The following is a 62,309-nucleotide window of genomic DNA, read 5'->3' as shown; positions in this document are numbered from 1 at the left end:
TCTAATGTTTCTTAAGCTAAATCAGCATTGTGGTTCATTAACAGAAATACTGGGAAGGGGTCAATTCTTTTTGAAGTTATATTAAAGACTAGATTTTATATGCATTGACTTCCTGAAAACAAAGCAACTTAAACTGTATGTATGAAACAAAGAGAACACCGTACATGCAAACTAATATATTGGTTTGTGATCACTGACAGTTAAAGCAAGAAACTTTAGTCTAGTTGGTACAGTTCTCTCCTCTACTCTGAGTGTACATTGTTTTTCAACAGCATAAATCTCTTTTCTTTGACTGAGGAATGATTTACTCTTCTGTACCAAGAGGAATTCTTGTTGTACTTTTGAAATTTTGTATTCGGTAAATGTCAAGTAGAAATTTACACACCAGAACTGGCCAATGGTCTAATCCAGTTGAACATCCTGTTTCCTACTGTGTCTAGTGATGGATGTTTCAGGAGAAAGCCATAAACTCACCATGATGATTTTAATTCAAGAATCTACCGTTACCAATAAAATTTCTTCTTAATTCCACTGCTAGTTAATTTCACAGTGCCTGTAACATGATAACTATTTATATCTTACAACAGTTACAGAGAAAACCATTTATTTTTCCTGAAGATACACGATTAAATTTCTTAGAAACAGTTAATCCTTAATTGAATCTCATTAACCTCTTCTGATTAACAGCTCACTATAAAATCAACATACAATCACATCCTACTTTTTAACTTTGCTTAAAAACTTCCAACCAAACGTGCTTATTATATATATAAAACACCCTACAATATGGATTTCCAAATGTAAACATAAAAACACGTGTATTTAACTGGAAGACAATGCAAAACATAATCCATAATATTTAATAAACAACCTAAATTACCAAAAGCTGGAAAGAATATTAATGGCTAACTTGTGACTGTTTCAGTGCACACTGTGTTATTTGCTTAAACCTTTCAGGATCTCTATTTCTTTGCTAGAAGAAAATTGTCACTGAACTAGAGTACATTAATGTGAAATATGTTTAACAGTGTCCTTGTTAGGGAACTACTAACAATGTGTTAACAGTTTCCCAGGACACTGGACCGCGTATTTTATATTTTGACAACAGGGTTGCAAAACACTTTATACAACTCTGTGTAATGTTGTTAAGCCGTCAGTAGAAGGACTGTAAGTAAACAATCTGTGTCATCAAAGGACTCACGCATTGTCATCACCTATTAGAATCTGAGCAATGTGGGCAAGGTCAAAACCTTGCATGAGGAATTTGTGTTACTGTGGGTTAACTGCTATTCAGGCTTAAAGAACAGGCACTTCTATTTGCCAGCAGACTAATTAAAGGGAATGATATGTCAAAGGAGTTATCTTCATTTTTTATACTGTCGGTTATTCATTGCTATGCTTGGATTAGTGGAGAGACACCTAGAAGAGACACTAATCCCTGATGATTTCCTGATTCTCTCTACAAAAGTAGCTGAACTTATAGCCAACTTTGAATGAGAAAGCATAAATCAATCTCAGAAAAAATAAAATATACCAGCTATTGCTACAGTAAGATATACAAAGTTTATTCCTCTAAATAGGAGAATGTCAGCTATCAGTTCTTTTGGTTATTAATTGTCCAATGTATTTAAAGTGGGAGTTGTTATTCATGAAAACTTCTTTCATCAAGAGTCCAAGGCTTCGAAATGGATAGCATGAATACAAGTATTTTGTGTCCATATCATTGAACGTGGAAAAATTCTCTATCTTCTATTAACCTACTTCTCAGGGGTACTGTTTAGAAACTTCTGCAGGACTTTTATTGATACTGTTATTGCTTCTATTTTCTCTTATGATCTAAGGACAAGAATATTATAAAAACAAAAAATATGGGAGGGAAATGAGTTTGGGCCTCCACACAATGATGCTCATTTAGTCTTGATTCTGTGCTCAGGCATCACTTCCTGGCAGTGTTTTTCTATCAAAATACATTTTTGAAGAATGTAGATGAATATTTAACAATGCTAATATTTTAGGACAAAACTAAGTTTCTTAAGCTTTTACAAGTTTTATTTTACACTATTAAAGCACTATGATTTACAAAATGATTCATACTTGGGTTTTAGACTGAGAACACCCAAGCACTAAGTCAACTTTCTCCATTAATGTCCAGAGACTCCTCTTCTACCCTTCCACTCCCAACCTGACAGGCACCTTTTTAAGTTTGATTTTTAAAATTTAGATCTCATGATTTCAGTTGTTGACTCTGTAGTTTAGATATTTAACTCTATCATTCTTTAACATCACTGATGTACCTGAATTCTCTTGATCTTGACCCCTGTTGCTTCTCATCTCTAGTCTAACCCCTACTCCTGACATTTAATTTATTTTTATCTCCTCCCTATACTCTGGGTGATCTAGTCATCCCATCTTTTAAATCATTGCATGTTCTTACCTAGTTACTCTAAGTACCACATATCAATTATATAATTCTGTGTTTATACTTTTTATGACTTTTTCATTTAACATAATATTTTTCAATGTCATTCATATTTCAGTGAATTCATGATCTCATTCTTTACAGTTGTGCAGTATCCCATGTGTATGTATATATGTATGTAGATATATATATGTAATATATATAACATATATTCATGATTTTCTTATTTCTCTTTAGACATAATTCCAAAGCTCTACTCTTGTACAATGATTGCAATGAGTATATTGATGCAATGAATAATAGTGAGTATATATCTTTTTTAATGAATGTTTTTCTCTCTTGAGAGTACATACCCAGAATTTTTTAGTTCTTCTCAAAATATATTGATGACTTATTTCAGATAATTATTTTTTATATTCTACTTTCTAGTCTTATATTTGCTAGCATTGTGGTTTAACAGCTTTCTTTCAGAACAAAAAATTTCAATAAAATAATAATTGCCTTAAAAGTTTATTTATAGTGTAGCTTTATACTTATAGAATACAATTTTGTAAAATACTTTCTGTAAAATATACAGTAGATTAAATTAATATAAAACCTGGCATGAAAAGTGATCAAAATTCATCATTATAGGGGCCGGAGAGGTGACACTAGAGGTAAGACGTCTGCCTTGCAAATGCTAGCCTACGAAGGTCTGGGGTTCGATCCTCCAGAGTTCCCCAAGACAGGAGCAATTTTTTTTTTTTTTGGTTTTCTGGGCCACACTCGGCGGTGCTCAGGGGTTACTCCTGGCTGTCTGCTCAGAAATAGCTCCTGGCATGCACGGGGGACCATATGGGACACCAGGATTCGAACCAACCACCTTTTGGTCCTGGATCGGCTGCTTGCAAGGCAAACGCCGCTGTGCTCTCTCCGGGCCCAGGAGCAATTTTTGAACGCATAGCCAGGAGTAACCCCTAAACATCAAATGGGTGTGGCCCAAAAAACAAACAAAAAATATTCATCATTTTACTTTTGAAGTTTTTATACATGACTTTTTAAAAATAAAATAATTATTATTATCAGCTAATAATGATAGAAGTTAAAATTGAATAAAATTATGTTTATCAAACATTATACATAATGCAAAATAAATATGTTTGCTGTTACTCAGAACTGGCAGAATTATTTATTATATCCTAGGTTATTGTAAATACTTTCCACTGACATTTGGTCTGAAAAGTGAGCAGTTTATATTAGAATTATTATGTATTCATCAGATCATTTTCATACTATCCGAAGTACATGTTAAAATCTAATGACATAATTTGTTAAATATGTAATTAGTCAAATAAAAGAAAGCTTCTAAGTAAAATCTAAGCTACCAATTTAATATCAGAATAGGAAACAAAGAATGACACCAGAAAAAACTAGGAAAGTAAAGGTCAGAAACATTTTAGAACTGTCTTTATTACATTTTAGTGACCATGTATTTTTAGTTTTCTATTATTTTTTTTTATTTTGAGCATATCTCTTGACCTGCACTATGTACTATTTAATCCTTCCCCACCTTTCATAAGGCAAACTCTAATCCCTGTCTTAAACTGCTGTGGAAGAAAAAGAACCTGAAATTCCTCTTTTATCTTAGTGACCATTGGAAGAAAACATTCAGTTATTTTTTTCATTCATGCTATACTAAAAGTTAAAATTTTTGAAAATTTAAATATTTACAAATAATCTATGGTGATTTTCTAGAAACAGCAAATTCTAGCTCAGTATTCATTGTACTTCAAGGCTCCCTATGTGAGTTGGAATTAGATTTAAGTGATATATTAAATATTGTAAGGAAATATTATATTAGCTAATTCCAGTATATTTGGCAATGGTTATTATTTAGACTATTTTTCAAATGTATTGTATAAACATTATGGTTTCAAAAGATACTCATATACAATTGTTTCTGGAATTCTCTGTTCTAACACCAATTCCCTCACCAGTGTGGACCAGTGTAACCTTTTTTCTACTACGTCCAGTTTCTCACTGATCCCCCAAGCCTTCCTCCTTAGCAGGCACTTAATAATGTATTTTATATTGCTGATTACAACTAAATTGTTAATGGTATTATAGAAAAAATGTCAGCAAAAGAAATTTTGTGAAAATTTTGATATCTCACAATGGGATCATTAAGTCATTGTCTGAGGGTTTACCCATCTGTTTGTTTCTAGTTGGGCCTTCTGTTTTATTGTTTTTGTTTATTGAGCTTAGTTGGCTTCTAGTCTACTTTCCCATCTAATTGTGTGTACTCCTACTGGGCTGCTAGTATTATGGAATTTGGAGGTGTAAGCAGCTGCTCTCTCCAGGACCTCCAGGATTTGAAGAATTGTTTGATGAGTTTACATGTCAGCAGCTGTGGGAAGTAGGTTTGTCTGTTGAGGATTCCAGCAGCACAAGGGGTGGAGGGAAGCTGCATTCTCATTCTTAAAATATACCAGTTTTAAGAGCCCAAAACAGCATACCTGGAATTTTTGTTTGTCATTTCTGTAGAGATTGGTTGTGAATCAGTGAAGTTGGGTCATTGGCTATGGGCTCTGGGTGCAAATTTATTCTTATCTTGCAATGGTTAGTCATTAATCTGTAAAGCTAGGCCTTGGAGTTTATAGAGCATCTGTGGAATGTGGATATGGCTACTGGGCCATAAGGGTGTGACTATTTAGACACTTCACAAACAAATCTTAGGTAATTGCTTTTAAAATTTAGTGGGCAAGGTACTTATCTTTCATGTGGCCAATGTAGATTTAATCCTTTTTCCTTGGTTCCCCATTTGGCATCCTAAAGTACTCCAGGAGTTATCTCTAAGCACCTAGGCAAAAGTAAGTCCTGAGTACTGTCAGGTGTGACCCAAAAAACACAAAAATAAATATTTTTATTTACTTAGTCTTAGTTCCAAGGTACACTATGCAAAGCGAATAACCTTTGTTTGCTGTAACTACAAAGCACAGAAATTTATAAATATGAACAACAACAAAAATAGGAATATAGCAATTGTTGGCACAATTTGGGTACCAATTAGGGTGAAAAAAATCATTCAGCATTGAGGTAAAGAACATTTTCAGGGTTGACATTATAATCTGCTGTCTAGCAAGTTGTTCATGATCAAACAATCATTAAAAATATAAAAAATTGGGGCCGGAGAGATGGCATGGAGTTAGGGCATTTGCCTTTCATGCAGAAGGATGGCGGTTCGAATCCCGACATCCCATATGGAGCTATTTCTGAGCGTGAAGCCATCAGTGACCCCTGAGCTCTGCTGGGTGTGCCCCCCCAAATAATATATACATATATACATATATATATATAACTAAAAATTAAAATATATAAAACAATACCTATTACTATTGTAAAGGAGAGATTTCTTGGCTTATAGTTATTTTGTATTTATTTGTTTTGGAGACACCACAAAGCAGTGCTCAGGAGACTTGTCCTGATGAATCCTGGCCTTTTGGACTGGAATTTCAATGCTGGGGCTGGAGGAAGTAGTGATGGGAATTGCCTGTACCATCCTGGAGGAATTTGGAAGCATAAGGCTTTTAGATTTGCACACATAAGTATTTGGGAGTGGAGAAGTAGACTATGTGGTGATGGGGCTCTAAGTGTCTTTGTACAAATAATGCATCTTAACCCCTGTGCTGCCTCTGATCCCTATAATCTTATCAATGTTCACTGTCATTGAAATAGTTGTGATCAACCACTGAAAATTTGAAAAAATGAACTGAAGAACAAAATACCTGGCAAGATTTAATCTTCAATATTACATTTACCTGGGGGTGTTTTTTTTTTTTTTAAAGGGCATTAACTTCTAGGTGAATTTTTCCAGATCAGGCCTGATCTATAGTATTCAACCTAGAATCCTCTAGTGCTTTACCCAGTGATACTCTGGAGACAATGTTATGCCAGGAAATAAACTATCAAAACCTCATGTAGGAAGGTAAGCACTCCAACCCCTTGAGCTAACTCCCATGGCTAATATTTTGTTTGCTATCTTAATGTATGATAATATATCTTTAACTTCCCTGTTCACTTTTTCAACTATTATTGCATGTTCACATATATAATGGCATTTCATGAAAACATATCACAATGTTAAAGTTAGTAATTTGGGACTTGAATTTTCTCTTGAATTTATAGTTGAAATGCACAACTTCTGGAAAAATAGCTTTTTTTATTGCATTTATTTTTATGAGTGTGAATTTCTTCATCACAGAAATGGAACTACCACTCAAAAAAGATAAGCATGAGTTAATTTATTGATCATAAACTTTCAAACTGTGGTCTAATGTTTGTGCCATTATTTCTTAAATTTGACAGGTCTGCAGGAGTTTTTTTTTTTTAACTTTAATGACTCAGCTAACTTTTTTTTAAGTAACAATTTTATTTTAAAAAAGTACTTTTTCTTTTTTTTGTTGTTGTTTTGTTTTTCAGGCCACACCCATTTGATGCTCAGGGGTTACTCCTGACTAAGCACTCAGAAATTGCCCCTGGCTTGGGGGACCATATGGGATGCGAACCGCAGTCCTTCCTTGGCTAGCACTTGCAAGACAGACACCTTATCTCTAGAGCCACCTCGCCGGCCCCTGAAAAAGTACTTTTTCTATGAAAGAACTTTTTCTTTCTATGGGAAGATAATTCCCATAGGAAGAAATAAAAGAGAGGAAAAAGGAAAAAAGAGAGAAAAGAAAGGTTTCTTTTTTCCTAAAGCAGCACATGGAGATCTTAGAATGAATTTTCAAAAAAAAGAGATTATTCAATATTAAATACATGTTTAGGGGCCGGAGCAATAGCACAGAGGTGTTTTACCTTGCATGTGGCCAACCCTAAATGTGAGTCAAAAACGCAAGTAATAAAATAAATAAATATTTTTTAAAAATTAATAGAAATATATTTATACAGGGCCAGAGCAATAGCACAGTGGCAGGGCATTTGCCTTGCTCACGGCTGACCCAGGACAGACCATGGTTCAATCCCACGTTCCTCAAGCCAGGAGCGATTTCTGACAGCATAGCCAGGAGTAACCCCTGAGCATCATTGGGTATTGTCCAAAACATTATATATATATATATAGCCATAGTTTAGAGCATAAATTATATTTATTTTTATATATATACTTTATGTACTGGTCAGTAGCATGCAAGGTAAGTGCTCTACTTTCTATACTGTTTCTTCACTCTTCTAAAGATTTAGATTGAGATAAATATCAATCTAACTTGAAATTAGATCTTATTTCTATTGCTTTTATGTAAATTATGCATCAGCATCTTACTACTTAAAGTAATTTTACTATATATATTATAGTTTTTTATATATATTCAACTACATATGCTATAAATAATATTTTCCTTTTGTTCCTATGCTTTGTATATTTGGGATGCAGTATTGACCTTTCTGAAATTAAATCTGATACTATGAAATAAATCCTATGAATAATGTTTTTTAAACTATATATGTTTTTAAACAAAATTTTCTAAAAGAAAATAAGTTTTAGAAGATATAGTTATATATAAAACTATGTTCTTATATCATAAATTGTATAGGATTTATATAATCACTGTTAGTTATAAATTTTAGAAAAGCTAAATACAACTCAGTTTTTTATTTTTTATTTTATGGTATTTTAACAATTATTAATTTTATAATGTATTTATATATCTGATTTTATTGTTACTACTATCAAAAATTTTATTAAAATTTTAATTTTAAGATAAAAGGGGCTAATTTTAAATAGAATATTTTTATGTATGTTTTATGTATTTTGTATGAATGTATGTTAAGGGTCCAAGAAAACCCACCACCTCAAATAAAGACCAGGAATCTTCAGAGAACGCAAAAGCGAACAGGTTTATTGATTCTAGCTAGCTGGGGCATAGGCTCTGCCATGCAGACTGAAATGTCCCCGGGCATTTTAGGGAAGTGTCTATTATAGATTTAAGAAACCTTAGAAGGAGGGTAGGTATGGAAATTAGGGTCTGAAGAATGCACCTATCCTTAGTCCAGGTTCAAACACAATGTCCAATCAGATGGTGACTATCCTTTTCCAAATAAGGCGAGAAACTTAGGAGGGGCAAGCAGAAGTCAATTCTTTTGCCCAAATATGCCAAGTTCCTCTTAGGAGGGGCATTGGCTAATGGTTACCAGGGCAGCAGGCCATTGGCATCTCAAGGTGAATCCATTCTTTTGCCCAAATAAGTCAAGTTCCTCTAAGGAGGGGCATTGGCTAATGGCTACCAGGGCAGCAGGTCATTGATGCCTGAAGGTGAAATTCCAGAGCAAGAGAAGAGACAAAACGGGGGTTGAAAAAAGCTTAACAGGCATCTATATCTGATCACCTATCTGAGCTATTATAATCATCTAATACCTATTTTCCCTTAACAATGTAGTTATTTGTTTATTGGTGATTGGTTGTGATGATAATGTGGTTCCCAAAGTGACTTATGTGAGCGAGGAAGAGAGAAGGGATATTTTCTTTGGTTGGGTAAAGTGGCATGTAGGGGAGTTGTATTGAGAAACCAGGTAGCCTTCAGCCTCAATACTTGACCCACTTTAATCATCCAGGGGAAAGGCTGGCATGAGTCAGGATTGGTAAAGTCATGCATGAGCACCTACATGGCACAGACATTCACTTTTGCCAGCTCCAGGAGGTAATAATCAAGCTGCATCTAATGTTAATTAGTTCTGCTCAGCTTGGAAGTTGATCCCTGTCATGAATGACTCAGGGGACAGTAGACTCACTGGAGTGAGGAATTGCTCTTTACAGTAAAGGATTGTGAGTCAGAACCTTGAATCAGGGTTTTTAGGTTCATTGCTGCTCTCATAAAAAAGAATTTCAGAAGGAAGTGAAGTAAAGAATCCCAAATGTTCTAGTGAAATAAAAATTGAGATAAGTGGTGAGAGAGAAAGGGAGAGAGAAAGAATGAGGAGGGAGAGAGAGAAAAAGAGAGGAGAAAGACTGAAGAGGAAGAGAGCAAGAGAGAGGAGACTCCTGCTCAAGAGAGAGAGAGAGAGAGAGAGAGAGAGAGAGAGAGAGAGAGAGAGAGAGAGAGGAGACTCCCGCTCAAAAGAGAGAGGAGACTCCTGTTCAAAAGATAGTATGATACTCTCCAGAGAGGTAAAAGCATAGGAAAGAAAGAAAATGATGTATATTCAAGAGTACAGGATTTAGAAGGAAAATGCCTTTTTGAGCAGATTACCAGCTACATAAAAATTACTCCAGAGGCATTGCCACAGGGAAAGGCTTGCCCTATTGCTGACTCTTTCTTATTCTTTACATGATCTTTTGATTCTCCTAGTCTTAGAGAGCTGCCTCAATTTCTTTATTTCCAAAGATCTCTAGATTTGCATCTCAAAAGATTGTGGTCTTCAAACCTCTGGGCTTCAGGACTGAGCAATTTTTCTTTAAACTTTAATATTTTCCAAAGCTTGCATTACCAATACTCCTGCATGTGTATGCCTGCAACATAAGCACATTGTTTTATATACAATAACCAATTACTAATTAAATATTAGTAAGCAGTTGTTATACCCTATTGTTTACCAAATAATAAAAAGATTCAGTAAAGATTCAACCAGAATCCTCAACCTTTGCATTTTTAATCCGCATTTGTATGAATCTGAAAGGAAGATATGATGACACTCATGTTTTCAGACTCTTCAGACTAGTTTTCATATTGCAAAGAGTGACCAAATAAACCAAAGATAATTAAAAAAAGATAATAGTCTTACAGTGGTGGACAGTAAAATATTGTTTTGGAAATAACAAAAGTTCTGCAATAACTTATAAATAATATTGGGGTTTTGGTCACATACTGTTGCTATTGCACTCTGGGATTAGTCCTGGCTCTGTACTTGGGATAAATTATAGTAGGACTCAAGGGACCATTCAAGATGTTGGAGTTCCAACTCAGGTGGGCTTTATGTAAGGCAGCACCATACATGCTACACTATTTCTCTGGCCCCTTTGACAAAATAGTTTTAGTAGTCACGATTAGTCATTTCAATTTATTTCATGTTTTAATGAACATTGTTTTATTAAAATTTGTTTTTATAGTGTAAAATGAATTGAATAAATAAAATAAAATATTGGGCTAAAGTGCATATAGTCAACCCTTAGTTTGATCTAATACTAAGGAATCCCAGGCTATGATTCCTCAAGCACACCAAGATTATCCTTGAACACAGAGTAGAGAAAGTCTTGAGCCCACCAGATATGGGTCAAAGACAAAGCAAAATAAAGGGAAAGGAAAGTCTCAGAAACTTCAAGGAATATGCCTTTAATCTGCTCTCCCACCTTAAAACCCAAAAGGAAGCTTGAGGATTTAAGCTGAGATTTAAACTGAGAAGAACCCCATGGTTACTGAAATCAGTGGAAGAGCTTCAGAGATGTTAGCTCCTCCAGGAAAGTGGCAGCTACTTGAAGGAAGTGACATTTTGCTAGAAGGCCTGTAGTGCTAATCAAGTTTCCCTTTGATTTAGCATTTGAAGAAAGCGCAAGCTGTGTGAGCATGATATGTTAAAATCGTCCAAATGAACACATTTAAATTTTACCATTGGGTTCTGATTCGACGATGCTAAAGTGTTTCTTGTTCCATAAGTATGTCACATACATCTATGTGGCATTAAAGAAGAAAATAAAAGTCAAAAACAGATTTCTGTGAAACCCTGGAAGACCTACACAAATATAAACTTTTATTTTCTTTTGCCAAAACCATGTGGTTTGTGTAAGGTTCAGTTATTAGAGTCCGAGTGTTATGAAAATACTGAGATTATTATAATTATGATTGTTGCAACTCTAGCTGTGGTTTGTTCTAAAGGACTATAATGAAACAGAACATCATTATCACCAAGTCTCTTGATCAATAAAGAATAACAAGCTAAGGTAATTCACATTTGCTCATAAAATGGAGCTTTTCCAGGCTCCAAACATTCTTCATTTATCTGTGAATACTAACTTCAGATTTCTAATATCAGGATAACTAGTAACTTTCCCAGACTTTCTTTTTTCAAATTGAACTTTCTAATACCTTGAATCAATTTTCACATTTTGTTCCATGTCCAAAAATAAAAACAAAATACTTGAACCACAGTTAATGTAAAGTGTATGAATAATTTATTTATTTATGTTTATTAATGTAAAGTTTAATTAATAAAACAATCTGAATAATTAATTTAAACCTATACATTATTGTTTATATGTCGACACACTTTAATTTACTTCATGTTGTTATGAATAAACAAATGATAAATTTATGTGGACATTAGCCTTCTAAGATTGACAAGTACGGTGAGTGGCCTAGGTTGATGAGTTTTACTTATATAGGCAAAATATAATGAGAGTGAGAAAAATACTTTCAAATTTAAGACAAAAAGAGCTTTCAAAGTTGATTATTCTATTCTTTTTTCCTCTGGAGTCATTTCCAGTCATAGCTAGGTGAGAGTGATTTGGAGGATTGATTATTTTACTAGGACTTTATCTTTAAAGGTTGCACTTAGGGTAAGATGGATATTGGATATCTTGGTAATAGAAGCTTTCCCTAAGGGCATTTGAGTTTTTCTTCAGAGTGGGTTAAGTGCCATGATAAATACTCCAAGTACATATTGTCCACCTTGTAATCAAAAGATATGAACAGCTTGACATAAAAAGACAATAATTCACACTTGTCACAAACTAATGCAGCTTCAGCCCTTTTTCAAGGCTCAGGTGCTTGAACGCTGCTTGAAGATTGTTCCAATAGAACCAAATTGTTCTTTTCTCCATTTTCTTTCTGCAAAGATGATTATCTGGAAGAGACTCACATACAGTTACTAAAAGAATAACTTATCAGAAATGGGAAACAGCTAAGTGTATCCAGAGGCTTGAGCATTCCCATATGTGCTCAACTTCTGAGTCATTCTTATTCTCAGGAAATAGGCAAATCTCTTTTTCACAACAATATTCAGAGCCATGGCGGTGTGTGTCAGAGGAGATCTCTGGAATATTGTGGGAAGGTCATCTTGCATAGAAGAAATAAAGTAGCTTTCTATGGGAATACAGAAAAATATAGAAGAAGTTTGCTTGTATTATACATATCATTTATTCCCATCCTTAAGTTGGCAGAGAATTTCCTTTCAAAAATTATATATTTCAACATGTAAACCATATTTATCAACATATTTAGCAATCTGAATCATTCACAAGAATTCTCCTTTTTTTCAGGCACTGGCAAATGTAGATAATCAGTTTAACCCAATGACAACAAATAGTGATCTCAAAAGACTGTCTTCTCTTTTCAACAGATTGTCAAACTACCAAACAGGAATGCTCAGTGTTCCAGAAATAGGGCTTACTTGACTAATTGAAAATTAACACTTTGTAGACAGCAATTTTTATAGGAAGTCACAATAGTTGTGGCTCTCTCCTTTAAAAACAAAGTATTATTACAGCCCAGAACCCATTTTAAAAGTCAACTGCTTGTATAGCAGCAGCATTGAGGTTTTTTTTTCTTTTTTTCTTTTTTCTTCATTCAAATCCAGGATTCTTAGTATTAAGATGATCTTAGATAATGGGAGCAATTTGAAATAGTACTGTTCCTTTAAAACAAAACAAGAAAATGTGAACAAGAGAGTTCACAATAATTCAAAGTTCAAAGCTGCTTAGAAGAACGAAATTATGATTTATGAAAGAATAAAATAAGAAGAAAGTATTTGCTAGTTCATAAATAATGAAGGCAATATCAGGATCTTAGCTAGAATATAAAGAAAGCATTTAAAGTGTTTTTCTCCCCCTCAGGTTAAACAGCTCCTTCTTTCAGAAATCACTACACAGTAAAATTACTCTTCCATACTGACCATTCTGTATTATTCGCACAAACCTTGGTTGTAGGATTTGAGATGCTTGTTTTTCTGGTATTGAAAACATCTGGGTTTGTATGATCAATTCCAATCTTTTTTTTTTTTTTTTACAATTTTTAAAAATATCTGTTCAGCATTGGTCTAATCCAAAACTCAAAAGAAGGGATACGGTATTATTAGAAAGAAAAGGGTTTGATGGATGGGGAATACTTCATTTTCAACTCCTCGGGGAATTTTATAAACTGAGGTGAAGTGAAATTGTGGGGAACTGAGAAAACTTGAGGAAAAAACCATTTTCAAAGATTTGACTTTCATTATATAGAATTACTTCGTGTTTAAGGAGCTAGGAGAGCTAGCATCAGAAAGCTTGGATTTTAGGGCACAGCTCTGCCACTTACTAGTTCTGAGACCCGAGGCAAATTATACACTATTCTATAAAAATGGACATAATAGTTCACAGGGGAATTTGTGATGGTTATATAAAGTGATTAGAGTACCATTATCTCGCATGTATTAAATGGCATAAATGGTAGTTAAGACAAGTTAATTACCTTTTAAATATTATCAATAATTATCACTGTTCTAAGGACTTTAAGATATTATGTGTGAATGCTCTGTACACATGTGTGTGCCTGGCACATCAATTAGAAGTTTATATTATATGCACTTGCAAGATCTCTGTTTTTGGTAAACTTTTTCTCATTTTACTTTTCACTACAACTGACTCTGTTCAGAGTAGGTGCTTTCTGCCTACCAAGGAGTCTCTTTCTTTAGTATAATTTAGTTTCAAATAATCTGTAAATGGAGATGATTTTTGTTTAATAAACTAAATTTTCTTCTGAAGTCAGCTTTTTCCAGGACTCATGGTCTTGTTTTTACTATGAAGTATGTTCAGTTGGAAAAACAACTAACATTTATCAGAGAATAGACTCACAATCCATGAATAGAAAAGGCAGAAACTGAGCTATAGTACAGTGAATATGGCAAGTGTATTGCATGTGACTAACCAAGATTTGATCCCCTTAGCAACATATGTTGCTCCTGAGCCCACAAGTTTTGATCCCTGAAAAGATCCAGGAAGAAACACTCCACTCACAGCTTTGCCAGGTATGACCCCAAAACAAAATGAAAATAAGAAAAAAAAAAGTTCATTAAATAGTATTGAATTAATCCCTATTGAATCCAGACTTTACATGATTTATCCATGATAAAAGTAAATTTTCTCTTCTTGTTTATTTTATTTACCTTTCTACAATCATTTTTTTCTTTTCTTAATTTAACTACCTTATTGTACATAATGGTTTTGATATTCATATGGATATTATTTGTTAATATTTTAATTTATTTTGTGGTAAAAATTTGTGCATTTCTGTATTTCTCTAAAGATAATATTTTCAAACAAATCCTTGATTTTCCAGGAATCAATTTAGCAAAACTATTAACTTAAGTGGGTGAGAAAAATCAGTCTAAAAACAAAAAAATTAGCTATATTCTAAATCACATAAACCTTTACATAAATAAAAATTGCATATATACATACATATATATATTTATCTAATCCAACACTCAAAAGATATAAGGTATTTTCTGTCAGTGAAGGACTGAAATGTGAATCAAATTAAAACTTAGTTAATGAGTGATAAGAACTAGAAGATACAAATAATGCGTTAATAACAATTATTAAAAACAGTTACACTCATTCAAAAGAATTAAAGGATATGATCTTCTTGATGATGCATTGGATCCTATTTGCCAGGATTTTGTTGAAGATCTTTGCATCTGCATTCATCAGGGATCTTGGTCTGTAATTTTCGTTTTTGGCAGCATCTCTGTCTGGTTTTGTATCAAGGTGATGTTGGCTTCATAAAAGCTCTTTGGGAGTGTTCCCATTTTATCAATTTCATGGAAGAGCCTGGCTAGGATTGGTAGTAGCTCCTCTTGAAAGATTTGAAAAAATTCATTAGGAAATCCATCTGGGCCTGGACATTTCTTTTTGGGCAGATGTTTGATTACAGTTTCAATTTCCTCAGTAGTGATGGGGGTGTTTAGATATACTACATCCTCCTTACTTAACTGTGGAAGGTTATGTATCCAAGAATTTTTTCATTCCTTCTAGGTTCTCATGTTTAGTAGCATAAAGTTTCTCAAAGTAGTCTCTGATTACCCTTTGGATCTGTGCAATATCTGTCGTGATCTCCCCCTTTTCATTTCTAATACGGGTTATCAGGTTTTTCTCCATCCACTGGTGGTGGGAATGCCGTCTAGTCCAACCTCTATGGAAAGCGATATGGAGGCTCCTCCAAAATCTGGAAATTGAGCTCCCATTCGACCCAGCTATTCCACTCCTAGTGATATATCCTAAGAACAAAAGAATACAATACAAATACCCCTTCCTCACACCTATATTTATGGCAGCACTATTCACAATAGCCAGGCTCTGGAAACAACCAAGATGCCCTTCAACAGACGAATGGCTAAAGAAACTGTGATACATATTCACAATGGAATATTATGCAGAGATCAGAAGAGATGAAGTCATGAAATTTTCCTATTCATGGATGTACATGAAATCTATCATGCTGAGTGAAATAAGTCAAAGGGAGAGAGAGAGAGACGCAGAATAGTCTCACTCATCTATGGGTTTTAAGAAAATAAAAGTCATTTTTGCAACAATCCTCAGAGACAATGAGAGGAGGGCTGGAACTTCCAGTTCACTTCATGAAGCTCACCACAAAGAGTGGTGAGTGCAGTTATAGAAATAACTACACAGAGAACTACCATAATCATTTGAATGAATGAGGGAACTGGAAAGCCTGTCTGGAGTACAGATGGGGGTGTGGTGTGATGGGGGGAGGTTTGGGACATTGGTGGTGGCAATGTTGCACTGGTGAAGGGGGTGTTCTTTACATGACTAATCACAATCATATTTATAATCAAGATGTTTAAATAAAGAAAAAAAGAATTAAAGGATAATCTGATATTTTAAGAAACAAAGGACTTACATCACAAATTTGTTTTTTTTATTTTTTTATTTTTTTTGTATTTCCTGGATACTTTCTTTCTATTTGAGACATTTAAAGATCCTAGAGACAGGCTTTGCCATCATCCTGATATTTCTTTCAACATTAATTTAGTTTAATTTGAAAACTAAATGTAATTTTATTCAAAAATTAGCAATCAGACAACAGTTTTGTTAAATTGCCTAAAAGTAATGAATGATGATTTGGTGAATTAGGATTTTGGTAGATTTTGGTGGTGATGGGGTAAGTTAGATGTGGTTTGAGTCTAAGTTGTATATGAGAGTGCTACAGACTGTGCAACACCAGCTGACACTGCAGTGATGATATAATAAAGGCAGAAAATCAGGAAAGAGTCCCTAAAAGAAAGCTACTAAAGACAGCATGAAAAAAGCCACCTTTTTGTAAAGCTAGCTCATTATATTTACAATAAGAAAATATATTTATTAAGTATACGTAAGATACTAATATTAAAATTAAAATGCCATGGAATGAGGCAGTGGTAGAGTGATAAACACTTGTCTTGCATGTGTTTGACACAAGTTCCATCCCTGGCACCCATATCTTTCTAGAGCCTCAATAGGAATGATTCCTGAGCACTGGCTGGAGTAAGCGCTTGAGCACTATGATGTATTTTTCATAATAATAACTTTGCCCTTAATATAATGTGACATACATTACAACACATGAATTTAAATGCTACAGTTTATGTCACAATATCTTAAGGGAAAAGTTATTATTATGACAAATACATTTCACATTATCACTAATAAATCTAAAATAATATATTATGTCAGTTTATTATTTTACACAAAAATTAGAATATTAAGCTGATACTGAGATCTCTAATTTTGTTCCATTTTTAAAGAAAAATATTGTTGAGTGATATTAATATTTTAGTACATTCATTGTTCAGTTAATTTTTTAGTGTTTCCAAATTGTTTTTAAAAAATTTGCAAAATGGCTGTCAAAGTCAATAATTTTAACAAGCTTTAAAATACTTTATTTTAAAATTCTTTTAAAATAAACTTTCTAAATTTTCTTTCTTTATCATTAAAATTGCAGTCCAATACCACATAGTAATTGTGAAAATATTGACTTAATATATTTAGCAATAATATTTAGCTAATCTTAAGTTTATAAATTATTTTTCCCTTTAAAAATTTAAACGTGTTTGTGTATATGAGCTAACAACATAAAACTAAACTAAGTAACATAACATTACTTGGACAAGGTAGTTTTATTAAATAGATGTAAATGAGGAACATATATGTAATGATTAATTTATACTATAATGATTGACAATTGGTATTGTCTTAAGTCGCTAAAATAGGCAAAGGTAATCAAGAATACAGACTAATAAATAATTTAGCTCAACTATAAAAGTACATCGCTATAATTAATTTAGGGAAAATAGTTTATTCAATAAATGCTACTAATTTCACCAGAAATACCTGGTTCTATACTCCCATTGTAGATATTAAAGATTATATTGAGTAAAAATTTAAGATAGGTCATAAATTCAAAGTGACAATGCAAACAACAGCACTAGGAAAGCTCATAAAATTTTCATGTCATTGAGAGTAAAAACATTGAAAACCACTAATACAAATAAAAATAGTAGCACTAAAATAAAAATTTAATATTGCATTATATAATGTTTTAAGGGAATAAGAAAAGAGATAATTATTGCATATGCCATATAAATCAACATTTTAGTGTAACACATTACATAAATAATCTAAAAGTTTTGATAGACATTTTTAAAATACTAATATTTGTGCAATCTAGATTTTAATTATATCAAATTCCTTAGTAATAATATTTTTGAAGTGCAATTTTAATAAATAGCCAATGATGAATATGTTTTTGATTACTTGCTTCTTTATTAAGAGTTCCATTCCTTATTTTTATTCTTGAGGTTATAATGATAAATTGTAGTTGTACACTTAACTGTAGTGCTTGCACACATATGGTTTAATGAACTCATATCCTCACATTTGCAAGGAAAGCACTACTATTGAATTATTCCCAATTCTCTAAACTGTTACTTCTAAAGTAATAATAACTTAAATTCTTATGTTGTAACAATGCACTCTAAAACAAATGAAATATCTTTAGATATTTGACTCTTTTTAAAATTGTTTAAATTATGTTGCTTCTATTTAAGATAACACTCATACAGGCCATATCATAAAAAGATCTTCAAAATAAGGAGAACATTTCTAAATAGTTGCTGGAAAAAGTATATTGTTTTCATGTCAGAATATGGCAGAAATGGGTTATTTTAAAGTAACACTTTCAAATATGTTATAAAATTTGTAATAGAACTATACTTAGAGGAGTTAGAGAGATCTCAAAAGATGTAAGTCACTTGTCTTACATGCGGCTAATCTACTTTTAAATTTCTGGCACCACATATATGGCCCTTTGAGCAATGCTAATAATGACACTTGAGCACAGAGGCACAGGTAAGCTCTGAGCATCACTGTGTATGGATTGAGTATGGGCCAGAACAAATAATAAATATCAAATGATTAAATATTAAATTATTGAATATCAAATAATTGTTTTAATATTAAATATTAAATTATATTATTTAGTACAAATGAATATTCAAATATTTAGAAAAATTTAATAGTCTAAGCATAGATTTAAAATAAACATAGATGACAAACTTACAGTGTGATGTTAAGTCTCCTAATCATTGCTTTGTTTACTACTTACCATCCACATAGACTACAGTATATATGGAATTTCTACAATTCTATATTAAATGATTCTTTTTTCATTCCGATTTATTAGTTAAATTGTTGGATATTGACTCGAAATATTAAGACTAAGTCTAAGAAAGAAGACTGGATTTAGCCAACACTGCTGCAACTTGGAAGAGTGGAAAAGACATCTTCAAGATCAAAGTTAAGAGAATTAGTTTAAGTCAAGGGTCCTAGCATTAACAAGTGCTAGAAAACCAGGCACATATTATAAAAGAAAATAAAATACTTCAATAATTTTACATTTTTAATTTTTTATTTCAGATATCTTTTAATAATTTTATGATCAATTTTGCAAATATAGAAAAATTTGATGATAAACTAATAATTGGAACATTAAAATAGTAAATGACTGAGACAATTCATGTTAGGGTAAAAATCATATACCAGAAAGTGTAAATTTTATAATTTAACTTAGATATATGTTTAACATATATATAAACTTATATGCATCATCATACTAATGTACTAGTGACTTTTAATTCACATCAAGGTTGTATAGTTGATAAAGGAGTAGTGGAAATGTGTATTTTATTTAATTAATAATATACATGTGAATGCTAAATTATCTTGGTCCCTAGTATAAAGCAAGTGGTACTTTCCAAAATTAGAAAATCAAAATGAATTATGAGTACGTTATTTGAGAACATTCACATAAAAGCAAAAGAAAGTGAATAAACTTGGAAATATTCGAGTTGCAGAATATAGAAATGAATAGAACTGAACAACCTATTTGTACAAATATTATACTGATTTATATATAATATAAATTAAAAAAGGCAAAATGTGTTTATCATTGTGTTTTTGAGTAATAATTGCAATAAAATTGTTTATATGATTCTTTGTTAAAGTCTCACTAACTTATGAAATAAAGTTTATATATTTTAAATATATGTAATATTTATATGTAATATGTTATTTATACATATGTGTAATATATTTAATATATGTCATATATGTCATATATACATATATATGTAATATCTCTCTCTTTTACTGCCCCTGGTAATACTCTGGACTCACTTATGGCATGCTCAGAGAATAATATGGAATGCTGAGGATCGAACCCTGATAGGTTGTGTGCAAGGAAAATGCCTTATACTTTTTTACAAGGCTCAGCATAATTCTTGGTATCAATATTAGTTGAATTCCACGTTTCCAAGAGACTTAAATAAAACTGTATAAAATTTTGAGGTTTAGGTTAACCACTGCATTAGTATCATATTCACCAGAGGTCTTTTATTTGTTTGTTTTTACAAACAGTTGTAGGGCCATAACTGCCTATGCTCAGGAATTATTCCTTGATCTGCCCATATAAATTAATTCTGGTATTGTTCTGGGGACTATATGGGATGTCAGTTGTCAAAACTGAGAAGCCCTTGTGCAAGGAAAGCTCCCTACTTGCTGCTCTATCTCTCAGGCTTTTACACCAGAATTTTATTGGTCAATAAAAAGAATAAGATCAGCCTATATTTGAAGGCATATTTGAAGTCTCCAATGCTTTTTTAGGGGTGTACTGGGGAGGTGATAATTGGACTCCAGTACTGCTTAGGAACTACTGATTTTGTGCTTAGGACTGGATCATGATAATGCTCAAGGGACCATATACAGTAATGTGAATTGATCCAAATCAGCCACATGCAAGGCAATTCTGTATTTCCTGTACTATACTATCTCTCTAACTAGCCTAGTTTCACTACAATAAATTTGAATTTGTAAACAGTTTCCAATCATCCTTAATCCACTAAATATTTCTGTATTAACTCATATCTTAATTAGTTTGCAAGTAATGAACTTAAAATGTCATCCATTGTTTTCATTTAGAAGTCTGAAGGTAGTTTAATCAAATTACACAAGTTCCATTACCCATATATATATATATATATATATATATATATATAACTACTCCTTAATTAATGCATAGTATTAGTTCTGTTTGTCTACATCTGTTCTTCTTCATAAAATTACTTATTTTATTAGAATATTTTGACATATAGTCATTTATGCTTCATGATTACAAATGTTTCCGATGCACAGGACATATTAAATAAATTATTTTTTAATAATTTCTTGTAATATCATTAAACTAGTTAAAATATTAAAAATGCAAAAAATAAACAATGCAAAAACATTGAGTTTGAAGATTTCTAAATAAAAACAGTGACTTAGAAGTTAGGCCATAGAAATTAAAGAAAATGCAATGTCAAAGAGTTGATGATATAGAAAAGGAGATCAGTTTTATGTTGCTGCATAGGAAAATAATTAAAAACATTTTTCTCTAAATAATTATAAAGTGATTTTTATTTAAATGTATGTTAGTCATAATTAAAATACATTAGTTGTTAATAAAAATATAACATACTTGCTAATAGCCATTATAAGAATCAGATAGAAAATGCTGCATTTAAATTTTTATGGTGTAAAACTGTATTATTCTCTTTTAGTAACTTTTGCCATTTCAGTAAGACAACTCAGAATAGTAAAAGCCATTTGAATTATAGACAGATATAGAGAATAAAATTAAATATATTAAAGAATAGTACATTTAAATCAAGAGCTTTATTGGATATTGTGAGAGCAGGAAATGAAAGCCAAAGGAGCCCTTTTATAGAAGCTAAAATATTAAATTATTTAGAGTATGGCTCAGGAATATACCTATCACCAATAAAATAAAACCAGGAGAATGGAAATTTTGTCTATCAGAGGATGCTGTTAACATCAGGGATAAAATGAAATTGTCTCCAGAGACCTACTTCATCTTACATAGAAATTTTTTTCAATCTTCAGAACCAAAATTGAATCTGACCCATTTTATTCAAGCACTTCTTACCTCAATCAGGTTGGCGAAATGAATAATGTTTTTAAGACATTAAAAAAAACTTTGAAGAGTTGTTTTACCTATCATATATATTTAATTTAATACCCTACATAAAACTTGAAACAGTGGCCATTACCACCACCAACAAAGATTTAAGGAAGAATTAGCTATAGTATTGGTAGTCTTGTGACTTACTATATAAAGATGTGAGAAGTCTATTCTGAGTTAATTGTAGGAAATATAATTTCAGTTCTCAAAATAACAGATATCCCTATTAGAGTGGAAGTGAGAAAAGTCATAAAATCAAGGCTTACATATGTGAAGGTCATTGTAGCAAACACCAGAAAGGTGATCTGATTGATAGCTGTAGAAGTAATCTGATTGGTTGTTTTGTTTACCAAATCATATTGGTCATTCTTCAAGACCTAATTTAGTCAATTTGACTGATTAGGCTTTAAGATCTTATTTACATATGACTTACCCAATCAGGTAAGAAAGGTAGTAATGGGACGAGGATGTGTAAACCCCATAAGTAAAGGTCATTGTATGGTTGAGTTGAGTTGCTGTGGTTGCTTTCTCAGCTGTGAAGGTTGCTGTTAGACTCATAATCATAATTAAAGAGCAGTAATGAGGAAGATAGCTTGTTATTTTTATTTATAATCTTTAGGAAATGAAACTAGCCAGATCTATTGGAACCTCTCTGTCCACAATGAGTTCTGATTTTATCCATTTTACACCAAAAGAAAAAACACCAGAATAAAATCTCACTGAGATAAAAAAACAAACAAACACTGACATTTCAAAAATTATATAAGTGCCTCTACAGAATAATAAAGTAAATGTGCATAATTTCTCTCCAAAAAACCCTTAAGGTATATTTATTTGATAATATAGAGTTTTAGGGTGTTTTGTAAAGCATTATTCTGTGACATAAAAATAAGAACCAACATAAGGTTATATGAGTTAGCTTAAGTAAAAGGAGTTGGGAGGCTGTGAAGATTCTGGCTCCAGAAATATCTGGACATGTCCAGACATATGCAGACCTAAAAGGGACTGACAATGGTCTCTCTGCCACTTCCTGGTACAAATCTACTCAATGGCAATCCAACTGCCCAGATCCTTCCATCTGAGATTTTCTAGATGTACAACATTAATCAGTTACTACTTGACAATAAGCCCCTTTCCTTTTATTAATGGTAATACTTGGCTAATTCTCAACTATCAATTACTAACTTACATGTTACATATTTTCATATAATTTGAATGGAGGGCCTAAAAGAGAACCTTACTCTCACCTTTTCTTTTATATTATAGTCTTTATGAATACCTTCTTTCCTTTATTCAATTAAAGGATTTCTTCAATTTCTGCCACCCTAGTTGCATTGCTAATATAATTGCAAATTGTTCCTCAAATTTTGCCACAAACAAGTCTAATTTATTCTGGGTAAACATAAATAAACATGTTCAATAATGGAATAATTAAGACATTAACCTTTCCTCTATAAAATTTTATAATTTATGCTAAATGAGTTTGGCCTTAGGTTTTACAATCAAGCATGGTGTTGGATTTTTGACATTGAGGAGGTTATGGAAAAATTTCCATATTTTCTACTGTGGAATCTGAGTGAGAAGTGCAGATATGAAGTTTTTGGCTCAAAGATAGTATGTATTTAAACTTCAAATACAAAGTGAAATAAATGTTGAAATGTCTCTTTATATATGCATGTATAACACAATTGTTTATTGTTTTTGTTCTTTCATCATGATTTTTTAATTTTATTTATTTTAAGGCCATATACATCCATATCCAGCTCAGAGGTTACTCCAAGCTCTGTGCTTAGGATTAGTCCTGAAAGACTTGTGGACCTTAAAAGTTATTGGTAATCAAATCTGAGAAAGCTGCATGCACGACAAAAGTGCTATCTTGTGTCCTTTTACTCTAGGCCCAGTTTTTCAACTTCTTTTGTTTGGTTAGTTATATGTAATTAATGAATAAACCCTATTCACTTTAATTTTTGTTTTTGTTTTTGGGTCACATCCAGTGGGGCACTGGGCTTATTCGTGGCATTGTGCTCCATGATTACTCCTGGTATGGTTTGGGGAACCATATGGGCTGTTGGGGATAAAACACAGGACAGCCACATCAAACACCTACCTGTGCTATTGCTACTACCAATATTTACTATTTTTAAAGATAGAATTTGCACATTATTTCAACATTAGTTTCTGGGAAAGATAGCAATTTATTCACTCAAAAAATTAAAAAATTATATTTCTACCTTGTCTTGTATGGGATCTAATCACACCAACCAAAACTAAGAAGCACTAGAATGTTCATACTTTATTATGCAAAGATACTAATAAACTCAAGTTTTAAGTGCTAATTCTATTTAAGTTATTTCAAAAATGAAAAATGAATTTTATTTTAATTAAAGGTGCACGTTTTTCTTATATTGCAAAGGAATTCCTTTCCTTTCATAGCATAAATATTTGCAGATAAAAACCAGTTTTACACTAATGCTTATTGATGTCAAGTTTAAAATTTTATTTAAAGTATCTTTAATAAGTTTTTATTGCTACTTTGATTTTTTTGTTGGCATAAACTAGTGATTGTGTGGGTTTTATTACAATTGATTTGAACATTATATATTTTCTGAATGTCTTAGCTAGTATACAGATGTAAATTTAAAGATAATATCAGCGTGTTAGAAGTTTATTTTTTCAATTCTTTTTTTTTATTTTGAATTATGAGAACAAAGATGCAAAGAAAGAGGACAAGGTAAAGTTACAGTGGAAGGACAATCACCCATAACATAATTCTCAGAAGAAGTCCCCTTGCTGATATCTTAACTTTGAACTTTCAGCCAAAGAACATTAAGATAAATAAAACAGAATCCATGTACAATTACTTTGTCCCTCAAGTCCCCAGATTGTAACACATATAATATTTCTTTTTTTTTTTTGCATTGGCAATTTTTAATGTTTCATTTGTGCAGAACTGAAATTTGAATTTAAAGGCACGGAAGGAAGAAAAGACAGTTATCATAGCATGAATTCACAGATAAGATGCTGCATAAATTATAAAACTGCTCCTCTTTAGCCTTGAGAAAATAAATAATGCAATACTAGGTTCACATTTATTTATTTATTTATTTATTTTTTGGTTTTTGGGCCACACCCGGTAACGCTCAGGGGTTACTCCTGGCTATGTGCTCAGAAGTTGCTCCTGGCTTGGGGGACCATATGGGATTTATTTTTATTGTATTTCCATGTAAAGGCATCACCCAAGTATCAGAAAAGCAGAAGTTCTGCCAGAGATAGAGGGTGATGGCTGATCCCACTGTGGAATCAGTGCCCAGAAGATAAATATTCCAGCAGGCGAGAGCCTAAGACACAAAGTAAGTGTCAGAAAGTGGACAAAGATTTGAAGCAAGCACTCAGTTTCAAAGTGGCAAAAGAAACATTTCATGACATTCATTTTGGAAATAAAACAATCTGCATATCAAGAACTATACATTTCAAAACCTCCCGAGCCTGATTAAATATTACATGATTTAATTGCTGAAAATTACAAAAATAAAAATGGAAACTCTTCTCTCCTTCAAGAAATAGAAAACTATATTTTCCCTGTAATATCTTTTTTTTTTTTTTTTGGGCCACACCCGTTTGACGCTCAGGGGTTACTCCTGGCTATGTGCTCAGAAATCGCCCCTGGCTTGGGGGGACCATATGGGACGCCGGGGGATCGAACCGCGGTCTTTCCTTGGCTAGCGCTTGCAAGGCAGACACCTTACCTCCAGCGCCACCTACCCGGCCCCAACCCTGTAATATCTTAAGAGAATCATCAGTATTTCACCTTTTGCCTTTTAAAATGTTACTTCTTTTCACATTCTGTCTCTTTTAAAATAGCAAAACCCGATCAAGATGGCAATTTCTGTGTGAGGGAAAGAATGCAGTATACTGGATAAAAGAGTGAGTGAAAAAAGTTAAATGTTTTGAAAAAATAAATGAGTCTGTCCCTACTGGACCATATGCAGAAGTGGAAAGGAAATTATGATTTTCTTTAAAAGCAGAAACAAACCCTCATTTGAAAGCACTCTTAGGAGCCCTTCATCAGTGTGGCAAGATAGGAAACTGAGGCATTTGGTAAAGCAAATAGTCTATTTCTAATGTTTTCCACTGAAATCAGATTAGCCTTTGCAAATTATTCCATTCTATCCTCCTTTAAAACACTGATTGGCCAAGTTACACCAGGACAGCACAGGAAAACAAGTCTCATCCTGAGTATGAGTACAAAGGCCTGGGGTCACAATCTTGACACAAAACTTTTAAATATATGCCCTCCAACACCTCATATATGGACTCCATATAAGTGTGGAATTAACGAAAAGTCTTGTACTTTCTCAAGACACTTTCCAAGTTGATGTTAAACCAGATGTTAAAGATAAAACTATGCCTTTAAAAACATTAAGCCCCAAAATTTCATCTAATGTTTCTTTAAGAAATGCACCATTAAAATCATTTTTGAAATGAGATATTAAATGTACTTAAATCTGGACTTTTCTGTACTTAATTTTTCTTTAAAAAAAAAAGTTTAAAAACATCAAGAGCAGGAACATGCTGCCAGGACACAGATAATACCAATGTCTTTGGCTGCAGACCCTGGGCAAATCACTCTTCTTTAGAAGCTTGAAGTCTCTCAAGTAGTGGAGGATGAGAATAATGCCACATTGAAAAGAGCCAGTCAGAAACGGGGAATCCCAGATTGTCTTTGTTCAGTTTGATTAAAGCAGAATACAAGTCTTTGGCCTTCCCAAGTTTCTTGGCAAACGCATCTGCTTGAAACTCAAATCTGCGGGCTCAAGACTGTTAGGCTAAAAGAAAGAACCTCATTGTAAGGTGAAAAAATAATCCCGAAGATGATCAAGAGACCAATTACAGTCGGCTGACTGTCATAAAAACCAAATGCAGCAAAAAGCTCCTTTCGACCGATTAATACAGCAAACAAGAAAAAACACAGGAAAGAATTCATCTGGCTAATAATGATATTTTTGACTGTGTGTCCCAACTTCCAGTGCCCCAACTCATGACCCAGCACAGCAAGCACTTCCTCATTGTTGCATCCTCGTTTCTTATTTTTAATTTTAGCTTTAATTTCTTCACTGTCCCGTCTCCATCATTGTGGGTCTTGACAGCCAACTCCTCCTTGATGTCTTTGTTTAGTACCGAGTACTCTTCTAGTAGAGTGTCAAAACTATTCGTTTGTTCTTGAAGAAGCCATAAAAATAAGCATTGTTGTGGGAAGAGCGCTTAGATCCTTCAACAAGATACACTTTGGTCAAAGGAAAGTCAATGTTTTTAGCCATTATTTCAATTTCCTGTTTAAGCTTTCCCTCAGGCAGAGGTGTGAATTTGCCAAATAAAGGAGCAGTGCAATCAGCATAGATTGTGACAAGCACCAGAGAAACTACTAATGTGAACAGCCAAGCATAAATAAAAAAATAGTCACCACCGATTTTAATAATGTACAGTAAAGGTAAAGACACAGGCAATAAAATACACTGGGTTACAACAAATTTCTTGACTGCGTCTTTCATGAAGAATTCCAATGTCTGTTGATTGAAACCATGTCTTTCTTCTATAACGAAAATATTATAAAGACTCCATGGCAAGCCAGTCAGTGCACTGAAAAGTGTAGCCAACAGCAGAAACATCAAGGACTGAGTGATCTCATAGTCCGATCCAAAGCCAGCATAGCCACAGAACCGTCCAGAAAGTCTCCAGAGATAAGGGATTCCTCCAAAGAGAAGAATAAGCGTGTCTTCCATCTCTGAATAGAATCTAGACCAGAAACTGAAAGTACTTTTATCCAGCTGATACAGTCGAGATTTCTCAAATGTTTCTGAATCCATAATCTGTTCTAATTTTGGTGGCACATGAGTTGTTGTTTTATATATCCTTCTCTGCCGCAGCGCCAGGAAGGTCTCCCAGAGATACAGGGCCCAAGAGAAGAGCACCACGGCACCGAAGATGCGCTTCTCCGCTGGCAGCTCCCACAGCGCCTCCAGCGAAGCCCATGTCCCCATGGCCACCAATGCGGCCAGGTGCTCTCTCCCAGTCCCCCCCTCCCCCCTCCCTCCCCCCCCCCCCGTGGAGTGTCACAGCCATCTCCTTCCCTCCCGAGCTCGCCCACAGCTCACTCCTGCCCCATGCCACTCGCTCCAGGCACACGGAGCACAGACAGACTGACGAGCACCTCCCCAGACCCATTATAATATTTCTTAACAGCATACAAGGCAATCTAAAGCCATAAAACTTATGTAACTCCTTAAACATTAGAGGCATAGTATTTTTTTTTATTTAAACACCTTGATTACATACATGATTGTGTTTGGGTTTCAGTCATGTAAAGAACACCACCCATCACCAGTGCAACATTCCCATCACCAATGTCCCAAGTCTCCCTCCTCCCCACCTGACCCCCGCCTGTACTCTAAACAGGCTCTTTTTACATTTCCATGTACATGCATATTAGCTTAAGTTAACCTCAAATTTTAAGTGGGTTTTTTTTAAGGATTAGAGTCAAAGGAGCACAGTAAAAACGGTGTTAGAGTGGCAATTGTTGTTTGCATAGGCCCACCAAAATATGAGAGCCATGGAAAGAAATAACTTTGGCCTAAATACAAAGAGATCCTACCCCTGAAGTTTCCTGGCATAAGACCAACTCTAGGCTCCAGGCAAGTTATCATCCAATCCAAGACATTGTCCGTAGTGCCAACACACTTTTCACACAGTCTCTGCTGTGGTATCATGTTTTTGTATTAAAGATCCTGGAATCTGCATATCCTACATTGAAGTCATGATGTGGAGCGTCTTCTCATTTCACCTCACAATTAAAGGGCAATGCAGGAAGCCCTGTCCTGTAAGCAGGTCGTTGTTGTTAAGTCTTCTCAGTGTTAAGGGAAGTCTCTTTTGGGCAGGTTGATGTCTGAGCAGTGGTAGGGTGTTAGAAGTTTTAATGTTTTAAGTTTTGTGAGTTATTGAGTTAAGTTTGAAAGCATACATATAGATAAGTATATATAGATTACAATTAGATTATATATATTACATATAGATAAGTATACAGCAAATATTCTAGAATTGATTTTCAACATTTATTAACTATATATTAATGGACTTTCAGCATTTTTTAAAATTCTGGTTGAACTGAAGATTAAAACTATTATTATTATCTAAGTATTCTTTGTTTCTATATTGAGTACATTCACCTGGTTTCTTTTTCTTTCTTTTTTTTTTTTTTTTTTTTTGGTTTTTGGTTTTTGGGTCACACCAGCAGCTGTCACAGGTTACTCCTGGCTCAATGCTCAGAAATGGCTCCTGGCACTCTCGGGGGACCATATGGGATACTGGGATTCAAACTGCAGTCCTGCATCTGAGGCAAACACCTTACTGCTGTGCTACCTCTTCGGCCCCTCACCTATTTTCTTATACTATGTAACTTTACAAATAATCTTTTTTTCCTTACCACTAATCATCATGTATTGTAATCTTAGTGAATCAGATTTCAAATCATGATAATTTTAAAAATAAATAAAATTAATGTCTTACATAAAAAATTTACAATTCAACACATACATTATGAGTTAATTTTTCTCCCACTTACATAGAGAATATTTTACCTGTAGTTTATGGTTTAAAATTATAAAGCAAGCTCAAATATCAAAATGAAAAAATATAATTTTACTATTTTCTAGGCTGTCTACCAAATATAACTATAATGTAAAACCAAACAGAACTAGTCATATGTTAAAAGACGTCATTCTGCTAACATTTTATTTTGATTCTATTAAATACTCTGTTCCTCTTTTAGTTTACTCAATTGAAACTGAGTTCTTTGTCATCATTCTTAGAAAATCTATTTCTTTTAAATGAATCATTTAAATTAAAATTAAACTTTTATATTAAGTAGTCTCACATCTGAGAAATAAAAATAATTATAGAATCTTATTGTTGAGTCTTACTCCATAATTAATATAATACAGCTGTATCAATTTAGGATTTTTCTTGCAATGTTACTTTGTAAACAAGTTTTTAGACATACAGCTAAGTTTTAAGAATCTTCAAAAGTCATAGATAACTTTATTATTATTAGTGTTAATATTATTATTTTTGGCCACACTCAACAGTGTTCAGAGTTTACTCATAGCTGTGCACACAGAAATTACTCCCAGTGGTGCTCAGGGCTTCATATAGGATGACTGGAATTAAAGCCATGGTCATACATCTATAAGTCAAACACACTACCTGTTGACTATCACTCAAGATCTTTGATAAAGTTTTTAAAATAATTTGTATATAGCTTATATACTTTTATGGACTGAATTGTATTCTCCTTAAATTCATGCTAAAGTCCTGAGAAAATTTGTATTTTATATTAGAAACTTAAAAACATTGTAAATATGATTTATATATTTATCTGGGTTGCATTTTATTCATATAAAATTTATTTATTGAATTTATAAAACATTAATATTTTAGAATGTGAAACTAGTAATAGGGTTGCTGTGAAGAAAAATATTTGACTTAGAATGAGTTTGTACTGAAATAAAATAACCCATACCTAAAATGTTGATGTTCTTGACAAAAAAAAATAGGACAATTTGACCATATACACATACTGGTATATACCTTGTGGAGGAAAAGATAGAAGTATTGAGGAATAGTCTCTAGCTAAAGAAAGACAAAGATGTCAGAAAACCATTGGAAATTAGGCTTGTACTTGTTTTCATTCAGAATGCTCCATCTTGCCTGGCCACTTGATCTTCTAGTCTTCAGAATTGTGATATAACAAGTTTCTCTTGTTGGATCCATTTACTTTGTCATATTTATTATGGTGGCACAAGCATAAAAGCAATGTCCAAATACTTATTTTGTGAAGTCTCATTTTACTGTATTTATGGTAGATCCTTTAAAGTTTAGAGGAACACCCTGAAATATCTCTAAAAAATGCCCTTAACACAAAAACAAAAACATTTGAATTGTATATTTACTCATTCTTATTATTTCAACTTTCTCCTTTCTACCAATCACACTAAGAAAGAACAACCGTGTCCTATTTAATGACAGTCATGAAGACCTGTGGATATTTTTGTTCCTGACAAAAGTGCTTCTTGACACTATTGATAACCTTGTTACCTGATGTTTCCCTCTGTAAAAGGAGAAGTTGAAAAAGCCATTCCTGTCCTGTGTTCAAATAATGACCCTAATATTCAGGGGTTATCTTGGCCATACCCTGTCTTAGATAAATTCACCCATAATATGTCCTCAGTTTTATCTCAAAAGAAGAAAGGACTCTATAACATTTCAAGCTATCTAATAATGGATCTTGCTTTCTGGAAAAGCACAGAAACACTTGCAGCAAAGGGATGTTACACCAGAACCCCAAATCAGCAGTGAATGTTGGATTAGCTGACAACTCACTTTCTTCCACATTTCAGTTTCATTGTTCTATAAAGCAAATTTAAGTAGTTCTGTTTATTTTTATCAGAAGGTGCTTATCATGTTCTAAAGAAAAAACACTGCAAAAAGATGCAGGATTTTGATGTCTTTAGTTTAATGTACAATAGCTATTCAATTAGTGTTTACAAATAGTGTAACAGTAAAATCAGTCAACAATACAAAACTTAGTTGATGCCTGCTTTCACAGTAGAAATAATAAAATTTTTATTCTTGACTAAATAACTAAGGAACTTGAAGAAAGTCTAGCAACTCATTGAGATATAATGAAGAGATTCACTATCAAGAAAATGGCCATTATATTATAACTGTTATTGAAACAAATGCCAGAGATCAACTAAATGGATGATCAAAGCTAAATTTAAGAAACGTTTAATTTTATAAAGCAGAATACAGCTTCGCAATATTGTTTTTATTTTAATAGAATAAGCCCCATATGCCTAAGCTTTATCTTTAACAATACATGTATAAATATAATTTATATATGCTATGTTGGTAAAATATCGATAATAATTCTATCTCCTTATTACATTTTTTTTTTTTTGGTTTTTGGGCCACACCCGGTAATGCTCAGGGGTTACTCCTGGCTATGCGCTCAGAAGTCGCTCCTGGCTTGGGGGACCATATGGGACGCCGGGGGAATCGAACCGCGGTCCGTCCTAGGCTAGCGCAGGCAAGGCAGGCACCTTACCTTTAGCGCCACCGCCCGGCCCCTCCTTATTACATTTTATTTTATTTTATTTTATTTTATTATTTTGTTTGTTTTTTGGGCCACACCCGGCAGTATTCAGGGGTTATTCCTGGCCATCTGCTCAGAAATAGCTCCTGGCAGGCACGGGGGGACCAGATGGGATGCCGGGATTCGAACCGACCACCTTAGGTCCTGGATCGGCTGCTTACAAGGCAAACGACATTGTGCTATCTTTCCAGCCCCCCTTGCTACATTTTAAATATACAAAAAGTATTTAAGTATAAATATATGTTGCACAGACTCTAAATATTTTTATTTTTTATAACAGATATTTTTATTTGATTTTTGGGTTACACCTGGCTCAGAGGTTACTTCTGGCTCTGTGCTCAGAAGTCTCTCCTGGCAGGCTCGGGGGACCACATGGGATGCAGGGATTCAAACTGGGGTCCTTCCTGTGTTGACTGTGTGCAAAGCAAATGCCTTACCAGTGCTATTCCTCCAGCCCTTATAACTGAGATTTATATCCAATAACTAGTAAGCATCTATTTCTCCATGCCACTGTCAGTCATGGACTACTATGTACTTATATGAGTTTGACTATTTTAAAGTTTCAAATAGATGGTGGTGGTGAGTATTTGTCTTTATATAACCAACAGATGGATTATTAAGTAGACAAGGAAACAGATTATCTGAAAACATTTTGCCTATGTAAGTTTTTGTCACTTCTACAACATTAAAATCAAATGTAGCATAATATAGATTCTTATAAAGTAAAACAAGGACATTGTCCATGGTAATCATATAGTGGGCATACAAAGACAGAAAGATAAAGACCTAAATTACTATTTGATAAATAATATAACCTAGACTGTAATTAGCTACAGACTCACTTAAATGCATGAATGGTGAGGATTTAGGTTGTTGCAAAGAAAGTTTTCCTTGGAGACTTAGAATTTACTGTTATTTAACACATGCCTGCCTTTTATATAAAATTCTTTCTCTATTTACCATTTTAACTTATGACCATTTTTATATAACTGCTATACAATCTCAAATTAAGTCACACCACTTCTTTGACAATCAATGGTTGTGATAGTAATCTACTCACATAACCTTCCATTTCTAATGAATTATCACACAAAAATATATTTCAGAACTTAAAAAAAACTGTGATTCTGGGGCTGGAGTGATAGCACAACAGTAAGGCATTTGGCTTGCATGTGACTGATCCAAGACTGACCTGGGTTTGATTCCCGGCATCCCATATGGTTCCTGAGCTAGGAGAGATTTCTGAACCAGGAATAATCCTTGAGCGTCACTGGGTGTGACCCCAAAACCAAAACCAAACCCCTCTTTAAAATAAAACTGTGACTGTCTGAAAATCTGTCCCCTTTGTAAAAGGACAACGTTTCTATGCCTAAATTCTTTACCAGCCATACAATATTTAAGTCTTAATACTATCATTGTAAAATGTAAGAAACCTGGAGTCAACCTCAGAAGAACATAATAGGGTATATGTACAAAAAGTCAAAATCAGTGTTTGAATCATAATGTAAACAATATACAAAAATTTCAGGCAGAATCTAAATCTAGATATATAAACTAGAAAGAGACAAGATTAAGAACAAATTAGATAATTTAACACTAATAAAGTTTAAAGGATAATTAACAAGGATGGTGGAGCAACATTCTAATATTTTTGTGAAGATGTTTAGTGATCTCATTCTTAAGACCTAGTGCTAGCACACAACTTCAAATTATTATGTAGCAGGACTAAGAGGTATAATATAATCTTAAAGTTATAAACTTTATAACATAAAGAGGAAATTATATCTAAATAACGTTAGTCTTTCTCCTAAGGAATATATATATTCAATGCAATGAGTTGTCAATAGTTTAAAGGTAAAATATTTCAGATTAAGATCAATATGTTATTGTTGTGTCTGATTTAAATAAAATAAAAAAATTTTTGATTGATCATTTTAATATAATAACAATTAGTATGATTTGAAAATTATAATGTTTATTACACTTGAATTATACTATCTCTTTACATGTGCTATTTATGGAGGATTATTTACTACAGTTTAATGTATAGTTGGTCTACATTCAATAATTCTCTAAGATATAAATATGTTTGATATTTTAACTGGATAAGAACATTCCCTAAATCCCAGGATTTGAACAAATGTAGGTATATATTTTACTATTTTGGCTCATGCAGTTTGGGGCTTAGAATTTTTTTTCTTGGGTGATTTTCCTCTAATTTGAAGTTTAGGTAAACAGGGTTTTATTAGTAACTGACTCCAATACATCGGCAAAATAAAAATATTTCTTTCTGGGGCTGGAGTGATAGCACAGCGTGTATGGTGTTTGCCTTACATGTGGCCATTTAGGGTTAGAGCCTTGTGATCCTGTATGGTCCCCTGTATCTGCCAGGAGTGATTTCTGAGTGCAGAACCAAGAGTAAAGCCTGAGTGCCACCAGGTGTGGCCCCAAACAAATAAACAACTTTCTTTGTGTAGTCATACTTCCTATCTTTTTTCATTATAGTCATGTTCACATTAGTTGTTCACATATCACTTCCGCATCTTGTGCAATTAAAGGAGTAACTTCAGGTTTTATATTTTTTCTGTTTCAAATTCAACACCTTGCCTTGTACAAGTAAGGATTCTGAATATTAGTTTATGCAGAGAGGTTACATGCAGTTCTAGACTTTAAAAGTTAGTTGATTGGAAGATGATCATTTCTGGGTATAGTTCAGGGTATATTTGTCTTATATTCATAACAATTAGACTTTTCAAGGTTATAAAATAGCACTAACATTTTAGCACAATGGGATTTGGTCATACTGCTAATGTTTATCAACATCCTGTTGTACAAATTAGAAATTTCTGAGAGTGAAGGCTCCAGAAATAATAAAGCTCACAAATCAACTCTAAAAACCCACTGTTTAAGACACTACTTTTCTTTTTGCATTAAGCATCTTCTCCAGGAAAAATAAGAGTAGGGGAAAAAGTGGTAAAAACAGCATAGTAAAAGAAGTAGTGAATAAGATCATACTTACACATGGGGACCGCCCCTAGAGATATCCATGAATAAAACTTAAGAACATCTGCTCCAACAGTGGCCCTAGGGAGGGGATCTATATAAATATTGTATGTTATGGCTATGCCCATAAATGTGTATAAATATACAAATGATTTGCAATTATAAGCATCCATATTTATATTTAGTATTATTGCATATTAAACATTTACATATGCATGTGCATATGTCAATGTATATGTGTGTACATGTATAGTAAGTTGCTATTTAGTTCAAAATATTTCAGTGCCATAGGAAAATATAACAAGTAGGAATAGAGGCAGGAAAGAAAATTAAAAAGGTTTGGATGTTATTTTCAACAGTTGATGACAAAACATAACTATGACTATAAAAAAGTTCCTTCTATCATCACTAGAGGAAGAAATATTGCTTCCTATTTATTTTTAGTCAAATAAAGAACAAATTTAAAATTGTACCAAAATTTTATATAGGAAGAACATTCTGTTTAGAGCTTTTGCAAATGAATGTTATATATGTAATGATCATAATTTTTCAAATTTCAGAGAAAAAGTTTAGTCCATCGGTCTTAAGAAACATCAAACAATTTAATTTATTTACTATGTAGTAAGTCAAATTACAATTTGTCTCAGACTATATACATTAAGATAAATAAAAGCATCAAATTCATGAGGTTAAAATATTGTCAGAGAAGTTAAATATACACACTATAAAATATATACATAGGTATATATTTATTTTAAAAGATTCAATGTGAGGATATCTTTAAATATATAATACAATAAAAATTTTCTGACAATTGTAAAAGAATATCCTTCAAGCAAAAAGTGCAAGATAAAATAGAGTCGGGGCAGCAGGTATAGGCACTTTTATATAAGGAAATTACAAAATTAAAAATATTCTTAATATATTTCCAAGTCAAATAACTAGGAAATAAATTAATTTTAGACTTTGTTAGCTGAATTAGTAGATATTAATATATTTATAAACTAAATTAAGACTATAAGAGATAGGGGTAAGAAACAAGGTAAAGAATAAGATCTTGGGCACTAAAATCTTGCAAGTGAACTCTTTATTTTTATTATTCAATATGTTACTGGCCAGGTTTTTTCAACAACAAAATTTGCTGAAGATGATTTATTTGCTTAACTTCATACACTCTTGTTCTTTTCCCAGACTAGATGACCATATGTCCGAGATCAGTCTCTGGACTCCCAATTTCTACATATTGGTCTGAGAATCTGTCCTTAATTCATAATTTCAATGTCTTGAAAACTTCACATTCCTTCTTTATAAATAGCTTTGGTTTTTTGGAAGTTTATATTGCTCCAAATAAATTACAGCAACATTTGGTCTATGTCTTTAAAAAATGTCATGGGAAGTTTAATAAGAATTGCATTAGATATATATATATATATATTGCTTTGTGTAGAATTGTAATTTTCATGATATTAACTAATGAACAAGAAATGTTCTTATATTTCTTGTTTTATTTCATTTAATGCTGTGTAAAGATGTGTGTGTGTGTGTGTGTGTGTGTGTGTGTGTGTGTGTATGTGTGTTTGAATCTCTCCCTTTGAGCTTATTTTCATATTCTAAACTTTTTTGGAGTTGTAACTATCCTGAAATTTTTGGAGTTGTAACTATGAATGGAAATTTTTTTTATTATTCTCTTCCTCATTGTATATAGAAATTCCATGGATTACTCCATATTGTTTTTGAAGCCTGTCATGTTACCATATACATTTACTTTTTCTAGAGGTATTTTTGTAGTCTTTAGTGTTTTCTAAATATACTACTGTCACCAGTGATTAGTGACAGCATGCCATTTTTTTTAGTCTGGATGATTTATATTTATGCTTGATATATGCATGACTAGAATTTCCAATACTATATTTAAAAATAGTGGTGAGATGGAGCAAGCTTGTCTGTGCCAGATCTTAGTGGAAAGGTTTATAGTTTCTCAATTTTGGATATGATATTAATTCTGGATTTATGATAAATGGATTCTATATATATATGTATATATATATATATGTAAAATTTATCCTATTCTTATTTTATTGAGTATTTCTATGAATGGATATTGCATCTTGTCAAGCACTTTCTCTACCTCTATAATTATGATCATATGGTTTTTACTTTTTTCTTATGTTGATATTGTGTATTGGATTGATTGACTTAAATTTCAACACTCTTGTGAATGTTGAAATAAATCCACATAGTGGACAATTGTGTGTAGTATTTATCATACATTTGTACTCCTATATTTGCTGTAGCACTATTCATGAGCATTTAAATATGAATAAAACACCATGTCTATGAACAGACGACTGTATCAAGAAACTATAGTATATATATGCTATCTATAGTATATATGATAGTATATTTATTCTATAGTTTCTTGAGACAGTTATCTGTATGAAAGTCTATACACACAATGGAATAACACTTGACAGTAAGAAAGAATGCAATGGTGTAATTTATTGCTACATAGACTTGAAGGTTTTCAAGCTAAGTAAAGTCAGTGAGAGGAGATGATAGAAAATAATCACTCATATGTACGGTATAAAAAGGCATTGTAAAGGAAAACCGATAGTTAAAGACCACAGAAGCTTATTACTAGTCTACAGATTTGAGTTTTCCATGATGGGGAAACAGTGAAGAAGAAGACTTACAGAAGGGACTCTGAGACAATGATGGAGGGAAACAACACATACTCATTTAATCTCAGTAATAGTATTTTTATTTATTTATATATTTATTTGTATTAAACCTGCCAAGGTTTAGGGGTTACTCCTGTCTCTGAGCTCAGAAATTACTTCTGACAAGCTTGGAGGACATATGGGAAGCCAAGTATGGAACCTGGGTCAGTCCCAGGTCAGTCCTAGGTCATCAGCATGCAAGGCAATGCCCTACTGCAGTGCTATAACTCCAACCCTAGTAATAGTATTTTAATAGTATTTTAATCCATGTAACTATGAAGGAAAATATACATTATATACATTTTATGGGTATTTTTATGTCACTGAGAATAGAATGATAGAATTTGATCAAAGCAATTCTTAAACTAGTCATTATGGTTTTATGTAAAAATTAGAAAGTATTATTTATTTTGTTAATGGTGGCAACCAAAAGCAGTGGAGATCATATCGTGAAATATTGAACACAAATAGACATGTATGAATGTTTATTTTACAAAGCAGTGAAAGACAGTTTCAAGTGCAAGTACTTTAGATTAGGGAGTATAGAAACCCTTTATTTTGAAGTCTAGTTATACAAAAAATGGAGTGATTGACTGGAAAAGGGGCACAGATTAAAAAGTTTTTAAAAATAAGATTTAAATGATTCAATTTTCTAGGTAAGTTTTCCTTACAATTTAATGTGAGTCCTCCATCATGGTTCACTCAAGTGGAGAGAGAAAGAGACATATATAGAGAAGAGAGAGATGTCTCTGGTTCTGAAAAGAAACCAAAACTTAAATTTTCACAGAAACAAATTCGGTGAAAATATTTTGTTCTATAACAAAGACTTTCTAGCTTTATCTTTGTCAGCAGCCTGCAGAAAACACGACGGGAGGCATTGTTAATGGGAACATGACAGTGGTGAAGGGACTGTTCTTTTTATGACTGAAATCCAACTAGAAACATGTTTATAATCATGGTGCCTAAATAAAGATATTATTAAAAAATAGTGTACTGTCTTGCTTTATAAAACATTAAAATAGCCAAAAAAAAAAACAGTAAAGAAAAGAACAAAAGCAAAAAAATAAGAATTTCTCCTGTAATAGAGATCTGAGCTGTTTAATGTTGATATCAGATATTCTGGCATAACAAACATCTTTTTTTTTTTCCCCTGGCACGATGTTCAGGGGTTACTCATGGCTCTGCACTTAGAAGTCACTTTTAGTAATCAGGGGACCACCAAAATGCTGGAGATCAAACCTGAGTTGGCTCTGTGCAAGGCAGTGCCCTATCTGCTGTACTATTGCGAGGACCTCCAGCATATTAACTCATTTTTAGGAGAGAGAGGGACAAATCCTGCGCAAGGGTTACTCCTGGCAGGCTCGGGGACTATATAAAATGCCTGAGATTGAACCCAGGTTGACCTCGTGCAAGGAAAACGTTGTTCTGTTACTCCAGACTCCCAAAGTATTCATTCGTATTTTAACCACTCTATCAGGTTTTTTTCCCCCTTCCTTTGTTGATATAATTAAGTCAAGATTTAGAAGGCTTAGCCCTCATTGAAATTCCATAGTACAATTTTTTGAGTTGTATGTTTGGATACAAATTTAATCAGGAGTAATTCCTGAGCTTAGATCCAGGAGTAAAATTTGATTATCCCCAGGTGTGACACCAAAATAAATGAACAAACAAATATTAGTTATTTATTAAAATAATATGCTGAGACAACAAATAAAATTGTAAGTATGCATGTACTTTATTTGTGTAAACATAGTCTTCCTCACTCCTTTTTTTTTCCATATAAATGCAAAGTAAAACCTTAAAAAGTAAACTGCTACGCTAGACATGTATTTTTTTTTTTAATTTATTTTGTTTTGGTTTGGTTTTGCTGCAACTGGTGAAGCTCAGATGTTTCTCCTGGCTATAGGTTCAGAAATCGCTCCTGGCTTGGAAGACCATATAAGACGCCAGAGGATCCAACCAGGGTCCGTTCTAGGCTAGCACCAGCAAGGCAGACACCTTACTGCCCAGTGCCACTGCTCCGGCCTCATCTAGAGCTGTATTAAATAGTCAAGTGCTATTTAAATATAATAGTATTGATGAATTTTAATGACAGCATCCATTAGGACCAAGCAAGATACTGAGAAAAAAATTTGCTCTAATGTGGTACTGATCTAATAAAGAAGATCCAGATAAATAAAGTAATAAAATGAAAAGAATTTTCTTAAAGATATTCAAAGGTGTAAATATATTCATTATATTTCACATTACCAGAATAACTTGTCTGTAGTGTATTTCAGGTTCTAGAGAAAAATAAAAACCTTGTGATGAGTGCTCAGATTTCATTAAACAACTTGTAACTCAAATCCCATCGCCTGTATTAGTGAAATTGTGTGAGAATTTGTAGTACCTCAGACTGTATTTATTAATAACTTACAAAAATTACTCAGTTATAGTCCATTATCAGCTTCTCTATGAAAGATCCCTTAGTAGATAATAAAGATACAACGATGACATGTAGAGTCCCATTCAGATCCAGGTTTATGAGATAAAAGTTGAGGTTTCTTTAAAGAGATATTGACAAATTCTACAGAGAAGCATCAACTAATTTTGATGTTTTACATTCATTACTTAAAATTAAATTTAAAATAAAATGTTTAAATAAGAATTAAAATTGGTTAGTTTTAAAACAATAATTAAAATTGGTTAGTTTACTATTCAAGTTTTTAAAATGTATTCAAAATTCACCTAATTAATTAACTTATTTTTGCTTTTTTTGGGCTTCAACTAGGAATTCCTGACTCCATGCTCAGGGATAACTGCTGGTAGGACTCATGGTAACTATGTGTTATATTACACCTTATTTTATCCAAAATTAAGATCATAGTGGTTTCTTTGTATCTGTTTATTTACAACGTAGTTTTACCCCAAAACAGAGATTGTCTTCCATGTAAAGTTGGGCAGGACTGTCTGAGGATAGTCAGAGCTATTGCCCCTCCAGAGGGTGGTCTATGTAATTAAAAAAATGACCATTCTGGCAGGCAACTTACTCTCTATATGAGGTAGAAGATTGCCAGACTATATCATTCATCCTTAGCCTGGTCTGGATTATTTCATGTGAAACCCTTCTTTAGACTTGTTACCTGGGGGTGGAACTATAATGTGTGGGGTGAATTTACAACTATTGAAGGTGTTGGTTTTAGTAATCAAAGCGAGGTTGCCTATGTGTAAGGTAGTGCCTTATTCCTTACTATTTCTCTGGCTTCTTCTTTTTTATTTTCCCCTTAGGCAATACTCTGTATTTTCATCAATGGAATCCTTTATTTATTTATTTATTTATTTATTTATTTATTTATTTATTTTATTTTTTTGTTTTTTGGGTCGCAAGCAGCAGTGCACAGGGGTTACTCCTGACTCTACACTCAGAAATTGCTCCTGGCAGGCTCAGGGGAGCATATGGGATGCCAGGATTCGAACCACTGTTCTTCTGAAAGCAAGGCAAACGCCTTACCTCCATGCTATATCTCTGGCCCCAGAAATTCTTTATTTTAGTATTCAAAACAATACCAAATGACACACAGAAGTCAATAGGAATTGTGAAAAAAAATTAGAATTTTTAAAGACTATATCGGTGTAAACAAGGGACTCATTGAGTTGAAGGAAACAGGAGTAGATCAGGGAACTTTCCAGAGGTTATAATATTAATGTTAGTTTTCTACAGAAAAGGATACATCTGATGTGGGGATATTGTACAGCAGGTTAGGTGCTTGTTTTGCATATGACTAACATGAGTTTTTATCTCTGGCACCTCATATGGTTCCCTGAGCCCATTAGGAGAGATTCCCTGAGTGAAGAGCCAAGAGTAAGCTATTAACAGGCCCAAATCCCAGACTCCAAAGAGGCATTTTTCCTTTGATAAAATGAATCTGTTTAATTAGATTTTTGCATAGTTGGTTGTAATAATAATGTTCATAAATTAGCATACTGCTTATTTACATATATTTATTTATTATACTGTTTATTTTTAATATAGTTTTATTTAAAAACACATATCAAGTAGTTGATATAGACTATCATAATACACTTGTTTCCAGGTGAGAGCTCAATTATTTAAAAAGAATAGAAAGAAAAGAGAAAAATGAAGAAGAAACAAATGTAGAGCAACTAGAAAATAGTTAATATTTTTATATCTCACAATGAGGTCCTTAAGGCATTGTCAGAAGATTTAGTAACCTCTTGTTCCTAGTTTTAGATGATAATTTAATTAGTTTTTATTGATGTTTCTGAGCATTAGGTGGCTTCAGATACACATTGGCATCTAAATTGGTGTGTTCCTATGGATATACAATTTTTTAAATTTTTACATTTTTATTTATTTGGGTTTGGGCTACACCCTGTGGTGCTCAGGGGTTGTTCCTGGCTTTGTGCTCAGAAATCATTCCTGGCAGGCTCGGAAGACCACATAGGATGCTGGGGATAGAATCTGGGTCTATCTGGGTTGACCATTTGTAGAGCAAACACCCTACCACGGGGCTATCATTCTGGCCCAACAACAACAACAACAAAAATTAAAGAAAAAAATTTTTAAACAAAAATGGCGTTGTGTCATGGCCTCATTTGCAGCCATTTGGTTCAGGAATTTCAAGCACTAATGCAGGTACTGTGACTTTTGTGAGGCATGTTTTTGGTTGCCAGGGCTTCTAGAAGTACAAGAATGCATGGGGTTAGGGTATTTGTTTGAAGGTGCCTAAAATGTCCTGTGATATCAACCCAAATACTAACATACCTGGAGTTTTGGTCAAATTGGTGTCTGCAGAAAGTTGAAATGAATAGTGAAATAAGGCACTCGTGAATCAGCAATTGTGGGTGATAAGTACTACATAAATTAAATATTATGCTGTTTGGGAGCCTCATCTGACTAGTCTCTGCTTAGCTCCTGTAGGTGCTTAGAATATCATCTTCAGGGAGTTGAACCCAGGGTTTCATCAGAATAAGTGGTAAATGCATCATGAGTATCATAAAAAGTTATAAATTAGTTTATAGTATAGATGGAAAAGTAATTAATGGGACTAAAGTGAATTTTTGTCATGCCAAGGAATTGAAGCTGTCCCTGGAAATGGCAAGAGTCAAGAATCAGTTTCTTATTTCAAACCTTTGTATAGAATATAGCCCTCTTGTCATCTTAATTGGAATATAGTTCTAAAGATTTGAAAATATAACTATCAGGATAATAAAGAAACAACATGTCTTTTTAGTTGAGAACTTGATATTTTATTATTTTAATTTTGCCAATTACCTATAATAATGAAATGTTTTTATATTCCTGTTTATCTTTATGTCAACTTTAAAGAGTTTTCTAGTCATCTGCTCTTCCTACTTTTTAAATTTTATTTGTCTCTTTTTAATACTGTATGTTTAGAGATTAATATATCTGGATATTTGCTTTTTTCTGATGTGCTATACAAATTTATTCTAATAACTGGGGTCTTTATTTTAGACCTCAGATCATTTTTCATATATGGTCTACAAAAGTGTTTTATCAAAACTTTCCAGAAACAGTAAGTGATGGTAAGGTTGTGATGTAAACAGAAATCTCACTTACTGCTGCTATGATTGCTCCTTGGCTTAGTTTATTACGAAATTGATTTGGAAACTTTGCAAAATATTAAGAAAATAGTTTACATAACTCCCCCTCCCCACTTCTGAGCAACTACCTTAAAACACAAAAACATTAATTCAAAATAACAATATACTATGTTCATTGTAATACTATTTACAGTAACCAGATCTGGAAACAGCCCAAGTTCCCAACAATCCATGATGGAGTAGACAAATTGTGGTATATATCAATGATGAGAAGGCACTCAGTTTTTTTGTTTGTTTGTTTGTTTTGTTTTGTTTTGTTTTGTTTTAGCACTCAGTTTTGAGAACAGATAAAATCTTACAATTTGCTGCATTTGGGATAGATTTGAAAAGAATTAGAAAATGAAGTGTGTCATAAAACAAAAAGATAGTCATGTAAAGTATGAAGAAACCAAACAAGGCAGTAGACTATTCTCAGGATAAATAACCCTGAAATAGGGCCCGGAGAGATAGCACAGCGGTGTTTGCCTTGCAAGCAGCCAATCCAGGACCAAAGGTGGTTGGTTCGAATCCCGGTGTCCCATATGGTCCCCCGTGCCTGCCAGGAGCTATTTCTGAGCAGACAGCCAGGAGTAACCCCTGAGCATCGCTGGGTGTGACCCAAAAACCAAAAAAAAAAAAAAAAAAAAAAAAAAATAACCCTGAAATATGGCCATTAGAGCCAGGATATAACAATATGATATCTTTACTATAGATTGTGCCCATTTTATACAAAGCATACAAGACAAGTCTCCCACCACTCTCTGTGATCAAGGGTATTTAAATGAATTGGTTATACAATTTATCTACCCTATACAGTGCCCTTTGATCTGACTCTTTCCCATTTTCTCTGCTCTGGTGCCTTCCATCTGCTGCTGCCAAATTCTTCAATAGCACTTTGCAATTTCTCCCACATGAAAATGCACCATGAGATCTGGCCTCTAACCTTTATCATGTATCCCAAACTCTCAGTGTTGTTTAAACAAAATCAACCTGCAGATTTCAGTTTAAATATCACTTTCTCCAGCATACCTCTATTCCCATGCCCTAAATTAAATTACACACCTCTCTAATGAAAATGCCTGTATTGATGTCAGAAATGATATCTTAAAAGAAAAAATATATACTTGTGGGCATAACATTTAGTTATTTCCTGGTGATTATTATCATCAGATTTAAATTTTATTTAAAACTCATATTTTTTATAACTTTGAAGTTTATAGTTCCTACTACTGACCTAGGAAGAGTATTAAATATTAAATTAACTATCAGTGTTTCATCTCTAATATTTGGATCTGCAGATGCCTATTGTTGAGAGCTATAAAATTCCAGATTCAAATGGATCGGTTTATGAGAAGGTATTGTCTTTTTCTGTTTGTTTTTGTTTTTGATTTACAATGCATTTACTGAGATAGTTTTATGCATTTGATGTTCCAATATCACATTCTTCTTTTCTTCCACTGTCTCATGGTCCCTTTCATACACTTATGTAAAGTATTTATACAAGTTAAGGTTCTAAATTGCTTTCTATTAGAGGAGTTTTAGAGGTAGCAAGTGATATTTGTGAACAGTAATAGAATGATTGAGGTTTTCCATAAGCTTTCTCCTGAAAAAGGGAAAATTGACTGGAATTACAGAAAGGCTGATAAATAAGACAGATCCCTTCACTCCTTCAACAGACAACACTGGAGACTCTTTACTAAGAAATAACAAAAAGTCCACATATTAAAGTTGAGATCTTGAGAAACACTGAAATAATCCTCTTACAAACTTGGCAAGCAAGGAGTGAAGTTACAGAGCGTTGAATATAGATGTTTGTGCATCATGCCTGTGAACTATGAGGAGGAAAACTAAAACTTGAATAATATTTCTCTAAATTTATTCACATACTGATATATCTTTTTATCATCATCATTAAGGAAGATATCTCCCAAAATTGAGATGATTTCTTCTAGAATGTTATATGTAATAATGAAAACATTCATTTTATTTCAATGTAATTTAGAAAAAATTTAATTTTATACATTTTATTGAGCAAAAACATCTATTTATTAACTAATAATAAATAAATGTTAATAATTATTTAACAATAAATTAACCCAAATAAGTGCATATAAATTAATAAATTTAAATTAATAGTTCTGTTTAATTTTTATTGTTTGCTCTCATAACTTACACATTCAGTTATCTTGATTAGATTATAATTTTGATGTTTTTTTTTTGTTACTGTTTAACCATACTTAGGAGTGCTCTGAGCTTACCCCTGGCTATCTACTCTGGTATTACTCCCAAACATTGCTTTGGGTACTAGTTGATAACCATGATGGAGCCTAGGTTGACAACATGCAAAGCCTTATCCACTGTACTGTTTCTTCACGCCTCCCCACAGTTGACAGTAATATCTTTAACAGAAAATCTAAAAGAATTTGTCTCTCAGAAATAGTTATGGTGGGGCCAGGAAGGTGGTGCTAGAGGTAAGGTGTCTGTCTTGCAAGCGCTAGCGTAGGAAGGACCGCGGTTCGATCCCCCAGCATCCCATATGGTCCCCCCAAGCCAGGAGAGGTTTCTGAGCGCATAGCCAGGAGTAACCCCTGAGCGTCTAACAGGTGTGGCCCAAAAACCAAAAAAAAGAAATAGTTATGGTGACTTGTACAATATTTCAGATTATTTTGATTATTTTTGTATTTTATTATTTATTTATTCACTCAAAAAGCTCTTCTATCAGGTTAATAAATTCAACCTAATTTATATTAGATTTCTGGCTATCAGGAAATATGATAATTGATATTGAGTTTATTGTTAAGTATAACACTTATAATTTAATCCAGATAAGGTCTAAATTATTTTTATAAGTTCCATTTATACTTTTGGTTACTAAGTGTAATGACTTATGATGAATTTTATTAAAATTATTTAATAGATTTTTACTCATCAATGTAAAAGTGATTCTATGACAAAGCAAATGTTAAGTAATTTTGAATAAATGCATAGATTTTGAATCTGAATATGTTACACATTAGTAATGGACTTTAAATTTTATGAGCGTGCCATTTTCCAAGCTATTACTTGAACTTTAGCATAGAACAGTCCAGATAAATTGTTTTGGGAATGTGTATTAAAACTTTCATTAATTTTGATATCAATCCATTAATCAGAACCTTATGGTTTTAGTTGTTAAATCACTCATGACCTTAATTATTTTATTATATTTAGCCAGAATTATCTCCAAAATATGATTTAATTATGAGATCAATACATTGCTCTAATAAGACTCATTGTTGTTCTATTATATTTATTTTATATATTACATCACAATATGGTGGCCTAACAGCCAAGGCAAATGAGTAATTGACTGAATTATCAAATTTTAAACTTTTATATGTAAATATTTTTGCTTTGCTAAACATTTTCTTAATATATAAGTGCTATATTATTTATTTTTTAAATATACTAATTTGCTTTTCCTCCTTTATATATTCTTCTTTTTAGTGCTATATATTTTAGATACATAGTCAGTAACATTAGTTTTAAAAATATTTTGTATAGAGCCAGAGAGATACAATGGAGTAGATTGTTTGCCTTGCATGCAGAAGGATGGTGATTCAAATCCCAGCATCCCATATGATCCCCTGAGTCTGCCAGGAACGATTTTTGAGCGTAGAGCTAGGAGGAGCCCCTGAGCGCTGGCCAGGTGGGACACCTCCAAAGAACAAAAACAACAAAAATATTTTGTATAACTTAATGTACTTTTCATTTTATAAATATTCTTATTACATACATTATATTGACTACTAGTTATAAACAGAATAGTACTGCATGTTATCTGTAGATACATTATAAATCTCACATAATTTTATATTATAGTCTTTTTGTGCTTTCACATTGTAAGTTATTACATGTTTTAAATCTCTCATTTTCTTTTTTGCACATATATTTTATATTTCTTTCAGATTTTGCTAAGCAAGTTCATTCAATAAAAACTATATTGATTCACTAATTATCAGTGGATCATATGTTCTAAAGAGAAATTAAATACATTTATATGCAGCCATATGTGTGCATAAACACAAATTATATATATTCAATATATAATTATATATACTTATATATTAAATCAAATATTTTAATAAGATAAAATGTTCATATTCCCACGTATGCTTAAAAACTATGACTAGACATATACAATCATGACTAGTTATATATTTTACTTACATTGTATAATTTCTTTAGTAGAAATGTGTTTGATGAATCAACATTAAATTTTATTTTTCTAAACTATGATAATTTAATAAGGCTATATGCTTATGGGACATAATATTTTTTTAAATTTTAGTGAGCATTTTACCAAAATTTTCTTTCTCCATAGTTCCTTAAATGTGTTCATACATCTTAGTTTCTAATATTTTACAATTTAAACTAAGTTAATAATAATATTGGTTTACTTTTTCATTTATTCCAGGTAAAATATATATTTTGTCACGAAGATTAAGAAAATAACATTTCTTTTCTTTTTTCTTATATATATTAATTACTATTGTAAAAATAGTTAAAATATTTTGTCACATTTAAGTGTTATCATTAGTACATTTTAGCAAAATCAAATCTATGTTATCTTTTAGAAATCACAACTTCATCTTTTAAGTTTTGAACAGAGTTATAAAATATGTGAAGTCATCTACGCAGAAATGTGAATTTTCTATTAATTACTGAGGTATAAAAATAACTTTGGAGTCCCTTATATTTGGTATTTCCTGTCATACTGGTTATAATTCCATGGCAAAATTTAGTATAGGGAATTTGACAAACTTCCAACCTTTTCCACTTGTTCAAGAACTGAGATGGCTGGGTCTTAATATTTTTAGAACTTACCTTTGTTAGCTGTATTGATTACCTTTATTACTTCATACAGATGTATCTTTAAAATGAATTCTGTAAGGAATCACTATTTCCTGATATTCTACATTTTAAATCACTAATAAATTACTAAAATAAATATTACTTGTTATGTCTACATTTGATTAAACTTTTTTTTTTATTTCTAGAAAATAAAAGTTTCTCCAATGAGTAAAATTTCTCATTTCCTTTATCATTGTATTGTGGGCATCGTGTAATCTCTAAGAGAGTCAGTAAATGTCTTTTAGATCTATAACAAAAATAATAATATCATAAAAACAATATCTTTAAATCCTCTTTGTTTTTATTTATCAACAATAAACAACAATAGAGAATTTAATGTCTATATCTTATTGGTAACCGAAAACAAATTAACTCTAGCAAAAATAATAATGTGGATAATTTTATATTTTCTGTGTAAAGACAGAACTAGAAAATTGTTTCATAACCCATTTTTCATAAGCCATTAGAGTAGGCTAAGAGAAGTATTAGTAGTATGTACTTGTGATATATTCTTCATATAATATCTTTCTTCTACTATTCTAAGATTTTATGTTTTTTAAATGGCTCTAGATTTGTGAAGCTGACAATTGAGTAAAGAGTTGCAACTAACAAGATAGTTAAGGCAGGTAACAATTGAACATAGCTTGCTCTTTTTCTATTACACTAATCACATATGTTGAGTGTATAAAATACCATATTTCTGAAAAAGAATAATGAAGCTAAAGTTTTAAGTATTCTAGTATGTGCATCATTATAATTTTTGCTACAGCTGCTTTCAATTTCCATGGGTTTCTACTAAGGTATACTCTCTCCTGAATTCTCTCAATTGTCCTAAAAATGCTAAATTCAATTCAATTATATGATTTTTTTCAACATCTTCCAAGTAGACTAATGTAGACTCTAGTCACCACTCAATTGCACTGTGCTGCCTTCACTAATGTATGTTTTTTTTTTTTTCAGGACCTTGTGAATGCTGAAATTTTTATTTTATTTTATTTTGATTTTTCGGTCACACTGGTAGCGCTCAGGGGTTACTCTTGTCTCTAGGCTCAGAAATTGCTCCTGGCAGACTCAGGGAAACATATGGGATGCTGGGATTTGAATCACAAACCTACTGCATGCAAAGCAAACACCTTACCTCCCTGCAATCTCTCTGGCCCTGAATGCTGAATTTTTAATGATGGATATAATGGTTCAATATGCTGATTATGTATGACATTTATTCCACAATTTCACATTCTCCTGACTGTGTAGAAAACCTTGCTCAAGGTTAGTTGAGTTTAAATATGAATTGGATCTAATATAAAGTGCCATTGAGTGAACAATTATGAGCAAATATGCTTTATTATTGCCACCTGCTTAAAAAACTGAAAATGTTAGACATTTTAGAGTGAATAATAGAAAAATGTTATATTTCACATAAACATCTCCATTCTATTTCCAAATATATTAGCATTTTTCTGATATAATTTTCCAAATCCCAGGAAAATTTTTTTTATCTATTTCTTTTCTACTTGACAAGTTCATTTATATTCAGTGATTAACCCATCTACATTATCTGGAGGGCTTGATTAAAAAATCAAATTGGCATAATTTTCATAAGGTAACTCCCTTGGGAAAAGAAGTTAGATTGTATCAAAGTCTAAGCTCATTATATCTATCCAGTTATTTTGACTAGAGAGAGCTAGATAAATTTATCTCTCCCTCTTGCATATAGGTGTGACATGAAACTATTTTCTCCTTGTAAAATGTGAGTAGAATTGATGTGTCACTTATATAGTGTGCTCTGCTACTCTGTCATTTCTATTTCTCACTGCCAATTAGATGCCAATTACTAGAATAAACTCAAGGGGGTATATTCTGTTTCATAAAAAAAAATCTAAAATGTGGGAAGTCTTACATATAGGAACCAAGTAAAAATGAAATTTATTAAAGACTAATAAAATGAGGATCCATATTATATAAATGCAAAACGTTTAGTAAATATTTTGCTTCAATTGCCTGTGTGTGGGATCATATGCTCACTGAACTGGCAGCAACAGGATAGACATTGAGAAGAATCATAGTAATAGTGCCTGTTGACTTTTATTGCATCTTTTTTGGTGAAGGTATTTATAAAAAAAAACATTTATCAATGAAAGACCAGTTTAAAAGCAGAGTATCTAAAAATCAGTGTCTTTAAGATAGAGAAATAAAACTGTTTCTGACCTATATAAATAAAGACATTAAAGTGATAAATAAGAGTTGAAAATAATAAAACATGTAAGTAAAACTAGGCACAGATAAAATATCTTCAAACAATATATGCTTGTAGAAATCCAACTATTTTCCTTAATAATCTAGAAAAGTAAGAGTATTTAAAGATAATTCATGATAATAATTTTCCCTCTGGGTTAAGAAATGAAGCAAAAATAATCTTTCTTTAGTGATAAGAAAGAACACATGCAAAGGGCCTTATAATCACCCTCAGCATCATATTAGTTTTAAGTAAAGTAAAAAAATAAATCTTAAATGTAGGAAAGAAAAAATTAAGTATGCCTTAATTGAATACAATTTTGGTTTACATAGAAAATATTAGAGCTAGATTTATATAGCCAAGGTTATAGGACATGAGTATGATATTAAATATCTATGTAGGCAATAAAAAGTCAACCTTTATGCCTTATAAGGCATTATTAATCACAATACCAGAAATATAAAATACCTAGAAATAAGTTTATTTGTTTTGAACTACACCTAGTATTTCTCAGTGACTGCATCCAGGCCAGTGCTCAAGAATCTTTTCTGGCAGTGCTCAGGAACTATGTGATGCCACTGAACAAAATGGGTTTCCTGAGTGCAATGTATGCACTTAATTACTTTGTACTATTTTCTCAGTTTTTGATAAATATACTTAATTAAACATGAATAAAATATGTTACTTGAAATCTATAAAACATTTGTCAGGAACTTAAGAAACTCATTTTTGTCTACTTTTCAGAAGCAGAAATGAAGCAGAAATAAATATATCAGGAATTGAAAATCAATGTATTCATAGAATATTCATTTATATAAAGTTAATCTTTAGTGTCAGGGACATCTAGATTAATATATCCACTTGATATTTGGGAGTTATATTTTTGATACTTTTTGAAAACAAATTTAAAATTTTACATGGGAATGCAGAAAAATAACATTTGGGAAACTTTTATTTTTTTCCATTAAGCATTTTTTTGACTTGAGAATTTTAATTAATAATACTCTAAACAATGGTTTACCAACTTATATTTAATGGTTTACCAATACTATACCTTTATGAATGTACCCAGATAGTTTTCCCAAGAACACCAAACCCCTCTTTCTCAAGACCTCTATCCCAACTCAATTGTATGGATCAGTTCTCCCATTATGTTCCTGTGAGCTGTTGTTGCACTGTATCTTTAAGTTCAACATATGAGAAAGACATTTGAATCTATATATACTCCTATTATTGTCTTAAAGTTAAAGCAAATCAATGTATTTATAATGTACACTATCAGGATTATTGATTGTATTGTGGTGTGAAATAAGCATGGTCATCATACTGGCATATAGCTAGACAGGCTATAAGCCTGTCTAAAATATACATATATATAATCTAACATTCCCAAATTTATCAAAAAGAAATGAAAAGAAATTTCTGCGTAACTGGATAGAAAGTGAGAGGATAAAAAAATATGACAATAGTACTTATTTTTTATCTCAGACAGGAACTCTGGTGACAAGAGAGCAGAAGAGGGTGTAGACACACGTCCTTAGCACAGTTGAGAAGCCCAGTCACTGGGCTTTACTTCACATGGCTGGGATGATGGCAAGAGATCAAAAGAAGAAAGGAGGTGTTTTTGACTATTCTGATTCCTCTACTCCCCAAAAACTGCTATCATAAAATGTGTTGACTGAAGACAAGTTGACAAGATTCATAGCATAGGAACTATACTTTCGTCATTTTGTTACAGGAGCTCTAAGCATAGGCCTTAGCATTTAAGGGAGTCAGCTCTGACTTATAAAACCAATCAAATCTCTATGCTGCAGGCATAGAAATTAAATGTAGTACAACATTGTAATTTGCTGATCCAGATTTTCAACAGTCTGTATATTTAAGGGGGTGCATATATCTCAGGGTAAATCACTTGCCTTGCACCCAGAAAATCATAGTTTAAAATTCTGTTAACACACACTGAGTACAATTAAAGTTGCATTTAATTATAAAAGAAAAATAAATATATAACTTAGGAGACACTAGAGGATACAGCAGAAACTGAACTCAGAGGAGATATTATAACAACACAGGTCACTTCATAAAAAACAAAAATATTAAACAAATGTACACATAGAGTAACTAAAAAAGTAACTTCAAAAGTGAGATGAAATAAAATGGCAAACATTAGGGAAAAAATAAAAAACAGATTTAAAGAAGATAAGGCCAAATATCAATGAAATAAAAACCTAATTATTTGAAACAAACAAACATACAAATAATAAAAAAGAAAGAAAAAGTTCCCCTTGGGGGGGGACAAAAACGATATTCAGAGAGATAGAAAACTTAAATAAAACTAGAATTTCAAGGAACTACAGGAATAGAAGGGATAATATAGAAATTTATTATATGGAAACAAATTGAACAACCTAAGGAAACGGAAAAACTCTTGAACGTATACAAAATTCTAAAGCTAAATTAGGAAAAAAAAAACAAAATCCTAAAATTATTTGATATTGAAACAAAATAATTTATTTAATATTTTAAATAAAATAATTTAAATGATAATCAATGCATCTCTTTCACCAAAGTCCCAGAAATGGGTGGCTTTATAATCAAATTATAACAGATGTTTAAAATATGATTAATATTTATCAAACAGTTTTATTAATTTAAAGGAGGGAAAATTTATAAACATTCTATAAATAAAATTACACTTATTTTATTGCAATATAAGTATCTACTATGTTGAGTGAAATAAGTCAGAGAGAGAGAAAGACGAAGAATGGTCTCACTCATCTATGGGTTTTAAAAAAAATTAAAGACATTCTTGCAATAATTTTCAGAGACAAAAGAGAAGAGGGCTGGAAGTTACAGTCCACTTCATGAACCTCACCACAAAGAGTGATGAGTTTAGTTAGAGAAATAACTACATTGCAAACTATCCTAACAATGAGAATGTATAAGGGAAATAGAAAGCCTGTCTAGAGTATAGGAGGGCAGGGTGGGGAGGAGGGATCTTTGGGACATTGGTGGTGGGAATGTTGCACTGGTGATGGGGGGTGTCCTTTTATATGACTGAAACTCAACCACAATCATGTTTGTAACCAAGGTATTTAAATAAAATATTATTTTAAAAAAGAATATCTTATTCAAAGAAATATATTAAACTTCAGATATCAATATCATTGGTCAACATTGATATTAAATCTTTAACAAGAAAATTATCTCACCAAATTAAAAATGTAGCAAAAGAATCAATGCCAGGACCAAGTCTAATTTATTCTGAAAGGTAATGATGCATCTTGTTATCCAAAAGATTCCACACTTCTGAGATAAATAAAGGTATGTTTAGGCAATACAATTATCACTTTGTGAATTCAAAATGCAGTACTGATAAATAGTGAAAGTGGATATGAGTATGATAAAAATAGGTACACTGATAAATGATATAGAATTGAGACTCTAGAAATTGTCACATGTATAAATTTAACAACTTTATAGAGGAAAAATGTAATTATTGACAGGAAATAATTTTTGACAAATTATGTTGAAATTGCAAGTCATATGCCAAAATAGTGGCCACTAAAACCTTAAACAAAACTAACTCAGAAATATAAAAGAGGGTAAAATGTGACACCTGAAATCATAAAAATCATGAAAAAGAATAAGTCATAAATCTCAGTTATATGGTTGGATTTTCAACGATAGAAACAGATGGACTATATCAAACAAAATAACTGACCAAAAACAAAATATAGATCAAAACAACAACAAAAGGAACTTGCATTAAAATGAAAAGGAGTAATTGTACAAATAATATAAAACTCAGTAATGAAAATCAAAATAATTTATTTAAAAAATAGGCAGAAACATTAAATAACACTACTTGAAAGAAGACATACAGCTATCCAAATGAAAGGTAGTCTTTAATTTTTTATTCATATATTCTAATTAAAACAGTAATAAGTTACCATATTTGCCAGCGTATAAGACGACTGGATGTATAAGACAACCCTCTAATTTTGCAGTTAAAACATAAGTTTAGGCCTATATTCGCTGTATCAGACAGAACGTTCCTGTGCTGCAACTGTATGTACTACAGTGAGTCAATCACAACAAGCGAAGGTTCAAAGGTTCTACTGTAATAGACTTTCTCTCTGACTCTGGCCAATCTGAGCAGGTTTTTGACAGTGTAGATTCGGGTCCAGAACATTGTTTAATTTACATGCATAAAAAGCCTGCTTGGATTGGCTGAGTTAGAGAGGCAATCCAAGCAGCCTTGCAGTGATTGGTGCAGGATCGAGTTGGAAAATTCGTTTTGTGGCAATATTCAGACAATTTTCATTTAGCGGCATATTGAAACATTTTTCGTGATATGTAAGATGACCCCCGATTTTCAGTTGACTTTTTTTTTTGTTTCAAACATCGTCTTATACGCTGGAAAATACGGTATTACTTTTCATTTAAGCAAATGGTTTTATGCTCATTAAAAAATACTGTAAAAATAAGCAAGAATGATTCCTGAGCACAAATACAGGGAAAAAATTCACTGAACACTACTGGTAGTGCCCTCCCTTTCCAAAATAAATAAATAAATAAATAAATAAATAAATAAATAAATAAATAAATAAATAAATAAATAAATAAAAATATAGAAAAATTATTTTCAATTTTTAATAAATTTCAAAGGTTTTATATGATCAAGTAATTACCCAAAATATTGAAAACTAAATAGAAGAAACACATGCACTCTCATCATGCCTATTTTATAGCATTATTTAGAATAGCAAACGTGGAAAATTGTCAATGCTTTCTGATGATAAATCATATTAAAATATGTGACATATATACGTATGAAACACAATAAATATATAAATATATTTATAATAAATAATAAAGTATATTGGTGCATTGATAATATTATACAATGATAATAATGTATAATATACCATATATTATAATGATACAACTATCAATTTTTACAATATCACAATAAAATTAATATTGTATAACCATTTTTATATATACCATATGTAGCAGATATAACATGGTATAAATATATTTATTCCAGCTATTTGCAACATCAGTGACATCAAATGATATCAAACTTAGTAAACAAGAAAGACAAATAAATACTTTATGATGTTACTCATGTGTGATATATTAAGAAAAAAAGAAAAGCTAAATAAAGGAACAAGAAGCTTCTAGAATACTGTTCTAACAGTGGTTTGAAGGATTGAAAGGAAATGTGATAGGCAAATCAGTAAGCTAGTAACTAGTTTAAATGTTGCCACCTTGCCCACACTTCTTTTAAGTTATTCGGAGAAGTTAAACTTTTCCCTGTAATTTTCATTTTAAAGATGAGGCAGTTGATATTCTGGGAGTTTAATTAACATGCCGGAGGTCACAGGTGATAGGAAAAGAATATTGTTAAAATTCAAAGCTTATGACTGCAGGTCTATTCATTTCCCAAAGAATGAATCTGTCAGATCGCATACATAGAGTTCATTTTAAATTTGAAAAAAAAACTCATTATCTAATAAAAGAATAATTTGAGCAAACTTTCAGAAAGCCCAAATCACATTTATTTTCCTTATTTTACTATAAAGTACTTTCAAACATTCCTTAAAAGTACTGCTTTCAACAAGAAACCTTACTAATCAACTCAATGAACTCAATGACAGCTGACTATTATTTACCTCCAAAAGATTAATCCTTATTGATGAATCTGCTCACCCCAGGAAATCTATTCCAAGTATATCTCTAAATCTCTTTCCTAAATAAACATCCTTAAGATGAATTTGCTAGTATTTAAATAGTTAAGTGGAAGGAGTTATTTTGTCACTGATAAAATACTGCTTCCTGTTTTTAACTATTGTATATTTGTAGTGTCAATACATAGCTAATTTCTTGAGGAATATTAGTTACAGAAACAACCAAATGAGAGCAATTTCTTGAATTGAGACTCAAACAATAATATTTATGCGGAACATTTCAGAATAAAAAATAACTAGAAAAGCATAGATGATGTTCTCAAGAAAATTCAATGAACAAAAAAACAGACTTTGACATAGAGCTAATTAATGTATAGATCTCCAACTCTTTTCTTTCTGATGTATAATACTACCTTTTACAGCGGATGCACTTGGTCAAATATTAAGGAAACTTTCTTTTTTTGTTTCAGTGTCAGTAATTTTATTTTTATGAGGTCTTTATTTAAACACTGATTACAAACGTGATTGTACTTGGGTTTCAGTCATACAAAGAACACTGATGATTTAAACCACTGGAAAGTGTATCTGAGGCTTACTAGTTCAAATTAATAGAGACAAACAAAACACTAAAAAGTCTTTAAATTAAATACCAGAAAATTAATGTTGTTATTTGGGGGAATGGATATTTCCAAAGCTCGAAATATTCTTATACACATTAAAGAAACTTTAAAAACAAGACATATGCATCCTGGTCATAAGTGCTTAATGCCAAAAGCAGTCAGGCAACACAGATGCAAGAAGCCTTAAAAGCTTTTGGAGTCTAAGGTTGTAACCTTCAGATACTAAGGTAAGATTGTCAGTCCACTGAAACCCAGCACTTTGCATCAAGTGTTTGTCTTGCCCTTCCTTCTACACTAAGTGCTTATTCTGAGCTTCTTCGACCATTACATAGAGCTTTTTAGGAAACATCACTCCTGACAGATTTTTAACCCTAGGCTCTAAGCAGTGTATACTGCAAGTATCTGGGTATGTTGACTAATTTTACATGTAGGTGCAAGATAATGTAGTCTGACACTAAGACCCTCAGGGTCAGCTAGCTATGTTAAGTAAACAAAGTAGTTTCGTCAAATCAGCAGCTAAAGTTGCTTATGCGAAGAATGCATTTCTATCTGACTGTTGAAGGAGAAATGGCCCTTGCATTATTTTTCCCTTAGCACCCATTAGAAGCCACCTGGTCAATATGATCTCAATTTTCTATAATCAGCTTATCATATGAAACCTAATTTTTAGCAATATGTATAGAATACATAATTGATAACTAATAAAATTTAAAGTTCATTGATATAAGGAGAATAGTTTCAGCATTTCAATTATAATTTAATAATACGAATATAATATAATATGAATACTACATAATATAAAATATAATATTAATATATATGAATAATATAATATAAATATAAATAATATAAATCAAATAATCTACCAACTCTGCAAATACATTTTAGATTATTTTTTGAGAAATTTACTAAAGATAAAAAATTGTATCTTAAAAATCAATTACCATATATTATAAGATATATTTTAAGTGTTGATAATATAAATGTTACTTCTGATTTAAAGGAAAATATTGCAAACTCATTCTCATCCTCAGAACAAGATCTTGCATTTTTTTATTTTAAATTTATTTAAAAGGCATTGGAGAAAACTAAAAGCAATTAGGACATAAGGAATCAAAGTCTAAGAGAAAGAAAATGTGATCTAAACAATTGACATCTCTTGTGTCTATGAGACCTTTCCTAACTCACAAATTGGGAATCAGAAGCTGAGAAGCTGTTGGATGGGAAGATTTCAAATTTTTAATTGAATACATGAAACAAAACTTGGAAATAAAGTTTTAACATGATAGAGAAATACTGATCATCACTAATTGCTTCTGTAAGACACTGAAATTCTGTAACTAAAGATAGGGAAATCAGCCACCCAAACATTATTTTCAACCCTCCATTAAATCAGATTGGATTTAAGTGGTTTCTCCCTACAATAACTAGATTGAAAGAAAAACTAAATAACAAAATTACAAAGACTAACATATTTTTATAGTTCTGCAGGTCATTTATTTTTCTTAGAGAATCTAAATATATTCATTAAGAATCAAATAGTGGTGAATATTACATATAGCATAATAATAATTACCTAAGTTTATTCCAATTAATACATATGTTTTGCTTTGGAAGTTGCAATACATATATAAATTCTTGGCTATAAAGAACCAAAGAAATCTGGATACCAAAAATACAGTGTTTAAATATTAATCCAGTTTTATGGTAGATTCATTAGATTCATGGTATATATCTAGGACATGTATTTATGAGTCAAGAATCATTTATTTTCAAGAGAGTTAGACACAGAAAAGTCTCACTCATCAGTGTGATAAGAGAAAAAGGAAAGACAATATGGTAATAATACCCATAAACAACATAGATGAGGTCTGGAAGGACCAGCATATGATATGAAGCTTACTGCAAAGTGGTAAGGGCAGTTAGAGAAATAACTGCACTGACAACTACTATGGCAATGATAGTGAGAGAAAAATAGAATGCTGGTTTCCAAGACCGTCAGAGGGTGAGGGAGGAGGGAAAGGGGGAAACATTGGTGGCGTAAAGTTGCACTGGAGAAGGGGGGATGTGTATATTCTACGACTGAAAGCCATCATAGACATTTTTGTAACCACAGTGCTCAAATAAATTATTTTTTAAAATAAATTATTTTTTTCTTTTTTATCTGATGGTAATACTTAAGTCACCTATAATACTTAAGTTTGTTATAAACCACAATGCTCAAATAAATTATTTTTTTAAATTAATAATTTTTTCTTTTTTTATCTGCTGGTAATACTTAAGTCACCTAGTTGTTCTGTTATAAAATTCATGAATTTATTATAAAACTGGGATTATATTTAAACATTGTATTTTGGTTTCAAGATTTCTTTGGTTCAGATGTCCATAGATTTGATGGCATATGTGATAATTTCTCTCTTTCGTAAAGTAAACAAAGGGACATATTAACAGTGTAACAAACAAGACAAAGTATATGTTTTAGAAGAAAATTATTTATTTGAAGAGCAAACTTAGCACAGGAATAAAATATATATCACAGGTTTGAAAACAGTGTGGTTAAGATACTTGACTTGCACAGGTTTAATCCTAGCCATAGCACATCAATTCTCTGCGGCTTACTAGTAGTTATTTCTGAGCCCAGAGCAGGAATAGTCCCTGAACACCTCCATGAGGTGGTAGCCTAACACAAAATCAAGCAACCTCTTAAAACCAGTAGTGAAATAAGTCATTAAAATATGTCTCATTTATTATTCATTGGATACGGGTATACTTTGCAGAACTTTAGAACTAAATAAGATAATTCTATGGCCTGATGTAAAGTAGATTTTATTGGAGTGAACAGTTAATAAATAAACCAATGAAAATAGAATTTAGAGAGTCATCAGTTCTGAATTGATATTTATAGTGGAAATGGAGTGATGGGTTGAAAGCCTCTTTGGAATAGATTCAAAAGCGATGCCAGCTATTAGGGACACAATGCATAGACCAGAATCACTCTGAAAGTCAAATGGTGCCTGGAAAGTTAATGTGTTAGGAAAAGTAGTACTGCTTGCAATTCTTCCACCTGAAGTACAGTTTACTTTTGGAAGTCTTAAACAGTAAAAGAAAATAGTTTGTCATTGGTTTGTCAAAAGAACGGTGCTTTTAGTCAGTGGATCAAATGTAAATAATACAAAAGAAGCTAAGGCTGTTGTTTCATATGTTCCTATTAAACTTGTATGAGTAAAAATACATAAAGTCACTGAGATAAAAAAATAAAAATGTAGGACTGTGATGACAAATGGAAATGAATAAAGTAAAATAATCCCAGACAGGTATAAATATTAGCATTTCATTTTTATATACATTGTTGTAAAATAGCCAACAAATGTCCACCTTAACAGAGTAGACATTACTGACACAAATATGAAATGAATAAAATCATAACTGAGATAGACTTCATTAAATTGACATCTATCTCAATTAGAGTCTCCTAGATCACAGATTATGTTATGGATTAAATATATATGTATATATACATCTAATATATATGTATATAGATAAATTAAACTCACCCTATTAAAATCTGCATAGTGAAATTAGGTGCTAAATCAGGTACCTAATTCTGCTTATAATAAAAATTATTTAAACTTTTATAAATATAATGTAAGATATATTATATTTTCTCTCAACCGAGCCCAGCTTTGGTGGTCAACACAATTTTTTAAAAGATCCTAATTAATGCCGGCATTCCACTTTGCTAAATGCAACTGATTTTTTTTTTTCATTTTTTACTGGGATTTTGTGTGATTCTAATGATAATTTCTCTTTAGTTACTGAATTTACTAAAATTAATTATATCACTCTACACAATACTAAAAATATAATATTTTTGCAGCTTTAAGGCCATCAATAAATTTTCTGATACTTTCTATACTCTTCCTTTAGGATGTTATCAGCATTACCACTTGAAATATATTTTCCACAAAAGATACAGGAATTAAAATTTTCCATAAGTTGACATAGCATAATTGTAGTTAGTTTTGCTAAATTATGAGGTGGTTCCCACTGAAATTGACAAGTGAAATGAAATCGTGTTAATTTAGCTCAACTCAAAATAATTATAAATTTTGTAGCTTTTTTACCTAGAGAAAACTTGCATGGGAAATAGCTCAAAGTGACAAGTGACATGATACGACATAAAAATAACAAATATTGTACATTCTAACCTACCAGTTAGTTTTTTTATATTTTATAATCACAGAACTTGAATTTGGAAAATTTTCTTAGCAGTCAAATGTACAAAGCCTTAGCTAGAATAGCACTCAAAGAATAATAGTGTTTCTACCAAATTACTTTGATATTAAGTGCTTCTTTCTCATGCTTTACTGGGAATGTTAATCAAAACTTTTCAAATGCCTGAAAAATATTCTTATTCCTTTCATTTCTATTGGAAATTTTTATAATATATTTCATAGATTTCAAGCTGCTTAAACTGAGGATACTAAACTGATTAGGACTTTAATTTGACTATTAAATAAAATAATTAAGAAAATCAAATGAATGGTTTTCATTAGTCCCTACACAAAACAGTAGCATAATTTTTTTTTCCCATTCAAATAAAAGTTTTGAATGTTAGTAGCAAGTTATTCACTGTTAGTTCTCTAGGCTGAGGAATCGATGGGGTCATTTAGGATCAGAATTACTCAAGGAATACATCACTCCAGCATCTTATTCATACTTAATACATACTCTCCGAATGTTATGAGATATATTTTTATTTCAACCTGTTAAGATATGTGAGAACTGCTGGTATATTTCTGTTAAAGTTAAAGGCATTTTATGCTTATATTTGCCAAGTCAAGAGTTCTAGAGTCAAATTTAGTAACTGAATTTTATATGTGTTACTTTGGATTAAAACATTTTAAAACCTAGACTTTTTATTTATTCCTTTACTGTATGTATAAAAAGTCATAAAATTAGAAACAAAAAGTTCAGTCAATTGCATTTTCCCCAAGTCATCTTTGGTAGTTCTTATCCCACAATAAAAATTAATTTAATAAAAAAAAATAAGGTTAAGTGATTTAACTAGAACCCTAATCTCACAAAATGAAAGTTCTTATAAGCAAAGCATGTGATACTTAATGTTCCGCTCTTCGTACACACATAAAGTGAATGTCATGTGCAAACCTATGAAATAGGGAAGAGACAACCATGAGCAAACTCTGCTGGAACTTTATATTCAACTCCAAGTCTTAATGACCTTAGGAAAAATATGCTTCATATTTTTTTTATGGTTTTTGAACTCCACCTTTCTCTGCTCAGGACTTACTCACAGGTCTGTGTTTACTCTTGGTAGTCTTGGGGGTACCATAAGGCATGCCAGAAATTGGACCTCAATTGACACATTTAAAGCAA

The 62,309-nt window shown here is 32.0% G+C and overlaps 1 protein-coding gene across 1 annotated transcript; it reads right to left on the bottom strand.

Moving 5' to 3' along the window:
- Positions 1-26,054: 26,054 nt before the first annotated feature.
- LOC126004239 (CAAX prenyl protease 1 homolog) lies at positions 26,055-27,971 on the bottom strand. Its single transcript, XM_049770706.1, is given in 4 exon segments — positions 26,055-26,742; positions 26,744-27,051; positions 27,054-27,140; positions 27,143-27,971. Coding segments are annotated over 4 exon segments (1,410 nt in total). The 3' UTR covers positions 26,055-26,556.
- Positions 27,972-62,309: the final 34,338 nt, after the last annotated feature.

The sequence above is a fragment of the Suncus etruscus genome, chromosome 3, assembly GCF_024139225.1.
Source record: "Suncus etruscus isolate mSunEtr1 chromosome 3, mSunEtr1.pri.cur, whole genome shotgun sequence".
Taxonomy (NCBI): domain Eukaryota; kingdom Metazoa; phylum Chordata; class Mammalia; order Eulipotyphla; family Soricidae; genus Suncus; species Suncus etruscus.
Note: the sequence above shows the minus strand (reverse complement) of the source record. Positions and strands in the feature narration are given on the sequence as shown.